This window comes from Aquarana catesbeiana, linkage group LG08, assembly GCF_042186555.1.
Source record: "Aquarana catesbeiana isolate 2022-GZ linkage group LG08, ASM4218655v1, whole genome shotgun sequence".
NCBI classification, from domain to species: domain Eukaryota; kingdom Metazoa; phylum Chordata; class Amphibia; order Anura; family Ranidae; genus Aquarana; species Aquarana catesbeiana.
The window spans coordinates 259204990-259277078 of NC_133331.1; the positions used below are offsets into that span (position 1 = coordinate 259204990).

Below are 72089 nucleotides of genomic sequence, written 5' to 3' on the forward strand. Positions count from 1 at the left end.
TCACAGTCACACTGCATGTGTGGTTTATTTTTTTTACTCACGGAGATGGAGGATGCAGGTTTTTCAGGGACTGCATTGGGTCAGGTAGAAGATCTGTGGCCCTTGGGTCTTTTTCCTCTGCCCAACTGGGGGTCTCTCTTCAAGAGAACCCTCATCGGTATTTGGAGGATTAGCTTCAGCAGATCCCTAAGGAGTGGGGTCCATCTGACCTCAGCCTAGGTAGGCCATAGCAGAGTACCCCTGTGCCCCAGGGAATTCAGGGATCGAGGCCCATCCTCTTCAGAGGTCGGACCAGTACTATATAGCTTAAGGGGTAGGTTGGGTGGCACTATGGTATCATCCCTATTAAATTAAAATAAACACAGTAATAAGATGATTGGGATTATAGGGGTACCCTACATCAAAGGAGTATACAAAGTTTAAATAAAAAATATAAATTTTATTACACAAAACAGCAACAAATAATGGGTTCAGTAAAACATTTGATAAAAACTAATGACACAGCATGATACAAATAGTATTGTCAATCACTGGTATCCATGTATAGGACGTGATCAATACTTGACGTCATATCTCAAAATGTTTCGCCAACATTGACTTCTTCAGGGGATTTCTATGGACCACCAGTTTTCATATGGCTCTAGTGATAAGATCATATACATAAATCAATAGTCATTCTTACAGTATCAACAGAAAATAGCAATTGTAATTTAAATAGACTGATCAATGAACAGGAGCACTGTTCATTTAAAGTACTATAACAAAGATAGCATGTTTTTTCCCTTCATAACAGAATAGCACAGTGTACTCATAAAATATTATCTTAGGCAATTTCTCAATGGCCCATTTATTGTCAGGACTCTTCTAACACTGTAGCAAATATTTATCATTAATGCAAAGCACTTAAGCATAAATGGGAAAGATAACACGTTTTTTTCCTTGATGACTGAGGTATTTAGAGGCACAGGTTCAAAGGCTGTGCTCTGCGCAAACAGTGTGTTAACCCATTGTTAACTGCCGTAGAATCATAAACACAGACATTCATCTGTTAATTCGTATTGGACAGACAGGAGCAATAAATTAATCTTGGCATATCCACCAAAACTGAACCTATGAAGATTTTATGTAGGTTGATTATTTAAAAAGTAGCTGCCCCTGCAGCCAAATGGCAAAGTAGATATTTGGTCAGCAAGTAAAACCATTATAAAGATGGAGCATCACAAGCAGTCCCAAATGAACATTCCCTGAAGGTAAAATGACCAACCTGGATATAAAAACCTTGTTTCTTACCGATGCATGCAGTGAAAAAGCCTTGATTTCCTTTATTTTGACTTTTTGAGAATACCTGAATTCTTCTGTCTCTGACTCTGTATAGTTTATTACAAACTTTACTATAGTTCAAATAAGGACAGTTAAGTCAGAATAGCACATAGTACCCATAAAGTAATATCTTAGGCAATTTCTTAATGTCCATTTATTGGCAGGACCCTTCTAGAAAACTGGAAAAGGATCCAAAAACCTAATATTCTAATAAGGATCTACTAATGAAAGCCAGATCTACTGTACTTAAATGCTTCCTGGAAATCTTTGTATAGTCAGATGGATCCCATCTGACTATACAAAGAAGAGAGGATACACAGTGCAAAACTATATGTTCCCTTCATAGTGTACTTGTCACAAAACAAATTACCCATGTAAGAAGAGGTCATCTGTTTATTAGCTCTGAAGATAAATTCCAAGAAACTGCAAACACATAATTTAAATTCATATATAAGGACCATCATAAAATGGAGTTAAAAACTAATGACATATGGTTATGTATTTTCAACTCCCATGAATAATTGAATCAATAGTGAATAATTCCGCGCCACATATAAGAATAGTGAAAAAAATTTTTTTTTTTTTTTTTTTTGTAAAAAAATTTAAAAAATTATATATATATAAAAATATATATATATATATATTGAAGTAAAGCAGCTACACCCTTAAGCAAAAAATGGGAAAACCCATAAATGCATAAATGTGAAGGGAAAGGGGTTGGGGAGCGCTAGATATTTAGACCAAGAAAATATTGATACATATAAGATGAAAAAAATTCCCTTAAATGAAATTAAATTCAAATAAAAATAAATTCAAATAAAAATAATAGTAATAATAATACCAGCCTGCCTGTATATCTAATGTGAACAAAATTCAAAAGTGCACAAGATTAACTGTACAATCGTGACATAGAGTGTCAAAAAAATATAAAATAATTGTGTATCAAATATGAATTAACATCAATAACAGAGTCCATCAAAAATTGGTGTAAAATCCTGATGTAAATCTTTGATAACAAAAACGTGAGCAGCAAAATCCCTTCACCATCACTGAAAAGACCACACCAATGTGCTCATGGAAATGGATGTCCGCTTACCAGATGGAGTTGACCAATTTAATTAAAAAAAGGTCAAATAGGCTTTAGCAAGATATTGCTTGCTGCAATGGAGAAATATATACCAGACTCTTGTCCTCACATCACAGGATCTCACGCATGGGATATAAAATAGATGGAGAGGAACCGAACATAGTGTAACACCATTTATTTAAAAATGAAAATTAAAACAGAACATAGCCAAATGGCTACTCACATAGAAGGTGCCATCGCCCGGCACTGGGGCTGGAAAGCGTGTCTAAGGATGGAGGAATCCAATCTATGGGAGAAGTTTCCCAGATGATCTCGGCAACGGCGTGCGTTCCACCCTCGACGGACGGACGAACCACGGAGGCCGGAAGTGATGTAATTGCGTGACCAAGTACCGCCTCGACGTACGTTTCGTTTTACACGTCTTCAGGAAGCGTACTTGGTCACTAAGGAGACGATTTAAATAGAGTTGGAGATTTGCATAAAGGGGAGGGGTTGAATGCTTCACAGCCTCAGCGCCGTTCATAGAACACCGTACAACCATCTCACATAGCAGTTTACATGACAAAAAATAAATCAATAAATCAGCCTTCAACAAATGATTTATACAGTAAGAATAATCTTATATATTGTTTCAAAAAGATGGCATATTCCGCCTAACATTCACAAATAATAGTGAATATACCTCAATATAAATTAAATAGGGAACCAGCTAAAAGTAACTAAAACCCAGCAGTATAAAAAAATTATTATTATTATTAAAATTAAAAAAATATAAAAAATATAAAATTAAAAAATAAAAAATAAATGATGATTTAATAAAAAAAATTTCTTATGAAAAAATAAAAAATAAAAAATTAATCAGAAATTATAATTAAGAGTACATAAATAAGAATTTAGAAAAAAATACCTAAAAAAACTTCTAAAGGGCGAAAAAATAATAAACAAAAAATAAAAAATCAAAAAAAATCCAGCATAGACCTAATCATTAGTTAAAAAACAATTTAAATCCAGTTCGATATTCAGGCCCTGTGGCTGCATCGTTTGTAAACGATACAGCCACTGGGTCTCATTCTGAGAAACAGCCTTTTTAAGGTCAGTACCTCTCCAATTGGAGGTAATCTTATCTATACCATAAAAAGTAAGTAATCGGGGGTCTCTATTGTGGACCATACGAAAGTGCCGTGATACACTATGATTTAAATAACCTTTGGAAATATTAGCCACATGTTCATTGATACGAACTCTCAATTTGCGGGTAGTACGACCCACATATTGAATTGAGCAAGGGCACTCTAACACGTAAGTGACATAGCTGGAATTACATGTAATCAGAGGTTTTATGGAGAATTCTTGTCGGGTGACCTTAGAGTAGAATTTAGAAATCTTTTTCCCTACTCTATTTGTGGTACGGCAGGCTTTACATCTGGTACAATAATGAAAACCCGAACCATCCAGAAAAGTAGACAGTTTCTTAGGAGGGTCGGGCACATTTGGGGCTATCATGTTCCTAAGTCCTGGTGCCCGTCTATAGATAAACTTTGGTTTGGGGGGGAGTAGATTCTGTAAATCTCTGTCTTTACAGAGTATAGGCCAATATTTATGAAATATTTTTTCCACACCCCTGTATTGGCGATGAAAACCAGATATAAATGGAATGTCTCCCGAAAAGGGGACTTTTTCCTTAGGAACTAGAAGAGAATCTCTATTCATGGCCAAAACTTGATTTTTAGTTTTTATAAGATTATTAAGGGGGTAGCCTTTCTCCTGAAACTTTTGGGTGAGGATCTCAGATTGTGCATGGTAATCAGTAATATCATCACAATTTCTCCTAATGCGCATATATTGTCCCTTAGGGACGGCTTGTAACCACTGTGGATGGTGACAGCTATTAACTGGCACAAATCCATTACGATCAGTGGCCTTAAAAAATGTTTTGGTAACCAGCCTATTCCCTTGTTTGATTAAAGTAAGATCTAAATAATTAATAGTATCCCAACTAAATTCAGCAGTGAACTTAAGTCCATAGGTGTTATCATTCAAACTCGAAAGAAATTCCTGAAAGTCTGGTATAGTGCCCTCCCACAAAAGAATGACATCATCAATGTACCTTTTGTAGTACCTTACGGATTTGTTAGGTTGATGGTAAATGGTTTCATGTTCCCATTTATTGAGCACTATATTTGCTACACTGGGGGCATACCTAGCCCCCATGGCAACTCCTTTGACCTGATTGTAAAATTGGTGATGTGCCCAAAAATAGTTATTCCCCATAGCTAATTTCAGTCCTTCAACTAGAAATTCGATTTGCAATAGTTTTAATTTTGATTGATCAATAAGTGCTAATTTCACTGCTGACAAGGCATCTTGTTGTTTGATATTGGTATAGAGTGATTCTATATCAATGGTCACTAATAAAGTGTTGAAGAAATCGTGATATTCTGTAAAGACTGAATAAGAGCTCGACTGTCTTTCAAATATGATCGCCCACAGATGACTAAAGGCTGAAGGTAAATGTCCAAGTACTCTCCTACACGGGAATATAAAGACCCTAACCCGCTTACTATGGGTCGGCCGGGGGGTTTTTCTTTACATTTGTGTATCTTGGGCAATATATATAAAACAGGGATACGTGGGGCCTTAGGAATAAGATAATAAGCTTCCTTTTTGTTGAGAATATGTGACTGTAAACCCTTGTTTACCCAACAAGAGAGCTGCGTTTTAAATTGTGGTGTGGGATCCGCCAATAACGGTTTATAAGTAGTAGTATCCTGTAACAATCTTTGAATCTCTAAATTGTAGTTCTCTTTACTGAGAACTACTACTCCCCCCCCTTTGTCCGCTGGTCGGACTACTATTTGTTTGTTATCTTCTAATTTTTTTAATACCTTCACGGATATGCTGATTAGTACTGGTTTTTGGGATTTTAAGTGATCTTACCTCCTCCTGAACCATATTTTTAAATACTTCAATGTGATGGTGAGTACTTTTCTTGGGATTGAAGACTGAATTATTCTTGAGTCCACTATGCAAAAAAGTGGTCTCTATCCCTTCAGAGAGGGAGGAAACATTCGTTTGTGAGGAAAAATGTTTTTTGATATTTAATTTTCTAATAAATTTCTCTATATCAACAAATACATCAAACTTGTTGATATTTTTGCTAGGTGCAAATTTTAACCCTTGTGATAAAACTAATAATTCTTCCTCTGACAAGTCTACTCCAGATAGATTAAAAATCCCTTTATTTAACTGTCCCGTTTTCTTTTTCTTTCTCCTTCTCCCTCTACTGCCTCTTTTTCTGTAGGCTCTTTGAAATGTTGGGGTGTAGTGGGTGGAATTCTGTAAGGTCCTTTCCATTCCCTCCATTCCCCCCCTGGTTGATGATAATTATGATGGTTATAATAGGGTCGACCTCGATAGTTACCCCTATAGCTACCTCTAGGGGGTCTAGGTTGGTAATGGTTATATTCTGGATTATGATATTGATACTCATAATCAGATGGTCTATCAGACAAAGGTGCAAACCTATTTTGTATAGGTACCGTATAAGATGTTGGATAAGAATGGTTATTATTTGTTGGTAGAGGATAATTTTTACCCCTTTGGGGGGGGTTATTCCTGGGGTAAGAAACTGGTTTATTAGAAGTTCTTGCTGGAGTGGGGGGAATTACCTTCTTATTAAAATCCTTGGCTAATTGGCTAACAGCATTATGTATCTCCAAGTCTCGTTCAACTGGGGGTACATTAGAATTGGTTAGAATTGAATCAGTTTGCCATTTGTAAACCTGATTCTGTTCAAAGTCTTTAATATCTCTCTGGTATTTTTTAAGTTTCTTTTGCTGAATTTCGGTATCATATTTGGACAAATGTGTATGTAACTGCTGGGCTTTATCTAAAAATTCTTTAGTTTCTTTGAATGGCTCCATTTTTTCTTTAAGCTCAGAAATTTTGGCTTCAAGGATGCGTCCCTTGGCTTGGCGCCTCCTCACCATCATTTGCATGAGCTTCTGCTCGCAAGCATTGAAAAACTGGAACCATTCGTCTAAAAAAGTAGGATCCGAAACTCCATCATTAGGATTTACATCCCACCGTAATCTTCTGGGTGTGAGATTTTTTTCAATATACAAATCAAACGAGGCTATGTCCCACCACAGCCTGACCTGTTTTTCCATATCTGATTGCAATTGTTTAAAGCCTATTTCAAGATCTAAATTAGGGCTAGGTGGTTTTTGAAAAATTTCCTCAATGTTAATCTGACGCCCTTTCATGAAATTAAAGACGTCCATGGCTGCGTGAAAAAAAATTCCAAAACAACAATAAATAATTATTTGCCTTGGAACCAAACCAGTGAATCAATAGTGAATAATTCCGCGCCACATATAAGAATAGTGAAAAAAATTTTTTTTTTTTTTTTTTTGTAAAAAAATTTAAAAAATTATATATATATAAAAATATATATATATATATATTGAAGTAAAGCAGCTACACCCTTAAGCAAAAAATGGGAAAACCCATAAATGCATAAATGTGAAGGGAAAGGGGTTGGGGAGCGCTAGATATTTAGACCAAGAAAATATTGATACATATAAGATGAAAAAAATTCCCTTAAATGAAATTAAATTCAAATAAAAATAAATTCAAATAAAAATAATAGTAATAATAATACCAGCCTGCCTGTATATCTAATGTGAACAAAATTCAAAAGTGCACAAGATTAACTGTACAATCGTGACATAGAGTGTCAAAAAAATATAAAATAATTGTGTATCAAATATGAATTAACATCAATAACAGAGTCCATCAAAAATTGGTGTAAAATCCTGATGTAAATCTTTGATAACAAAAACGTGAGCAGCAAAATCCCTTCACCATCACTGAAAAGACCACACCAATGTGCTCATGGAAATGGATGTCCGCTTACCAGATGGAGTTGACCAATTTAATTAAAAAAAGGTCAAATAGGCTTTAGCAAGATATTGCTTGCTGCAATGGAGAAATATATACCAGACTCTTGTCCTCACATCACAGGATCTCACGCATGGGATATAAAATAGATGGAGAGGAACCGAACATAGTGTAACACCATTTATTTAAAAATGAAAATTAAAACAGAACATAGCCAAATGGCTACTCACATAGAAGGTGCCATCGCCCGGCACTGGGGCTGGAAAGCGTGTCTAAGGATGGAGGAATCCAATCTATGGGAGAAGTTTCCCAGATGATCTCGGCAACGGCGTGCGTTCCACCCTCGACGGACGGACGAACCACGGAGGCCGGAAGTGATGTAATTGCGTGACCAAGTACCGCCTCGACGTACGTTTCGTTTTACACGTCTTCAGGAAGCGTACTTGGTCACTAAGGAGACGATTTAAATAGAGTTGGAGATTTGCATAAAGGGGAGGGGTTGAATGCTTCACAGCCTCAGCGCCGTTCATAGAACACCGTACAACCATCTCACATAGCAGTTTACATGACAAAAAATAAATCAATAAATCAGCCTTCAACAAATGATTTATACAGTAAGAATAATCTTATATATTGTTTCAAAAAGATGGCATATTCCGCCTAACATTCACAAATAATAGTGAATATACCTCAATATAAATTAAATAGGGAACCAGCTAAAAGTAACTAAAACCCAGCAGTATAAAAAAATTATTATTATTATTAAAATTAAAAAAATATAAAAAATATAAAATTAAAAAATAAAAAATAAATGATGATTTAATAAAAAAAATTTCTTATGAAAAAATAAAAAATAAAAAATTAATCAGAAATTATAATTAAGAGTACATAAATAAGAATTTAGAAAAAAATACCTAAAAAAACTTCTAAAGGGCGAAAAAATAATAAACAAAAAATAAAAAATCAAAAAAAATCCAGCATAGACCTAATCATTAGTTAAAAAACAATTTAAATCCAGTTCGATATTCAGGGACAATATATGCGCATTAGGAGAAATTGTGATGATATTACTGATTACCATGCACAATCTGAGATCCTCACCCAAAAGTTTCAGGAGAAAGGCTACCCCCTTAATAATCTTATAAAAACTAAAAATCAAGTTTTGGCCATGAATAGAGATTCTCTTCTAGTTCCTAAGGAAAAAGTCCCCTTTTCGGGAGACATTCCATTTATATCTGGTTTTCATCGCCAATACAGGGGTGTGGAAAAAATATTTCATAAATATTGGCCTATACTCTGTAAAGACAGAGATTTACAGAATCTACTCCCCCCCAAACCAAAGTTTATCTATAGACGGGCACCAGGACTTAGGAACATGATAGCCCCAAATGTGCCCGACCCTCCTAAGAAACTGTCTACTTTTCTGGATGGTTCGGGTTTTCATTATTGTACCAGATGTAAAGCCTGCCGTACCACAAATAGAGTAGGGAAAAAGATTTCTAAATTCTACTCTAAGGTCACCCGACAAGAATTCTCCATAAAACCTCTGATTACATGTAATTCCAGCTATGTCACTTACGTGTTAGAGTGCCCTTGCTCAATTCAATATGTGGGTCGTACTACCCGCAAATTGAGAGTTCGTATCAATGAACATGTGGCTAATATTTCCAAAGGTTATTTAAATCATAGTGTATCACGGCACTTTCGTATGGTCCACAATAGAGACCCCCGATTACTTACTTTTTATGGTATAGATAAGATTACCTCCAATTGGAGAGGTACTGACCTTAAAAAGGCTGTTTCTCAGAATGAGACCCAGTGGCTGTATCGTTTACAAACGATGCAGCCACAGGGCCTGAATATCGAACTGGATTTAAATTGTTTTTTAACTAATGATTAGGTCTATGCTGGATTTTTTTTGATTTTTTATTTTTTGTTTATTATTTTTTCGCCCTTTAGAAGTTTTTTTAGGTATTTTTTTCTAAATTCTTATTTATGTACTCTTAATTATAATTTCTGATTAATTTTTTATTTTTTATTTTTTCATAAGAAATTTTTTTTATTAAATCATCATTTATTTTTTATTTTTTAATTTTATATTTTTTATATTTTTTTAATTTTAATAATAATAATAATTTTTTTATACTGCTGGGTTTTAGTTACTTTTAGCTGGTTCCCTATTTAATTTATATTGAGGTATATTCACTATTATTTGTGAATGTTAGGCGGAATATGCCATCTTTTTGAAACAATATATAAGATTATTCTTACTGTATAAATCATTTGTTGAAGGCTGATTTATTGATTTATTTTTTGTCATGTAAACTGCTATGTGAGATGGTTGTACGGTGTTCTATGAACGGCGCTGAGGCTGTGAAGCATTCAACCCCTCCCCTTTATGCAAATCTCCAACTCTATTTAAATCGTCTCCTTAGTGACCAAGTACGCTTCCTGAAGACGTGTAAAACGAAACGTACGTCGAGGCGGTACTTGGTCACGCAATTACATCACTTCCGGCCTCCGTGGTTCGTCCGTCCGTCGAGGGTGGAACGCACGCCGTTGCCGAGATCATCTGGGAAACTTCTCCCATAGATTGGATTCCTCCATCCTTAGACACGCTTTCCAGCCCCAGTGCCGGGCGATGGCACCTTCTATGTGAGTAGCCATTTGGCTATGTTCTGTTTTAATTTTCATTTTTAAATAAATGGTGTTACACTATGTTCGGTTCCTCTCCATCTATTTTATATCCCATGCGTGAGATCCTGTGATGTGAGGACAAGAGTCTGGTATATATTTCTCCATTGCAGCAAGCAATATCTTGCTAAAGCCTATTTGACCTTTTTTTAATTAAATTGGTCAACTCCATCTGGTAAGCGGACATCCATTTCCATGAGCACATTGGTGTGGTCTTTTCAGTGATGGTGAAGGGATTTTGCTGCTCACGTTTTTGTTATCAAAGATTTACATCAGGATTTTACACCAATTTTTGATGGACTCTGTTATTGATGTTAATTCATATTTGATACACAATTATTTTATATTTTTTTGACACTCTATGTCACGATTGTACAGTTAATCTTGTGCACTTTTGAATTTTGTTCACATTAGATATACAGGCAGGCTGGTATTATTATTACTATTATTTTTATTTGAATTTATTTTTATTTGAATTTAATTTCATTTAAGGGAATTTTTTTCATCTTATATGTATCAATATTTTCTTGGTCTAAATATCTAGCGCTCCCCAACCCCTTTCCCTTCACATTTATGCATTTATGGGTTTTCCCATTTTTTGCTTAAGGGTGTAGCTGCTTTACTTCAATATATATATATATATATTTTTATATATATATAATTTTTTAAATTTTTTTACAAAAAAAAAAAAAAAAAATTTTTTTCACTATTCTTATATGTGGCGCGGAATTATTCACTATTGATTCACTGGTTTGGTTCCAAGGCAAATAATTATTTATTGTTGTTTTGGAATTTTTTTTCACGCAGCCATGGACGTCTTTAATTTCATGAAAGGGCGTCAGATTAACATTGAGGAAATTTTTCAAAAACCACCTAGCCCTAATTTAGATCTTGAAATAGGCTTTAAACAATTGCAATCAGATATGGAAAAACAGGTCAGGCTGTGGTGGGACATAGCCTCGTTTGATTTGTATATTGAAAAAAATCTCACACCCAGAAGATTACGGTGGGATGTAAATCCTAATGATGGAGTTTCGGATCCTACTTTTTTAGACGAATGGTTCCAGTTTTTCAATGCTTGCGAGCAGAAGCTCATGCAAATGATGGTGAGGAGGCGCCAAGCCAAGGGACGCATCCTTGAAGCCAAAATTTCTGAGCTTAAAGAAAAAATGGAGCCATTCAAAGAAACTAAAGAATTTTTAGATAAAGCCCAGCAGTTACATACACATTTGTCCAAATATGATACCGAAATTCAGCAAAAGAAACTTAAAAAATACCAGAGAGATATTAAAGACTTTGAACAGAATCAGGTTTACAAATGGCAAACTGATTCAATTCTAACCAATTCTAATGTACCCCCAGTTGAACGAGACTTGGAGATACATAATGCTGTTAGCCAATTAGCCAAGGATTTTAATAAGAAGGTAATTCCCCCCACTCCAGCAAGAACTTCTAATAAACCAGTTTCTTACCCCAGGAATAACCCCCCCCAAAGGGGTAAAAATTATCCTCTACCAACAAATAATAACCATTCTTATCCAACATCTTATACGGTACCTATACAAAATAGGTTTGCACCTTTGTCTGATAGACCATCTGATTATGAGTATCAATATCATAATCCAGAATATAACCATTACCAACCTAGACCCCCTAGAGGTAGCTATAGGGGTAACTATCGAGGTCGACCCTATTATAACCATCATAATTATCATCAACCAGGGGGGGAATGGAGGGAATGGAAAGGACCTTACAGAATTCCACCCACTACACCCCAACATTTCAAAGAGCCTACAGAAAAAGAGGCAGTAGAGGGAGAAGGAGAAAGAAAAAGAAAACGGGACAGTTAAATAAAGGGATTTTTAATCTATCTGGAGTAGACTTGTCAGAGGAAGAATTATTAGTTTTATCACAAGGGTTAAAATTTGCACCTAGCAAAAATATCAACAAGTTTGATGTATTTGTTGATATAGAGAAATTTATTAGAAAATTAAATATCAAAAAACATTTTTCCTCACAAACGAATGTTTCCTCCCTCTCTGAAGGGATAGAGACCACTTTTTTGCATAGTGGACTCAAGAATAATTCAGTCTTCAATCCCAAGAAAAGTACTCACCATCACATTGAAGTATTTAAAAATATGGTTCAGGAGGAGGTAAGATCACTTAAAATCCCAAAAACCAGTACTAATCAGCATATCCGTGAAGGTATTAAAAAATTAGAAGATAACAAACAAATAGTAGTCCGACCAGCGGACAAAGGGGGGGGAGTAGTAGTTCTCAGTAAAGAGAACTACAATTTAGAGATTCAAAGATTGTTACAGGATACTACTACTTATAAACCGTTATTGGCGGATCCCACACCACAATTTAAAACGCAGCTCTCTTGTTGGGTAAACAAGGGTTTACAGTCACATATTCTCAACAAAAAGGAAGCTTATTATCTTATTCCTAAGGCCCCACGTATCCCTGTTTTATATATATTGCCCAAGATACACAAATGTAAAGAAAAACCCCCCGGCCGACCCATAGTAAGCGGGTTAGGGTCTTTATATTCCCGTGTAGGAGAGTACTTGGACATTTACCTTCAGCCTTTAGTCATCTGTGGGCGATCATATTTGAAAGACAGTCGAGCTCTTATTCAGTCTTTACAGAATATCACGATTTCTTCTAACACTTTATTAGTGACCATTGATATAGAATCACTCTATACCAATATCAAACAACAAGATGCCTTGTCAGCAGTGAAATTAGCACTTATTGATCAATCAAAATTAAAACTATTGCAAATCGAATTTCTAGTTGAAGGACTGAAATTAGCTATGGGGAATAACTATTTTTGGGCACATCACCAATTTTACAATCAGGTCAAAGGAGTTGCCATGGGGGCTAGGTATGCCCCCAGTGTAGCAAATATAGTGCTCAATAAATGGGAACATGAAACCATTTACCATCAACCTAACAAATCCGTAAGGTACTACAAAAGGTACATTGATGATGTCATTCTTTTGTGGGAGGGCACTATACCAGACTTTCAGGAATTTCTTTCGAGTTTGAATGATAACACCTATGGACTTAAGTTCACTGCTGAATTTAGTTGGGATACTATTAATTATTTAGATCTTACTTTAATCAAACAAGGGAATAGGCTGGTTACCAAAACATTTTTTAAGGCCACTGATCATAATGGATTTGTGCCAGTTAATAGCTGTCACCATCCACAGTGGTTACAAGCCGTCCCTAAGGGACAATATATGCGCATTAGGAGAAATTGTGATGATATTACTGATTACCATGCACAATCTGAGATCCTCACCCAAAAGTTTCAGGAGAAAGGCTACCCCCTTAATAATCTTATAAAAACTAAAAATCAAGTTTTGGCCATGAATAGAGATTCTCTTCTAGTTCCTAAGGAAAAAGTCCCCTTTTCGGGAGACATTCCATTTATATCTGGTTTTCATCGCCAATACAGGGGTGTGGAAAAAATATTTCATAAATATTGGCCTATACTCTGTAAAGACAGAGATTTACAGAATCTACTCCCCCCCAAACCAAAGTTTATCTATAGACGGGCACCAGGACTTAGGAACATGATAGCCCCAAATGTGCCCGACCCTCCTAAGAAACTGTCTACTTTTCTGGATGGTTCGGGTTTTCATTATTGTACCAGATGTAAAGCCTGCCGTACCACAAATAGAGTAGGGAAAAAGATTTCTAAATTCTACTCTAAGGTCACCCGACAAGAATTCTCCATAAAACCTCTGATTACATGTAATTCCAGCTATGTCACTTACGTGTTAGAGTGCCCTTGCTCAATTCAATATGTGGGTCGTACTACCCGCAAATTGAGAGTTCGTATCAATGAACATGTGGCTAATATTTCCAAAGGTTATTTAAATCATAGTGTATCACGGCACTTTCGTATGGTCCACAATAGAGACCCCCGATTACTTACTTTTTATGGTATAGATAAGATTACCTCCAATTGGAGAGGTACTGACCTTAAAAAGGCTGTTTCTCAGAATGAGACCCAGTGGCTGTATCGTTTACAAACGATGCAGCCACAGGGCCTGAATATCGAACTGGATTTAAATTGTTTTTTAACTAATGATTAGGTCTATGCTGGATTTTTTTTGATTTTTTATTTTTTGTTTATTATTTTTTCGCCCTTTAGAAGTTTTTTTAGGTATTTTTTTCTAAATTCTTATTTATGTACTCTTAATTATAATTTCTGATTAATTTTTTATTTTTTATTTTTTCATAAGAAATTTTTTTTATTAAATCATCATTTATTTTTTATTTTTTAATTTTATATTTTTTATATTTTTTTAATTTTAATAATAATAATAATTTTTTTATACTGCTGGGTTTTAGTTACTTTTAGCTGGTTCCCTATTTAATTTATATTGAGGTATATTCACTATTATTTGTGAATGTTAGGCGGAATATGCCATCTTTTTGAAACAATATATAAGATTATTCTTACTGTATAAATCATTTGTTGAAGGCTGATTTATTGATTTATTTTTTGTCATGTAAACTGCTATGTGAGATGGTTGTACGGTGTTCTATGAACGGCGCTGAGGCTGTGAAGCATTCAACCCCTCCCCTTTATGCAAATCTCCAACTCTATTTAAATCGTCTCCTTAGTGACCAAGTACGCTTCCTGAAGACGTGTAAAACGAAACGTACGTCGAGGCGGTACTTGGTCACGCAATTACATCACTTCCGGCCTCCGTGGTTCGTCCGTCCGTCGAGGGTGGAACGCACGCCGTTGCCGAGATCATCTGGGAAACTTCTCCCATAGATTGGATTCCTCCATCCTTAGACACGCTTTCCAGCCCCAGTGCCGGGCGATGGCACCTTCTATGTGAGTAGCCATTTGGCTATGTTCTGTTTTAATTTTCATTTTTAAATAAATGGTGTTACACTATGTTCGGTTCCTCTCCATCTATTTTATATCCCATGCGTGAGATCCTGTGATGTGAGGACAAGAGTCTGGTATATATTTCTCCATTGCAGCAAGCAATATCTTGCTAAAGCCTATTTGACCTTTTTTTAATTAAATTGGTCAACTCCATCTGGTAAGCGGACATCCATTTCCATGAGCACATTGGTGTGGTCTTTTCAGTGATGGTGAAGGGATTTTGCTGCTCACGTTTTTGTTATCAAAGATTTACATCAGGATTTTACACCAATTTTTGATGGACTCTGTTATTGATGTTAATTCATATTTGATACACAATTATTTTATATTTTTTTGACACTCTATGTCACGATTGTACAGTTAATCTTGTGCACTTTTGAATTTTGTTCACATTAGATATACAGGCAGGCTGGTATTATTATTACTATTATTTTTATTTGAATTTATTTTTATTTGAATTTAATTTCATTTAAGGGAATTTTTTTCATCTTATATGTATCAATATTTTCTTGGTCTAAATATCTAGCGCTCCCCAACCCCTTTCCCTTCCCATGAATAATTACCTTTCATTTGCATTTCAAAGGCTTAGGATTTTAAATTTAATTCCCATTGTTCAGTAGCATTGGACTTCACCCTACCCTCTGGTAATTGACAACACCTGTCTAAATCTTTCTCTATCCAATGGACCTCAGACTCCACTTGATATCTTGGGGTCCAAATCTCTTAAAACCTGCACAACTTATATAGGTTAAATTTGCTCTTTTCTTGATGAATACTTTTGATCCAAATCCTGGTCCCTTAAACGCCCCTAAGGTCTAACCACATTGCACTATTTAAGATGGATATTGTGCCCCAACTTTTTTATGTTTTTCAAACCATTCTGATAGCCATGCTTCCTGTGTTTCACCAAACTAAAAACAGCACTTCTTCAGTATATTTGGGATAGTACCTCAGCCAGTCTTCATTATGTCTTACGTGGAAGCAAGCTGGCGGGCTAGGCCTCCTACATGCGCAACTTTACCAGTCAGCCCTCAAAGTGCAAATAATAGATTGTATATTCAAGAGGATAAGCTATGGGTCACCTTGGAAGATTCCTTATCATCCCTCATGTCGCTCCCTTGGATATTTCCCTCCTTCAGATTGTACTCTTCCTCTCTCATATTGTGTGCCTTTTTTATTGAAAATCTGGGATTCCATCTGGGGAAGGATTCATTTCATGTTGGTTCATTAACCCCTATTTTAGTAAGCCCGATGTTCTCCTTGGCAAGACATGCCCTCACTTTCTTATCTGTTCTCGAGGAACCCTGTTGCCAGTAAGTGATGTGTTTTATAATACTCAAATTCAATGCTCTTACCTCCAACCTACCTCCCTCTTTGGGGCGTTAACTGCAATATCTACTAATACAAGAATTTGCCACTTCTCTAGCAAAGCTGCTTTCATTTCGCATAGAATTGTAACCATTCAAGTTCCTATGCTTATGAAAGGACAAACCCACTCCTCTCCATGGAAAAAACCCTCATAATGGGACTTTAGCAGCAATGGATCATTTTAGAATGAAGAGAAAGTATCTTTGAAAGGATGTTAAAAGTTTACACATTTTTTATTATTACAAAAATGTACAAAACAACAATACTTATTTAATTGGGTTAAGTATTTTTCTAGATACATTGTACTCAAAAAGAGAATTACCAAACAGAGGGTGAAGATGGAAAACACCCAACGCGTTTTGAAATAGATTTTATTCTTTAGGGGTGCATAGACATTAAAGAGAAAAGATTGTTTTCTATTACAGAAAGATCACATTAGAATGATATACAAAACATAATACTGTGGGGTTTTTTTTCAAAATGGTTTTGCATATACAGTATATCAATACCTTTTAAACAGTGAGTACACCTAGAAATAATACCCACAATTAAAAATTGAAGAAGGAACAAAAATTCACAAAGTTTGACCAAAAGAATGGGACGGTATCATAGAGTGGAGTGAAGGAGTAAAAAGTTAAGCACCTAGATCTAGAGCGTCCATGCAGAGCCTGCAGCATTTGAATTCATTTTGTTACACGATCAGAAATGAGGGGGTGTTGGGTTAGATAGCATTCACATTATGTTGCATCATCTATGAACACAAGAATGGATATACAGCAATAAATATTTTCTTGGATAGGGGTACATTTCCAAAAGAAGGGAGAGGTTGTATAAATTGAGAGACATGCCTATACATTTAAACCATACATTTGGGCATCATAAATTGGTCATGATATATATTTGTCCAAAAGAATATAGGTCAATGTAAAACAGAAAACAGGTCAATGGAGAGGGATCTATCCCAGGGTCATGCCTCCAACAACTGTAACAAGTCAGATAAAAATGGTATAAAATAAATAGACTGATGACTGGTCAAAAAGCAATAGGTTTAGCGGTTGTTAGCATTGACACAGCAAGAGTGCTCACCCGGAGTTTCAGAATACATCTGTGCAAATGGTTGTGTGGTCAGAGGGCAGATAGACAGCATGGCAGCGTGACAGTCTATATGTAGTCTGGGAATCCAAGAGCTAATTGATGACCAGGAGTGAGGGGGAGAAGAGCTGAAGGACGGCTTGATTAGCCACCTCAGTAATCACTTCACACTCAAAACATTGTGTGAAAACCAGCCCCCCTGGCCAGGCGGTGCACCGCAAAACCCAACCCCGGAGCAGGCTGATGCCACACGGCCGCCGGTGTGCATGAAAGTGCATGCAAGAGACGCAGGAAGACACCCGCGTCACGGCATCACAAAGTTCAGCCAATGTGGAGGCTGCCCCTGCCCCCTCGGCTGAGGGTGGAAAGGAAACAGCCTTTGTGCACTGGGCGGGGTACAGGCGGGCAGACAGGTAAATGAGTCACCCCCCCCAAGTGGACAGGAAGAGGAACTGCAGGCACAAATGATGTTGTATATAATGACATAAAATCAGTCTACAAGTTACATTTGTGGAATTACATTAAAAATTATTACACTAAAAAGCAGAGACCTCACAAGAAGGGAGAATTGAAACAAGGAATGGAAATGGGGGAGAGACTTGTGCAAAGAAAATGCAGAAATGCAAAAATGAGAAAACAGAAGGAGATTGAATATGGATGGTAAGTAATGTGGACGAATCATGGAGTTTCAATTTCAATGCCACCTGATTGAAAGCCTTCTAAAAAGGGCCTGTAATTGATTGCCTCATTTAGGCTGGGAAATACTGTGGCATTTAAATTAAAGATCCATCTTAGTCCCAGCTGGAGGAGACATTTGTTCCAGTCTCCTTCGCGTAAGCCTGGGTGGACACAATCAAGTATTAGGATTAGGAATTGTATTTTGGGAAATTTCTTATTGTGCATCTGTTTAACATGACGACGCAGGGGTAATTCTGAATTACAGCTCTTCATGGAGAGAATGTGTCTGTAGGCCCTTTTCCAAAATTCATTTTTCATCTTGCCTACATAAAAGCAATGGCACTCACACGAGTAGGTATACCACTCCATGAGTTTGACAATTGGCGTAGTGCCGTGGTTTATAGATTTGTCCATTTGGTAGTATGGTTTGGGGGTTGGTGTTGATGTATGTGCAGTACTTGCAGCCACCACATGTAAATGTTCCTAGTCATTTACAGGTGTCATGTCTATTAAAGCCTTTATATTCGCTTTGGACTACTTGATCTCTGATTGAAGTGGCACTCTGGAAAGTAAAGGTGGGTCTCTGTGGGACAAAAGGTCCAGCACTGGAATCCATTGTTTACAATAAAACAAATAGCAGCTGTGGGACTTTAAATGAGGTAATCATAATGGTCAAGACAAGTAAAACGAGTATATAAAAACTGAATTTATTTATTTCATACAAAATGGATAACAGAGCCCATAAAAAGGAACAGCATGGCACAAACGACGTAAAACCATAAACATGTTGGTGTACAATAGTAGTAGTATAAAATATACATACCGTATATACTCGAGTATAAGTCTAATTTTTCAGCACATTTTTTTGTGCTGAAAGTGCCCCCCTCGACTTATACTGGAGTCAAGCACTTTTCTGCAGCAAAAAATTTCATTTTCCGAACCGACTTTGGGGCCCCGTATCTCAGGGTCCCGTGATGTTAGGAACCCCAAATTTGATGTGCAAACCCAGTGGAACCGATACCATAACATAACCAAAGCTTAAGTTCCTAGCACTAAGTGGCCCCGAGATACGGGGCCCCAAAATTGGTTCGGAAAATGTCATTCTCTGCTGCAGAAAAGTTCTTGACATTTTCTGAACCGATTTTGGGGCCCCATATCTCAGGGCCACTTGGTGCTAGGAACCCCAAATTTGGTGTGCAAACCCACTGGAACATATCCAAAGCTGGGATTCCTATCACTAAGTGGCCCCGAGATACGGGGCCCCAAATCCGGTTTGAAAAATGTCATTCTCTGCTGCAGAAAAGTGCTTGACATTTTCTGAACTGATTTTTGGGGCCCTGTATCTCGGGGCCACTTGGTGCTAGAAACCCCAGCTTTGGAAATTTTATGCTGCTGGTTCCACTGGGTTTGCACACCAAATTCGGGGTTCTTAGCACTAAGTGGCCCCGAGATACGGGGCCCCAAATTCGGTCAACTGTGTCCATCTGCAGCAACGTCATTTCGGGACCCTTTGGGTTCAGAGACCCCAAATTTTTGCTGCAGCTAGGGGGGCATCTAGGAACCCTTAACTACCGAGTTTGAAGTTCAGGGGACCTATGCCTGCAAATGGGCACAGTGAGGCATGCAAATGGGCACAGTGATGCTGCAAATGGGAATTGTTGACCCTCTTTTTCACTTACAGTAGCTGTGCATTTCTCACCCTCGTCTTATACTCGGGTCAATAAGTTTTCCCCATTTTTTTTTGTGGTAAATTAGGGCCTCGACTTATACTCGGAACGACTTATACTTGAGTATATACGGTATGTTAACTCAACGCATTTCGCAAGGCTCTACTTGCTTCTTCAGGAGTTGATGTATGTACAAAATATCTGTAAGATGAAATGTAAATAAAATATAACATACAGTATTGATTATGGTTAGACAGAAAGCAAGGGGCCTAGGCAGGAAACCCCATACTTACTTGATGGTAAGTTGGCTCCAAGGACTGACCCCCAATGGTGACCGTGGAAGGCACTTCAACCGGGAGCTGAAGGGGCAGGGCCCGCAATAGCCAAATGGAGACCAGGCAGAGGGCGAGCATGGCAAAGAAATAGAGTGAAGAGAAATATCTCCCTTGATGTCCCCCATAAACCATAATTTAGGTGACAGCTGTAACAAGAATGTTTGTGTATGTATGTATGTATGTATGTATGTATGTATGTATATGTATGTATATGTATGTGTATATATATATATATATATATATATATATATATATATATATATATATAAAATCTAAATCCATTGATAAATACTAAAAGAGGGGAAAAGAAATGAAAGTGGGAATGAAGTGAGGATAAGTGTGTCCCCTAATGTCCCCCATTGTCCATAGGTTGCTTAGCTGCTGTAACAGTAATATATATATATATATATATATATATATATATATATATATATATATATATATATATAAAAATCCATATGTGCTTACTGTGACAGTAAACTGGAAATATAGAGTAATATACATGTTATGCATTGGTGTCCGCCAAGATATGGACAGGGATACAAGGTGGCAAAAGAAATAGAAATGGAAATCGAGTGGGGAGAATTGTGTCCCCTAATGTCCCCCATTAGCCATAGGTTAGATGACTGCTGTAACAATAATGTGTGTGTGTATAATATATATATATATATATATATATATATATATATATATATATATATATATATATATTATATATCCATGGGTAGTTACTGTAACAGTAAACTAGAAGTATGAGGTAATGAGAGTAATATACATGTTATGCACTGGGGTCTGCCGAGATATGGGCAGGGATGCAAAAAAGGGGGGAAGAGAGAGTGTGAAAGAAAAACAGCATAGAGAAAGTGCCTTGATTGTAAGCTCCCATATGAATATATGCAAATGTCTTTACATCTCAGGAGAAGAGTTATAAATTCTTGCACGATGGTACCACTGTCCTACAATCCACAGGTTTTTCCTATCTGTACTGAAAATTTATTGGAGATGTTGAGGTGAACAGGGAACCATGTTGCAGATCTGTTGGATCTGTCTCCCTATACATGACTCCTGGTTCTGAACCCTTCAAGCTTATAACACTACCATGTTTCCTGCTATCTCATTACTCTTGATACGCCAGGGATATATCTTACTTGTCAAAAAAGCCTATCACATTTGTTCCTTTTGGTCTCAAGAAATGTAATTCCAAGATGTTGAAAGACAACTTTTGGCCCAACAATAACAGAATGGAGCTCTGAACTTGCCCACTTGAAGTGTTTAGACGATCTAATACCTCAACACCATGACAGGTACTTTACTTATCGTTCTTTGTTGGGGAAAAAGTCAACTTCAACAAACCATCCATATTATGTATCTATCCAGGATTGCAAGTGGTATCTGTAGTGCATCCACTGACTCTGAAGTAGTCCATAGGACCAACCTTTTGATGTAAAAATAGTGATACCTGTTATGGTACCCAGTGGCAAGTGATACAGACTCCCCAAGGCACAAAGTCCAAGAACCAGTCAGTTTTTTAGCAGAGCTCCTGATGGTGGTTTTGTCGAGTGCTGATGCCATATAACAGCCATCAGGATCTCCCCACCAAACAAGGACAGTAAATCTACAGTGTGGGGACAGTAGAGTAAACTACAAAGAGTAGTCAGATCCAAGCAGAGGTTTTGCAAAGGTGGGCAGCAAGAATGTGGTCTGATTCAGCCAAAGGTCCTGGGCAAGAAGCAGGCAAAAGAGTGGATAGGTTTAAATGGGTATTGTGGGCAAGCTGTAGGCAAGAGAGCAGTCAGGTCAATCCTGGGTCAGCAATAAAGCGTGTAATATAGTTGTTTTGCACAATGCAGGGAAGCTGGCAAGAAGATACAGTGCCAGTCCCTTCCAGGGCTAATGCTTAAATACCTCTCTGGGTCAGGGAACACACGCAGTATTGTTTTAAGGAGGACTTAAAGTGGTTGTAAAACGCAGACATAAAATATGAACAAAGCATGTCCCTCTATAGTGTGTACTTCTCATTTAAAAACACTAAGTGTCATTTCTATCTGCTGCTTTGTTTCCCTGCTATCAGCATGAATTACTGACAGCCTCAGCTTTGTTCCCATTAGCTGTGGGAATGGGGCTCTGCTGAATGCAACTTCAGCTCTCCAGCCCCTTTTTTCTGAACTCTCAGACAAGCTTATACATTCTGGACTTTGAAAGGTTGTAGAGAAGACTGCAGATAAACAGGTACAACTTATGTAGGAGGATTTGTTTCATCTCTGTGTATCCCCTGAGGCCAGTCACTTCAGTGGGCATATGTGAGGGTTTACAACCACTTTAAGTAGTAGCAAGGATTTTACAAGCACCATTGAATGTATTAGCAGGGATTCTGTCAATAGAATTTTGGAAGTCCTATTGAAAAAAATGTTAAGCTGATCCTCTAAAAACAGAAATGGACCACTTCTCCCAGGGTGATGTCACCAGGTTTAAATGGTTATACTGGGATGATGCCTCTAGCTACAGGCATCATCCCCATATCAAATATTTCATCTGACAATGCCCTGTAATGTAGAAGTGATTCAAGTAGCTATACAGCCATTCGATCACTTCTACAGGTGGCGAAAGGGGGTGCCCATATATAATGAGGGGGTAACTAATGCGCAAAACAACAATAAAGGTAGAAACGGAAAGAAGCTGCCAACATATATAAGTGATCTCACACACCTCAAAAAATAAATGTTAACATAATATGTGGCGCTAGCACCCCCTGCGGCCGCCTTCACCGAGTGGTCAGAGGAGAGATCTGGGGTCTAAAAGGCCCCAGATCTCTCTATAAGGAGCACCTGTCACAGCCCATGCTATCACAAGGGCTGTTGTTCATCCTTTGTGATAGCAATAAAGGTATTAAAAAAACTGAAGGGACAGTGTAAAAAAAAAGGTTTAAATAAAATAAAAATGAAAGCGTCCCCCTGTGCTCACACACAAATGCGAACAAATACGTAACATAATCTTTTCTATTTTACAAAAAAACAATGGGTTTTATATTGTGTTTGTGTTCACTAAAACTCATTAAAGGGTATTTTTTTCCCAAAAAATTGCATTTGAAAAACTGCTGTGCAAATAGCATGTGACATAAAAATTGCAACACCCACCATTTTACTCTCTAGGTCCTTTGCTTAAAAATATATAATGTTTTGGGGTTATAAGTGATTTTCTAGCAAAAAAAATGCTGATTTTTACATGTATGTGAAAAGTGTCAGAATAAGCCTGGTAGGCAAGTAGTTAAACAACTTACTGCCTTTGGAGAAAGATACCACAGTTTAAACTCAGCACATTCCTATCTGGGCTGGTGACTTGTGTCACAGACAATTCTAAAAGGTCAGAATTGTTAGAGAAGATACTACGGATGGTATGTGACTCTGGTAAAATGATAGCTATTGTTTGTGTGTAAATGGTTACTGCAAAGTTAACCAGCCCAAGTGACAATCACTTTCAATCTGCTGGCATTTAGATTGTTGTCCCATAAACTGGAAACTCTGTGCAGGCTAAAAGTAACATTTTGACAATTCTATTTGTCAAATGATTTGTATTTCTTTGCACCCAGCCCTGGGATTTACACAGCCAGCCCGGTGACTTCACTATTTCTACTGCAGTTTAGCAAATCAGCACTCTTGCCTTTCTTCCCTCCAGCCTGTGATTGGACAGCAAAGGAGCAAAAGGGAAAATTGTTGGTTTCCCTGTCTCTAACCTGAGTATAGCTCAACAGGAGACTATTAAAGGTGAAATCATTTATTTTGGGGAACATGTGCGACCTGATATGAGCTCAGTTTGCTATAATGTCACTTATTGTTTTATGTCTTATTTCTTTTATGTGTTGTATTTGTAATGATTGTAATAAACATTGTTTAACATGCTGTGTGAACTTCATTTTCCTTGGGTACCTAGAGAGTTCTTTTTTTGGGAGCTATCTTGGCTTCTGTATGTTCTCTTTGTATTCTGTTGTTGGATGATGATACCCCCTTGCCATGGTATTAATGCATTTAATTTTGGCACATTAATAGTTCAAAGGTAAAATCAAGTCAAATTTAAGTTTTCAATTTAACCAGGTTGCATTTAAAATAGAATTAGAAATGTTTTAATCAATCATTTTTGCTTTTAATTTCTATATTTTTTTTAGAGCGTGTACAAGAAAATCCTCTCAGTCCTGCTGGGTGTTCATTTCTGTTTTTTGTTTTTTATTAGTGAGGCTGAAAAATGTCTTCCGCCCAGTTCGGCAACAATGGTTTTGCACAGCCCAACCCTGCTTACCCCCCACCTGCCCAGTGGAATGTTCCTCCAGGTGCCCCTGGACATAATCTACCTCCTAACCCTCAGATGTGGAATGCCCCTACCGCACAGCAGTGGAACAATCCAGCAATTACAGTTATACCTCAGATGACCCAGCCAGCTGCGTTCCATCAAGAATTTCTGAAGGGTAAACCAAAAGCCCTTGGGGTAAGTGTGGCAAGTATGTACTTTAAAAAAATGATTAATAGAGTTGGATGAATCTGTTTGCCTGGATTTAGGTGTACGATTATTAAACTGAGAGGTTTTATCTCAGTTCAGTTCTCGGCAAAATTATCTCTTCTGCAGCCTGTTTATGAATCCGAGAACTTCTGTTCTCAGAGGAAGAACAGAGGAGACGTCTCCTCTGAAAACGGCAGATATCTGCACAGAAGGAGGTGGGCTGCCTATAACCTTGTGAGATATTGTGAGATTACAGTGCTGCCGAGTTTATAAAGTGAAACCAAAGTTAAAAAGATCATGTAATTACATACTATAGACACATGATAACTAACAGACAAAATTTTATATATATATATATATATATATAAATATTTTTAACCCACTGTTGTTGATATATAGAAAGAAAGAAGTCTTCTAATTGCACCAGCTTCTCTCCCAGATTCTCCACCTCTGAGCAGCGGCGACTGGTCCACAAGTGCCCCCCCAATCTCCATGCGGGGCACTGGACGCATATATTTCTACAAGTTTTTTTTTTTTTGAAGCACATGATTAGAGTCTGAGGCTTTAACTGGCTAGAAAAAGGTTGGGCTCGGGGCACAGAACACTGCGCCCTGAGCCCACCCACTTGTGACATTAACGAATCAATATTTGCTATTGTCTTCCGGCTTCTCTTCCAGGCCAATCAGGACAGGAAGCCAGTCTTAAGACCGGACTGGCTTGGAGGAGAAGCCGGGGAAACTGCAACCTGGATGGGGTAAGTGCAGACCTGGCGGGGGGTTTGTTTGCCGCCCCCCCTAAAAAAAAATTGGAGCACCAGCCGCCACTGCCTCTGAGCTGGAGAATCCGGGAAGTAGAATTTTCAGAGTAACGGCCAGTGAGATCTTTAGATGTCTTTCATAAACTGGCTGTTTGTGACAGAACGGTTGCGTGCTGTGATGGGCAGCCAAGAACTTGTTCTCTGCTCTTCATCTCAGCTATATAAACCAGTACACACAAGAGATCAGCCATGATCCTGAGGATCATGGCTTTTCTCTGTTTCATAAACGGACACCCGTGTGTCAATCAGTTCACTGAGACTCACAGGTTGTGAAATCTAAGGAAACCTTTTGCTGGATTCTTGTCCTGGAGATTTGAGTGTTTGCACTTATTTGGACTATAACATTTAACTTCCTATTGGCTGGGTGGTTGGTGCACATATGTTTTTAATTTTTTTTGTATATTATGAGATCATTACAATTTATATATGCTTATGCTGCAGATTATCACTAGATTGAGTGTATCACAAATTTTACAATGTTTGTCTGCATTAGTATTATTATTATTTATTATTATACGTGATCTATATAGCGCCAACAGTTTACACAGCACTTTACAACTTGAGGGTAGACAGTACAAATACAATACACTTTAATACAGTAGGAATCAGAGGGCCCTGCTCCTTAGAGTTTAAAATCTAAGAGGGAAGGTCAAGAGATACAAGAGGTAATAACTGTGGGGAGGATGTGCTGACAGAGAAAATACACTTTTACCCTTTTGTACAATTTATTAGTACTGTACTGGGTTTCAAAGTACAGTGTTAGCAGCCCAAAGCAGTCTTTGTTCCATTTAATTCTTTGCAGACGACACTAAGCTATGAAGTGGAATAACGCCCTTACATGATATCTCCAACTTACAAGCCTACCTCAATGCACTGTTTAATTGGGCAACTATGTGGCAAATGAGGCTTAATTATATAGTTATGCACTTGGGGGCTAAAAATATGTATGCTTAATACATACTAGGGGGAGAACAGCTGTGGTAGTCAATGATGGAGAAGGAGGTGTCCTGGAAGATCATAAGCTAAATAATAGCATGCAATGCCAAGCTGGGGTTTCCAAAGCAAGCAAAATCCTTTCATGTATTAAAAGAGGTATGGATTGCAGAGAGAGAGACATAATTTTGCCATTGTACAAATCATTAGTAACACCTCATCTAGGATATGCAGTTCAGTTTTGGCACCAGTCCCCAAAAAGGATACCAGAGAACTGGAGAAAGTGCAGAGAAGGGAAACCAAATTGATAAAAGGCATGGAGTAGCTCAGCTATGAGGAAAGATTAGAGGAACTGAATTTATTCTCTCTTGAGAAGAGGAAATTAAGGGGGATATGATCAACATAATGTAGAAGGGTGACCAATAGGGTAAAATGGTGGTTTACTCCAGATTTTATAGGAAGCAAGCACACTAATGGCACAGGTGCTGGCTTCATATGAGAGCCAAAGATGGAGCCCAAAGCCCCACCCTCCTGAGGAAGTCAGTGTGTGAAGGGAGCCGTGAGAGGTGCTGGCTTGCACCATACTGTCCAGGTCAGGACAGACCAAAGCCCGAGCCTGAGAGAGGCATTGCTTCCCCAGGCACTTGCTGCCATGTGATCTCAGGTGGTCGACCTGAATTGTTAACATGCAGCCTCCAGTGGGAGACCTGAGGGCCTGAAGCCTGTGTGGCTGACCCTGTTCCCACCATAGATGACGGGAGGGAGTCAACAGTGCATCTTGTCTGGTATAATGGAGAGAGAAGGCTACTGGTGGTGCTTCAGGGGCTTTGTGAGTACAGAAACACTAAGGATCCTTAGTTAACCCCATCTTGTGCTCTACGTGAGCTGAGGGTCCACAAAAAGAAAACAGTGGCTAGTGTCAAGAACTGTCCACTTTTTAACTAAGGGACATTGCTCAGTTCTGAAATCAGTTTGCTGCTGCTGTGAAGAAGTGCCTTTGCAAGAGCATCGGTCAAGTTTCACTAGGGAAGGAAGTTAGAGTCCTCGGTGTAAATAGTTAAATTTGGAGTATCCTGAGTTATTCCTTCCTTGTGCCTGGCTGCTGGGCAAGAAGTGGGGAAGACCTGGGCATCAAAATACCAGCAGCTCTTGCAAGGTAGTGCTACATAACTATGTACTTTTCTGTAATAAACATAATTTCCTGCTTGTGTGATTGGTTCACTGAATTTCCCAAAACTCTGCACTAAGATACAAGATACTAGTCAGATATCAGACCTGAAACAACAATGTCATTTTTGGTGAGATACTCCCAATAGGAAAATCACATCTAAAGGGATGCACACCCTGAAATTTTCCTTATTAGAGCCCTGCAGCTGATTGAAAATTATGAAACCACTCCTATTAGATTCACTTACCACATGAACACAGACAAATACAAACAGTGATTTCTTCATAATAACAAAAGGTAAGATTCTGCAACAAAGTTTGTTAAAATACTTGTAATGTACAAACATCACCCAGAGGGGAATGATTTTTTCACAACTAAAGGGGATTTACTCTTTAACCCAATAAATAAACTAAATGGAAACATGGAAACATTTTTTTAAAAAAAATCGTGTTGTTCTGCTTTTAGATTGTCCTTATCGTTTGGGGTATTTTACACATTGGCATGGGTATTGGTCAGCTTTTCACTTCATTCCTTACTACCGTGATCAGTGGAGTCGCATATTGGGGAGCTATTTTTGTAAGTAAAAAATACTTAAAATGTTTGTATGAAAGTTTATAATTTAATATTTTGTGTTCTTAACTTATGAGGTGCCAATACATTACATGAATTTGAAAGCAATACATATCAGGCACTGTCCCCGAGGAACTGCAAAACATAAGGCATACCCTGAGGATGGTTTTCTCATTGTTATTCTCTCAGTAAGCTATCTGTGTAATTCTCTCTCCTGCCACTAAATGTCCCCACATGCCCACAATCTGTGGCTTGTGGTAAAATGTTTTTAGGGGACGAAAACCTCTCCAGGTCCTTACCTGCCCATCCTGGGCGGTCATGGCCCCTGATACCTGGCAGCTTCCGGGTTCCATCTTCAGTCCCTATTTGGCCGGGTCATGAAACCGGAAGTGACGTGATGGTGAATTCTGATTTGCTATAGTCAAAAGTAGGAGGGTTCGGGGCGTAGTGCTCTGCGTCCCAAGCACAATGTTAAACAATATGTAAAAGAAAAAACTGGCAGCTGGTAGACAAATATGAAAAGCAGCAACTCAAAGTGAAATACTCACCAAACTAGAAATAAAGAAAAAAATGGAGCTGCGCTGCAAAAAAGAAAGTATACACAGTAGGGTGAACAAACATGTGCCAATCAAATAAACACATATGATAATGATAATTGAAATTGACCTGCAAAGAAAACAGTATAGGTGGATATGATTCAGTGAGCACACAAAAAATATTGAAAAATATTGAGTGAAAAATAGTCCAATATAACAAGTGATTGAATGGTGAACAAATATTCAATAGCAATAAACCTACGAAGAAAAATTAACATCAAAATCCTTGCAGATCGTTAAATAAAGTCTGTGCAAAAAAAGTTATTTTCAAACGGAGAATCTGAGTTTAGAGACACCCTGTGAAAAATCTTCCAAAATCTGTTCATGTTACAGGCTGATCTGCAGCTATATAAATGCACACTCACATAGAATACAGATGATTTTTGGTTAAATAGCTTTTTTTAAAGGAATCCCTTGCTAAGTGAATTTGTAAGCTACTATTTCTGCTCTTCTAAAAATGCTAGCTGTCTGGCGGTCTTGCAGCACACAGGTATTGAAATCCATGATTTCTGTTGTTGTGTATAATCATTCTATTATTAAAGCAATACGTTTATAAGGCACATAACAAGTGCCAACTACCTAGCCAAAACCTAAAACCACTGATCCACCATTTTTTTTTCTAGCTAAAGTATATTTTGCTTATATTTTGCAGAACATCATTGCAGGATCTTTAACAGTGGCAGCTACGTCCAAGCCTTCCATGTGTCTGGTAAGTAAACCAATATTCTCCTTATACACAACTTCTGACTGCTTCTATTGCACAGAGCATGCAAAAAAGTCAGCACACTTAAATCCCCTTTCCAGGATACATTTCACCTGCCACCCACCCCTTTTTTCCACCTCCTCTTATTTATGCATTTTTTAAAATTGGCATAAAATGCATTTTTTAAATTTACTATAACCCCTAGGTGGCGATGGAGCGCAATTATGTGGCCTCTCGGCGGGTGAACCTTGGTGCTGAGCAGCCGCATATTTGCATACCGCATTACAAACCCAGCTGTGCCAAGAGCACGTGAGCTGCATTCTCCTGGCGGCTACGGAAAGCTCCTGATTGCAAGCAGCTTTCTAATCATGTAACCACCTTGACACCCAAACACAGTGGTCACGTGATCGTAAACTCTGCCCCACTTCCCACCATCTGAAACCTCTTAAAGATCCAGGAGGCACTGATGCCAAGGGGTTAAGCCACGGTCACATGACACTGCAGCCCTGAATTTTCTTCTGTTCTGTTTACTTCCTGATTGGGTCCTTCTTCAGGTATCCACAGTGCCTGCATAACATGGACACTTCCTATTGGATGTCCATCAGCCTGGATCCTTCAATTTGGAAGGAATTAAAGTATAAATTCATACCTTCTCCTTTTGTAACACCTAATTTTTTGCCATATTGTGTGCTATTGGAGAAATTTTCCTTTACGTTCTGTCCTGTAGGCACAACAGAAAATGAGAGGAAATCTCTCCAAAGTGAGGGAAATGGCCTCTAAAGGCCCGTACACACGATACGAAAATCGGATGGAAAAATTTGTACGGCAAGCTGTCTGCTGATTTTCGGATTGTTGGTATGGTGCTTTTGACAGCCGATTTCACTTTCTTATCAGACAAAAGCTGACTATAAAATTTTTGTCTGAGGTGAACTCAACGTCCGATTTTCGTTTCATTAGTACAGTTTTTGTAAGAAAAAAATTGTAAGAGCAAGACTACGCATGCTCAGAAATGAAAGAATACTTGCAAAACACACTACATCACTTGTGACGTTGTATTCTGTTGTATGAAAATTTTCGTATTGTGAGTAACCTCTTCACTTTTGACATGAGACTAGCATGCCACAAAAAGCGGACGTTCGGTCGTCCGAAAATCTAAGCGTGTGTACAAGGCTTTAGACAGAATAAGAGTGCAACAGAAGATTTTCCTTCTTTTTTTATTCTAGCAACAACTCAAAATCTTAGATTTGCCCCTCATGTTCAGTGTTGGTCACAGTGGTATCTGATAAATAATTAGAAAAGAATAAAAATTAGAGAGAGTGACTCTCTTAACAGGGACACAGATGGCAATACAATTCTTACAGGGGTTTGTCTTTGGATACACTTTAACCTCCTTAGTGGTATTCCCGAGTGTGGCTCGGGGGGAATTTTCATTACCAAAAGCGGTAACCCCGAGCCGCACTCGGGATTGCATTGCAGGATCCAGGCAAAGTTACTTACCTTGTCCCCAGGATCCTGCGATGTCTCCCCGCTGTGTGTGCGAGCCATGTCCTCCGTCAGATCTATCACAGTGCCGAGCTCCGTTCCCTGCGAGTGTTGCAACGCATGGGGATGGAGCACGGCGCCAAATCCAAAAAGTTAAAAACACAATACATACAGTACACTGTAATCTTACATTACTGTATCAAATTATTTCACATCCCTTTTGTCCCTATTGGTTTGTCCAGTGGCCTGCATGCAGTTTTATATTGAGATTGTCCATAGCAACCAAAAAGCGTCCCTTTACATCAAAAGCGGTTTTAGACCAGCTAGAAAACAGCGGTAATTAGAATCACTTGCAGAACTGAGCGATAGTGATTCATGGGGAAATCCGTCATCAAACACTAATGCCCCGTACACACGGTCGGACTTTGTTCGGACATTCCGACAACAAAATCCTAGGATTTTTTCCGACGGATGTTGGCTCAAACTTGTCTTGCATACACACGGTCACACAAAGTTGTCGGAAAATCCGATCGTTCTAAACGCGGTGACGTAAAACACGTACGTCGGGACTATAAACGGGGCAGTGGCCAATAGCTTTCATCTCTTTATTTATTCTGAGCATGCGTGGCACTTTGTCCGTCGGATTTGTGTACACACGATCAGAATTTCCGACAACGGATTTTGTTGTCGGAAAATTTTATCTCCTGCTCTCCAACTTTGTGTGTCGGAAAATCCGATGGAAAATGTCCGATGGAGCCCACACACGGTCGGAATTTCCGACAACACGCTCCGATCGGACATTTTCCATCGGAAAATCCGACCGTGTGTACGGGGCATAAAAGTAATGACAGCCACAATTCTGCAACTGAGCAAATTTCAGTGTTTTTGATTACATTATTAAATAATAATAATTATTATTATATTATTATTTGTTATAATTATTTATAGTTATTATATTATAATTTATGATTTCGTGTTCGTGATTTCGGGATGTCTACTAGACTCTTGTTTGGACAGATTTAAGTGTGTTATTCCTAAGAATCACAGGCCTACAATATAAAACGCCAAATTTTCATGCAAAACATTGTACGATTTTGAACATCAAAAATCTGACATAATCATACCACCAGGGAGGTTAAAGCCCAACTCCAACCCCCCCCAGAATTTAAATATTGTATTGTGATACAATGACCATACATCTCATTCCTAATTCCAAACACCTCTTTCTAAGCCATCTTGCACTATAATGGATCAAAGCCTAGCTAATTTCCTGCCCTGTGATTAGACATTTTTTTTCTGCTGGCTAGTCTTCTTGGGCACTGGTCCCCTCCTCACACCTATGGGTTTTCTTGCCTCTGGAGCCTATGAGAGAGGTCCTACCACTGGAAGTGTTGCCACCAGCAATAAGAGGTGTGCATGTAAGCAGGTAGTAATGTGGACACCTAAATAAGGATCCCAGGAAGTAAATAGAGGAGAGAAGGCTCATCATGTGACCATGACTTCAGTTATGTAAAATGGGTATTTGGATAGTTTTTTTTTTATATACTAGAGGTTACTTTGGAGGGTGGTGGGTTGCTAATATCCTGAGTTGGGCTTCAAGCTTTCGTGTTGTATATCCAGGTATAGGTAGAAAATTCAACAGGCAGAGTAAGACTTCTTTCTTTAATTCCTCAGGTGGGTAGAATAATTCTGAAACAGTAATGTCACCTTTGGAGTGACCAATATGATGATTTTTATTTTGCCTGTGCTGAGAACATAGAATGATTTACCTTCTAGCATCCATACAATAGTAATAGCCACAGATGGGACAATATCGAGTGGGAGACATTTATGTTTTTGTGCAACATTAAGAGCAGACCCACACAAACATCATTTAGATAGTGCCCTTGGTTGGGAACAAAACTTGGGACATCAGATGGACTCTCCAGTGCTAATGTCTGAACAATCACAATGCTGTTCTCAAGAATATAGGAAGGAAGGGAATATTTTCTAATCACCAATGTTCAAATCGAAATATTGGATCTAAAAGACCATAAACAATGGTACACCTTGAGATACCGCCATATTTATCCTGTAAGAACAAGGTCTGTAAAGAAAACCAACATTACCCAGGGGACATTTTTTCCCCTAATGTTTTGTTGGCCAACAAGATCAGCTGAGGTCTGAGGGTGTCCAAAAATATCCAGGTATTTGACAAAATTCATTTGGAAGCATTGGACAAAATTCATCGAATTTCTTTATATTTAAAACATTATAAACTGGCACAATACTGTTTACCAAAGCCCGGTGAGGCTTCATAAGGCTGCTGGACAAAAATGCGTTTTTTAGCAGTGTTTAGGAGCTGTAGCGTTTCTGTTAAGGAGCAGCTGGTCGCTGGCTTTCTCCACAACCAGTGAATAGCTGGTTGTTAAGGAGAGGGCTGGCAAGCTGGCTGCCGCGTACTTAACAATGAATAACTCATCAGCTGTCAGTCGGTTTCACTGCTGATAACTGAATGGTAACAAAAAATTTTCCTACAACAAAAAATTGAGAAAAAAAAAACAGGTTAGGGGTCCAGCTCAAGGTATGGATATTAGTGGCTGCATTCTCAGCTGCACTTAATGATGACAGCTGTCAAAATGCCTGGTGGATATTTGGACAGGTGCATTTTAAAGGTCTACAGATACAGATGATGGTTCCAATGGAACAAGTAGAAACGCTGTATGTACTGTGTAATTCTACTCTTTGGATTTCCCAGATCCAGGGCCCCCCTATTTACATACAATGTACCCCATATTCATTTACCAAAAGTAGGTCAAAAATAAATAAAAACACAGAGCCAGTTTTTGACAAATGAGTAATTAAAAAAACAAACAAAAACAATGTCCCCTGAGGTAGATTCAATGTCCATCATGATGAACGTTAACGCCCCCCTCCCCCAAAAAAAAGTCTGCACCCAACGCTGTCTCCCGCCGAATGACAGCTATACCACATCCTCCTGCTAAATAAAGGAAGGCATGTGGCCACCGGTGACCTCACCGTCTGACCCCGCCCCTTGTGACATCATCAACCCAGAATGCTCCAGGCCAAGATTTGTGGGGAAGATGCCCTTGTCCTCATCAACATGGGGACAAGGTGCTTTGGGAGAGGAAGCACCCCCCCCATGTTGTGGACATGTTAGCCTGGTATGGTTCAGGAGAGGGGCACTCACTCATCCCCCCTTTCCTGGCCTGCTGGGCTGCATACTCAGATAAGGGTCTGGTACAGATTTTTGCCATTTTTTTTTTATAAATGTAACTCTCTTTTTTTCAATTTTGGCATGGGGTTCCCCTTAAAATCCATACCATTGGATAGAGGGACCCCCACGCTGTGTTTTTTTTCTTTAGTGCTGGCAATTCTTTTGTTTACATTCAGCTTTGAAAACCAGTGCTTAGCAGCGGTTAGCAGTTTATAGGATCTGTCAGTTTTTTTTCTACTGGAAAATCACCAGTGAGAAAAAATGCATTTTTCCCATAAGTGCAAAAAAAAGTGTTTGTTTTTTTTTGTTCCTAAAAGCTTGAAAAACACTTTTGGCCTACAATAGTATGCATGGACAAATAGGATAACACTATTTCCTTCTAGGGACAATTTAAAAAAATACTAATAAATAGCTGCTAGGTGCTTAAAAATAAGTAACTGTTTATGGAGCCTCAGGTTACCCAAAATCTAGATGTCTGTATGTTAGGCATCATGCCTTACTGTGTAGTTTTTGAGTCTGCCATTAATAGCACTTCCTGTCTGAGGCTGACAATGCTAAGTACCTGCCTCTCAATTAGCAGCAGCAATGTCAGCCTGCCATGAGCACTTAGTTGACTATTGGGCTGCCAATCAGAACTGCAAAAGGCATAAGCAGTCCTTATAGGAAGCCCAAAGACTAATTGAAAGAGTATGCACAGTAGGATAACAACACTGCTGCTAATCTCAATGCCCTACCCCCCTATCTACAAGACCCTATCCCCTTTTACTTGGGCATCTAACTAGGGAAGACCCCCTACCATGACAACATTAGAGCATCTCAACAAATCAGAGTCCCTACACCAAAATGTCTGCCAAAAATACATTTTAACAATGTATAAATACAGTAAAATAAAGATGATCTTTTAAGAAATGTGTCTTTATTTTCTTACAGATAAAAGGTTCCCTGGGCTTGAGCATTGTGATAACCATTATCTCTGTGCTAGGATTGACACTGAACATTGTGGATTACTTCTCTTATTATTACTGCCTTGGTTATTATTATTATCCTTGTATTGTAAGTATTTCACTCATTTATCTATCTATTTATCATTAGGAATGAAATGCTGGTTTTATCTGAACCTAAGTTTGGATCAAATTCTGCTTGTTTGAAGGCCAAGTTGAACCTCCAGTAGCAGCGGGAAGTGACACATTTATTACTATCACTAAACGTGAAAGTTTCCCCTGAGGCTAGTTGTTAGGAACCCAGCAACCAAGAGCCAGGTCCATTTAGCTATTAGCCTGACTGACAGTAGAATGTAAAAAAAGTGGCGGGGATTGTGTAAGAAAGAAAAAAACAAATGGCGTGAGTTATCCCCTCCAGTATTCAAACCAGGCCCTTCACATGTAGTATGCATTTTAAGCGGAACCCTATGCAAAAAAAGAAAAGAATGCATATGGTCCCCCAAATATTTTAAGGGGAATCCCCAAGAAAAAAGCAAGAGAAAAAAGTATGAGATCCCTTCCAAAATCCACACCAGATCCTTATCCAAGCATGAAGCCTGGCTGGCCAGGAAGGGGGGTTGGGGGAGAGCATGCTGGGAAGTGGGGGGGTATGGGGGCTGGGCTACTTGTTCATATATTAATGAGGACAAGGAATTCCTTCCACAACTTTGGCCCTGTGGTTGTGAGGATCTGCAGGTGGGGGGCTTATAGTAATTTGAAAAGCTCCTTTAAATATAAGGTGGGCCCAAATACCCCTCCCCCTGCATGTAAAACAGTAAATAAACACACTGATACTTATTGACAAGTCCTGTAAAAAAAAAGCATCTGTGGAAGAGGCACCTGCCAGGTAAAGGATGCTACTGTAGACAGTGGGGTAGATGTGGAAACGTATGATGAGGTTCATGCCTTTACTTGAAACAAGAGGTATAGGTTAGGACTTTATATGAGACCATGACCATCCAGTACACAGGTCTCCATCCAATTATATCTGAGAAAAATAAGGGGACTAGGGGAAAAAAAAGGGAAAATGGGGACTTTATATGAAACACATCACTAGGGCAGGCTGAGTCATCAGATGTAAAAAAATGTAAATTTATTGATACCACATGAGAAACAAGGTGCAATAGATGATACTCGCATATAGTCAATAGGTAAGGTACAAAGTATGTAAAACATGGCAGTAGAACATATAATAGTAGCATAGTAACATGTTATACATTGTAACATAGGTAGATTGCAACATCATCAAAAATTACACCCCACATGTGTATACGTGATTCATATTGTATTAAAATCCAACTGATGGCTAAAACACTAAAATGCCCATGGTAGATACATATTCGTTGTGACATGTCAAAAAGTTATGAATGTTCAGTTGTATTGCTCGACGCGTTTCGTGGAAGTTTGTCCACTCATCAGGAGCAGCTATCTGGAAATATCTAGAGTAACGTATAAAGTAGTAAGTAATAATATTTAATTACAACAGGAAGAGGGGAAGCAAAACCGCTAGTCCTAACACTCTTACCTGTAGATATATGGTAAAATAGTAGTAGGGCATATATAGGAACGTTCATGATGGTAGGAGATAACCAGGGGTGGACACATTTTCCCTTTTTTTTCCCCTAGTCCCCTTATTTTTCTCAGATATAATTGGATGGAGGAGACCTGTGTACCGGATGGTCATGGTCTCATATAAAGTCCTAACCTATACCTCTTGTTTCAATATTAATATGGGATGGAAACACACACTAAATACTATATATACCATTGCTGTGGTCTTGTGTCATATGCCTAGTTATTATATTTACTTGCTATCACTGGAATATCTTTGTTTTATCCTAGTCATGTTATCTATCCAGGTTGATACTCGGGGGGTGGATCCTTTCCATCCCCGGGAGCTGCGACGCGCACCGTTGCTATCCCCCTATCCCCCTGATCCACCAGTCATGGGATCGGGGGCGTGTGTCCGCTGTGCGTCGACGCCACGCCCCGCACGTCGGCACGTTTGGCGTCAATTGACGTCACGTGCCGTCGTGACGCTGTTCCCATCTGGCGTGCATATTGATGGAGACCGGAGGTTGCCTATATAGGCGCTAGTCGCCTTAGTGGGCTGCCTCCTCTCCTCCCTCCTAGCACGTCTTAGCGTGACGTTGGAGGTTCACCTCGTTGGCTGACAGGCTGAGACTTCATCTTAGGTAACCGTAGATCTCCTTGCACCATGCTTTCTTTATCCCCCTTTACACACCCGTCCTGACTCTACCTGCCTTGCACTATCCCTCCACCTTGTTCGCTTGGTGTTGTGGTGGGCTCTCTTTGTTTGTTTTTTCACTCCACCGGTCTCCCGGACACGATCTGTTTGTTTTTCCTATGTTCACTCCACTGTCACTTCACCTTGTCCCACACCTGATCTTCCACCTAGTGGTCATCCAACATTACTTGTTTTTTACCTATATGTATCTTATTTTATTTATCTACAGTTATCTTGGGTCAATGCTCTATCTTACACCACCATGTTGGAACCCTAGGTGAACCTTTTCACTACCTATTGCTCTACGGCGTCCTGAGCTGCCTCGCCCTGCCGCCTCTTGGTTGCCTCCTCAGCTCCCGTGGGGTTGTTGTGTCCACCCCTGGTTATCTCCTACCATCATGAACGTTCCTATATATGCCCTACTACTATTTTACCATATATCTACAGGTAAGAGTGTTAGGACTAGCGGTTTTGCTTCCCCTCTTCCTGTTGTAATTAAATATTATTAATTACTACTTTATACGTTACTCTAGATATTTCCAGATAGCTGCTCCTGATGAGTGGACAAACTTCCACGAAACGCGTCGAGCAATACAACTGAACATTCATAACTTTTTGACATGTCACAACGAATATGTATCTACCATGGGCATTTTAGTGTTTTAGCCATCAGTTGGATTTTAATACAATATGAATCACGTATACACATGTGGGGTGTAATTTTTGATGATGTTGCAATCTACCTATGTTACAATGTATAACATGTTACTATGCTACTATTATATGTTCTACTGCCATGTTTTACATACTTTGTACCTTACCTATTGACTATATGCGAGTATCATCTATTGCACCTTGTTTCTCATGTGGTATCAATAAATTTACATTTTTTTACATCTGATGACTCAGCCTGCCCTAGTGATGTGTTTCATATAAAGTCCCCATTTTCCCTTTTTTTCCCCTAGTCCCCTTATTTTTCTCAGATATAATTGGATGGAGACCTGTGTACCGGATGGTCATGGTCTCATATAAAGTCCTAACCTATACCTCTTGTTTCAATATTAATATGGGATGGAAACACACACTAAATACTATATATACCATTGCTGTGGTCTTGTGTCATATGCCTAGTTATTATATTTACTTGCTATCACTGGAATATCTTTGTTTTATCCTAGTCATGTTATCTATCCAGGTTGATACTCGGGGGGTGGATCCTTTCCATCCCTGGGAGCTGCGACGCGCACCGTTGCTATCCCCCTATCCCCCTGATCCACCAGTCATGGGATCGGGGGCGTGTGTCCGCTGTGCGTCGACGCCACGCCCCGCACGTCGGCACGTTTGGCGTCAATTGACGTCACGTGCCGTCGTGACGCTGTTCCCATCTGGCGTGCATATTGATGGAGACCGGAGGTTGCCTATATAGGCGCTAGTCGCCTTAGTGGGCTGCCTCCTCTCCTCCCTCCTAGCACGTCTTAGCGTGACGTTGGAGGTTCACCTCGTTGGCTGACAGGCTGAGACTTCATCTTAGGTAACCGTAGATCTCCTTGCACCATGCTTTCTTTATCCCCCTTTACACACCCGTCCTGACTCTACCTGCCTTGCACTATCCCTCCACCTTGTTCGCTTGGTGTTGTGGTGGGCTCTCTTTGTTTGTTTTTTCACTCCACCGGTCTCCCGGACACGATCTGTTTGTTTTTCCTATGTTCACTCCACTGTCACTTCACCTTGTCCCACACCTGATCTTCCACCTAGTGGTCATCCAACATTACTTGTTTTTTACCTATATGTATCTTATTTTATTTATCTACAGTTATCTTGGGTCAATGCTCTATCTTACACCACCATGTTGGAACCCTAGGTGAACCTTTTCACTACCTATTGCTCTACGGCGTCCTGAGCTGCCTCGCCCTGCCGCCTCTTGGTTGCCTCCTCAGCTCCCGTGGGGTTGTTGTGTCCACCCCTGGTTATCTCCTACCATCATGAACGTTCCTATATATGCCCTACTACTATTTTACCATATATCTACAGGTAAGAGTGTTAGGACTAGCGGTTTTGCTTCCCCTCTTCCTGTTGTAATTAAATATTATTAATTACTACTTTATACGTTACTCTAGATATTTCCAGATAGCTGCTCCTGATGAGTGGACAAACTTCCACGAAACGCATCGAGCAATACAACTGAACATTCATAACTTTTTGACATGTCACAACGAATATGTATCTACCATGGGCATTTTAGTGTTTTAGCCATCAGTTGGATTTTAATACAATATGAATCACGTATACACATGTGGGGTGTAATTTTTGATGATGTTGCAATCTACCTATGTTACAATGTATAACATGTTACTATGCTACTATTATATGTTCTACTGCCATGTTTTACATACTTTGTACCTTACCTATTGACTATATGCGAGTATCATCTATTGCACCTTGTTTCTCATGTGGTATCAATAAATTTACATTTTTTTACATCTGATGACTCAGCCTGCCCTAGTGATGTGTTTCATATAAAGTCCCCATTTTCCCTTTTTTTTCCCCTAGTCCCCTTATTTTTTTCATGCCTTTACTTGACCCTACTCAGTGTAGCTGGCAACTGATATCATTGAGGTGCAGTACAAAGCCATATGTCTCCTCGGGCATTTGCTACCCAAATGGCTGGTACTTTTATCAAGCTGATACACTGCAGGAAGAAGCTTCAGACCTTAAAGGTGCTGCCAGCAGCTAAAAAAAAAGCCCACACCAAAGATCTCTATGGACTGGCCCTAGGGATAGGAATGGTCTGTGTCTGTGGGGCAGCACCTCCAGATTGAAATGGCTATCTTTAGCCATCCAGTCTTCTGCAAACTGCCTCTGCCCCTTGACAAAATCCTTCCTCTTTGGTCCTCTGTCTCTCCCTCAGCTAGGCTCATGTTTGGTTTGTCATTATCCTTCATATCACTAGAGCACACTTGACAGTAAGCTCCAGCTGCAGGAACAACACTGCCTCTTGCTGCTCCCTGCCATCCTTCTGCAGCAAGTGACTCTTCATGTGGAATAATTCCTTCGACCATTCCACGCTAGTTTGTGGGATTATAACAGGCTTAGCTTCTCACTTTTTAAGTCTAAATTTCTAAATTCTATCCCCATCTCTCCCGTATGTGGGAACATCATTTATAGCCATGAATGGAGATCAGTCTAGGCCTAAACCAATTCTGCTAAATGTTTTCAGACAGGCAGAGATAGATGTTTATTTCTAATGTCTGTGCTGAGCAATGTGGTCCATCAATTTTTGTGTATTTTCTTCAATGTACACCAGGTTGCAGGGGACAAGTTAGTGCATGAATTACAAATGAGGAGAGGAAAGTAGGTTCTGCCCAGTCCTAAGATGTTTATCATTTCTGCATTTCATCAGCAAGATTCATTAAAAATGTTTGACGATATAAGGAACCCACAAACTACACCCTGAAGAATGTTTGTTTAACTTCCCTGAAAGAAGTAGTTGATGTCAGTGGAGGGAATAGAGCACCATTATTGGTGTCAGTGGCAGGAATAATGCCTCAAGGGCCAGATAAAGGCAAGCAAAGGGACGCAGTTTGGAGATCCCTGTCTTTAACTATGGTTATGGTAAAAAGTCTGCATAGGTACCATTTGCAATTAAGGAATTTCTTGGTACCCTTGAGAGAGCAAATGCCAGTAACTGTAACTTGCATTGTTGTTTTGTATGTAATTGGATTCAATAGATGGTTAATAACACTGTACTCAATGAAGAGAGGGGATGCTCAAAACCTTTGTGCTTTGTACTAACCTTTGAACCATGTGAATAAAATGCTAAAAAGATTACAGTAATAGTATTACTTTCAGAATGTGGAGATTTTTTGGGACAGTTAGGAATCTGTCTGTCTCCAGGACCTGGCATCACCATTGTGGCATACAGCTTAATGCCCTGTACACACAGTCGGACATTGATCGGACATTCCGACAACAAAATCCATGGATTTTTTCCGACGGATGTTGGCTCAAACTTGTCTTGCATACGCACGGTCACACAAAGTTGTCGGAAAATCTGATCGTTCTAAACGCGGTGACGTAAAACACGTACGTCGGGACTATAAATGGGGCAGTAGCCAATAGCTTTCGTCTCTTAATTTATTCTGAGCATGCATGGCACTTTGTGCGTCGGATTTTTGTACACACGATCGGAATTTCCGACAACGGATTTTGTTGTCGGAAAATTTAATAGCAAGCTCTCAAACTTTGTGTGTCGGAAATTCCGATGGAAAATGTGTGATGGAGCCCACACACGGTCGGAATTTCCGACAACAAGGTCCTATCACACATTTTCTGTCGGAAAATCCGACCGTGTGTACAGGGCATAACAGTGCAACTGGAGAGAATCTCACCACTTTGGGCTTTGGGATAATATATATCATGGAACAAAGAAAAAAATGTAAGGGAAGGGGGAGGCAGAAGCTAAACAGCAACAGTTGTAGATGACACACAATACGAAATTGGGGGGTGTAGCCTAGAATATGTAGCCCACCACACTGCAGGCCATGGTTATATATATTACCGCAGCTTACCAGCAACTAATTCTCCCTACACACGGGCTGTCAGCTCTCCCTAGTCTACTCCAACGCACACTGTCAAATGTCTCCTGAAAACCCTGCCATTTATAGGGGTGCTGGCACATAACAAGGCCTCCATTATCTTTCCATTCTGCGCCACCACACTTAAGTTCAAAGACCAAGAGGTTATAGCGGTTAGTTGGTTGCTATGGTACTAAAATTGTGCAGTAATCCACTGGGTCCATGGATTGTGAAATTACTGTGTTCACCCATATCTTGTCCCTAACTCCTTCAAGGAGAAGTACAGCCAAAACTTGTTTTGTTGTACTTCTCTTGCAGATCACAGGAGTGCAGATCATTTTCCAGCAGACAGCGAGCTGAAGTCCCCTGTTGGCTGGTGTCACCGAGCTGGTTCAGGCTCGGGAAAGATCTCGACCATATGGCCACATGCCTGGACCGGCATCTGGCTCAGCCTCTTAGCAAGCTGCTAAGAGCCTGAGCCGGCTGCTCCAGCCCCCTCCACAGCCCAGTGCTCCAGTGAGTGTGGGGGGGCAGAGCAGAGAGTCAGTGACTGACAGCCACCAGCTCTCTTCTCAGGGAGCACTGAGAACTGAGTGATCAGCGGTGTTTGATTGCTCTGTTCTCAGCCTTAGAGCCAACGGAGGACAAATGTAGCATCGGACCGATGGTGCATCCACTTAGGCAAGTATGATTAAAAAAAAACAAAAAAAAAACATACAGTACTTCTCTTTCTCTTTTTTTTAAAGTGTCCTAGGCTGAGCTATTCCTCTGCAGGTTCTTACTTTCTCCTTACCTCAGTCTAAGACTACAAGAGAGAACTATAAACCAACCACTTAGATAAAGTAGATTTCTATGAGTATGGTAATTGTATGTCCAGTAAGTTATACTTAAAATCTTTAAATACAAAAGAGGAAATGGAATAAATAGCTTCTTCATGTGTACCTTTTTAGCCTTGGATTTTTAATTTACTTTTTCAGACAAGACACATAAAAGAAAACTTGTTCAAAGTGTTTTACTCTTACAGCTTCAACCATCCTTTTAACAAGTTATTTTGCATTCACAGATTGGAGGTGATGTTCTCCGTGGATTTTTCATTGCTACATATGTTGTGCAGTTCTCCATTTGTGTTAGATTGGCTGTGATTGGTTGCCGGGCTTCGAAACACTCGAATCCAACAGTACCCACTCAGGTAAGTGTCGAAGTAGTCATATCTCCTTAAATTGGCAGAGCTTTAACACAAAGCCATAAGGACCTGATGCTAAAGTAATAATGCACTGTGCTACAATAGTGTATTGGGGTGCCATTCATTTTTAATGGCACCCCAACTCAAATTTATAATGCATCTACATTACAACTCATGGCGCACAATTGTGTACAGAAAAAGTATGCAGCAGGACCTATTTTTTTTCATGGGTTGGGGTATGTTAATTAAAAAAAAGAAATGCCCTGCAGCACACTGCATTTTGGTGTGAATGGACGCATTAAATCTTCAGTTCCATCCTCTGAATAAAATAAGAATCTCTGGTAGCCTGAATGAAAATTTGGGTTACCGCTCAGGCTCCTAGATCCTGATATGGTGGACTCCACTGTGGGTGCCAGCCTTGTGTGAAGAGCTGTCCCATGTTTGTGCAATCAGATAGAAAGCACCACCATGACTAAGCCTTATGGGTGGGGGAGAAACACATCAGGTGGTGTGGCCTGGACATGACTAGACTGAGACTGTTATTACCTACATGACCGTTGGGTTTGTTTGGCATGTGGCAATCGGAACTCTTTCTTCTTCCAATCTTTGGTAGTGTTACGAGAGTGTTGATGGTCTAAGTGCAAGGTGTAACAAGGATGCAACCTGCATTACTTGTATCAATCAAAGTAGATTAATGTGTCAGTATGAACAGAATGGATAGTAACATACAAATAATTACTTTTAATATAGTGGCAGTGCAAGGAAAAACACACCAATATCTGTTAGAGAAGCTACCAAAACTAACATGCATAACATATATACAGTACATAAACACTGTTACTGAATGCAAGAAGAAAAGTAAACAAGGTGTAATCTTTGAGGCTCAGAATGCCAGCCAGCTGCTTGTAAAAGAAAACAGTCTTCATTTTTACTTCCGAAAACCAGAAAAAAAAAACTGGTTACTTTGGCGAATCAAACAAACACAGCCTTTAACACAGCAGTTCATTGCCAGTATACTAGTCTTACAACAGGGTTTAAGGTCCCCACCTGCTCTGGAGTTCAGGAAAGGGCACCAGGAGCCAGGCAGTGTCACAGTAACAAGATAGTTCACAGACTTCTCACAATGGTTTCCTCTCCCACACAGACACCTACTGACTACTTCCTCGCCTTTTCATCTCTCTCTCAATGGCAGGTTATTCCTTTCAGGACGAAAATGCTCCAAAATTAGGGTTGGACGCTCTTTCCAACCCAAAAATCTATTTTCAGCCATATAAGGACCTAACAATCCTGGGGTACTGCAAACCATTGTTACCATTTTTCTGGATCACCCCTGAACCCTGCATAATGATGATAATCCCTAAGTATTCTTTTCTTTCACCTTAAAAGGGACCACAACCAAAATAATGGGCACACATATCTCCTATCTAGGACCCATGTCATTCTTTCTACAGGACACCAGGGGTATCTAAAATGTGAGCTGTATAGGCAAAGGAAAGCACAGAACATATGTTGTCCACATGAGTTATTTGTACTTTTGTATAGTCTATCCCGAGAGTTATACAGCTTTGCCACACAGCCCAGTCTAGCAGGAGAGGGGACTTGATCTTTTGTATTATCTCTCCTTCTATCAGTATGCTCCCTACACTGCACACAACCGATTGGCTCCTTGCGCTGATCTTCCCTTCCTACTTTGCAGCACCAATGCATACAAAATAATATCTACTAAAAATTATAGCCACCATACAGAACAAGAGAAGTGGTACTGTGCAGTGCCCTTACATACAGAAGAAGAACAGATACTGAGAATTACACCTAGCATACAGAATAAGTCACAAAGAAGTTGCAAACTTTTTGGTTGAACTAGATGGACTTTGTGTTTTTTTTTTCAACCTGACTAACTATGCATACGTTTTACTCTTTCCATACTCCATCCAATGGTTAAAAGTACAATTCTAGATTTTTTTTTTTTTAACTATGAAATGGCATTTGTAGTACTTGAATATTTTAATGTACAAAGCAAAAATTTAAAAGTCAGTCTTGTCGAAGAGCTGTACAGGTATATATATTGGGTAAAAAAAAACTGGGAACTAAAGTGACTGTTGTTACTCCATTGACCAATTCAGTGTAATCTTTTATTCTTTTGAAAAAATGAAACAACCAGTCTGAGAAGTTATTATGATCAATACCATTTTAGTTTCATTTATTTTCAATTTTTAAAAAAATATTGTAATTTTATATGCTGTATTATAAGATATAATTTAAATGAGTGCAGTGCTGATTCTAGAGGGAAGAATTTGTTCAGGACACTGATAGCTATTTCTATCTGTTGCACCTACTCTGCCGTACACCTCTCTGTCCCTCTGTACTTGTATATCTAATATATATTTTTTCCAGGTATTTGTGGTACAGAACGGTAATGCAGTTCTGCAAACATCTGCAGTTCCTGGATCCTATCCTGCCTACCCTCCACAATAACCACCCAGAAACCTTGCATGACACAAAGTGGGATGAGCGGTGGACGTGTCTTTCTTTTTCTCCTTTGTTTCACAACCCCTTCCCCATCATATAAGCTCTATAATTGATTTAGTTGTTGGGTTTTTTGTAAAGATCCTTCCTATCTTTCCCACATGGTGCTTCACAGATCCACGCTGCCACTACTTTATGAATATTTATAGTGTCCCAAAGTGTTTGGCTTCAATAACTTTCAAACATGCACAGGCTTGGTGAGAAATGAAGATGTTCAATGCAGTAATACAGAAGGAAAATAAAGGAAATTAATTGCCATGGACTTACAGACCACAGCAAGAACATTTTGAGGAAACCTGGATAATTAAAATATTGAAAACAGAATTCAGAAGTGAATCCGAAGTGATTATAAGCATTTCCTAAACAGATGTAGAAAATCTCTCACAGCTGGAGATTCATTGTTTTTGTAAATGCTGCATTTATTTTTAGAAATGTATATTTTATAAAAGTAATATTGTTTTATTGTTTATTGTATTTTGTCATGAATGTCTCTTTATGGTGATATGGGCTGGGAGCGGGATAAGTTACTGTTCTGATTTATTTAACATCAGCTAAAAGCATTGTTTCCACCCCTCCACAGACCTCCTTACTCTGTATTGTTCTCCTTCCCCCTTACTATTTACTATCCATCCCTCAGTCTGCAAAGTCCACATCCCCTCCACAGACATTCCTCACTCTGCAGTGTCCACATTCCATCCACAAACATTCCACACTTTGCAGTGTCCACATCCCACCCCCACAGACAGTCCACACTCTGCAGTGTCCACATCCCCTCCACAAACATTCCTCATTCTAAAGTATCCACATCCCCTCCACAGACTCTCAAACATCTCAAAAGTTCGTATCTGAACCGCAAACCCTATTAGAGTCTATGGGACCTTCACTTGGAAAAATCAAAAGTGCCCATTTTGAAAGCTTGTATGCAAATTATTGGCTATAAAAAAGATATGGGGGACCAGGTACTGCCCTGGGGGACATGTATCCATGCAAAAATTTTACTTCGAAAAGATTGTTTATAAAGGAGCAGTGATTTTAATGATAATTAAAGTGAAGCAATAAAAATGAAAAATTCCTTTTAAATATAGTGCCTAGGAGGTCCCCTTAGTTTGCCTGTAAAGTGACGCATCTGTACCGTGCATAGAACCTGCTGCAGCAAAACTGACATATATAAAGAAAAAAAACATTACATTTAAATTGATGTCTTTCGCAGACTTTGGATAGAAGTAACAGATGCTGAAAAATTGAACTATGGGTGTTGGTGTCTTCACACCGTAACCCTAAACATACAAACCTAATTTGTAAATTGCTTTATTCTCTCGTCTCACCATTTTCTTCCTCCTCTTCTACTCCTCGTATATACAATACATTAATACACTCTATTAGATCTTCTTCAAGATGTCCAGACAATGGCCTATCAATATACTCTTCTGTATTGGCAGGCTGCATGTTCATGTAGCCATCCACAGAGACCAGGTATCCCTTGTATTCCAAATACCTCACTTCAGTTTCACCATTACTGGCTTACCAGTAAAGTTATTAAGAAATGGTTTTAGGTTTAGTGGCAAACACATTCTGCCACTAAAGCCACTGCTGATGTACAGACCAGTGAAAGGTAGAAAACCATTTCCTAGCAGAATGCTCCGAGAACACACCGCTGAGGAGAGCAGGAAATGGCTAGAGATACTCTTGATGAAAGGAAGAATTTGCCTGTAAATAATTTAAAGTATATGCACATGTCAAACAGATGTGGAAAAATTGGGCTTGGGTATTGGTGGTGCCTTCACACCATAAACCTATAGAGGTACATTTGATGAAAGAATTTAGCCTTCTTCAAAAAATTTAAATTATATGCACCTGTCACACAGGTGCATAAAAATTGGGCCTCGGATGTTGGTGATGCCTTCACACCATAACCCTATAGAGGTACTCTTGATGAAAGCAAGAATTGTCCTTGCTGTAAAAAAATGAAATTATATGCACCTGTCAAACAGGTGCGGAAAAATTGGTCCTTGGGAGTTAATTTTGCCCATGAAAAGATTCCAGATTCCAAAAACATTTAATCATAATCGGTATCAGGGGCTTGATAGCTGCTGCTAATCCAGGACTGATTCATTTTGACAAATGTCAGCGGGTCAACGGAGTCTGTGGACAGACACGGTCTTTTATCTGTCACAAAACCTCTGGCAGCACTGAATGGCCATTTGGAAAGCACGGTGAATGCAGGGCAGCCCAGCAGCTCAATTACATACTGGGCAAGTTCTGGCCAGTGGTCTATTCTCATGACTCAGTAACCCAGTGGAAAGCTCTCTGTCTGTTTTCACCCCTAGATAATCTTCTACCATATGATGCAGACACTACCAATCGGATGTTGAAGCTGACAGTCCTGGGCGCCAAATGTACTAAAATGTATTTTAAATGCATCATTTAGGCAGCCCCTTCTCTACCTCCTTTGACCAACAGAAGCCTCAAAACTAGCTTTTCCAGGAGACTGTAACCTACCACAGTCTGGAAAGGTGTTACATAAATTCCTCTTTCACCATGTGCTCCCTCTGGTCACTGGGAAAAAAATACACTCTCTGCCACCAACATGCCCAGTATCTAAATTCAAGGTTGTCCAAACTGCTGGCTTTAAAACAACTGCAATTCTGTTTGGAGGATTCTGCCCCCTTCCATGAATTTGCAGAATGTGCTGTACTAGACTTGTGCTGAAATGGAAAATTTTGTTTAGTTTCGGTTCGTTGTCATTCATAAAATACTTAATTTTGTTCTGTTATATTCGTTATGTTACGTTAATTTGTTTTCAGATAATTCATTATTTCTGTAGAGTGCCGATATTCGTTATACTGAATCTCGAGTCATGTCGAATTAATTCGTTATATCCGCTATAATTTCTTTCGTATTAGTTGAAATTCGATATTTATGTATGTATGTATGTATATATATATATATATATATATATATATATATATATATATATATATGTAAATATATATTCGTGATAATGATTCATAGTTTGGAAAGTCGTTTTTTATTGAATCTATTAACACACAAAATGACTATCTTTTCTCCTCTGCTCAAATACAATACAACACCCTTTTCACTCAGTTCTTAGGAATGCACTTTGCCAGTAATCCAACCTCCAGCACAAAATTAATCAGCTGATTGGACTGTAAGATTTACTTTGAGTTGACCTTTTGTTTCATTAGATCTTTAACGAATTACCGAATCATGTAGAATTCATTCGTTATATTCGCTATAATTTCTTTCGTATTAGTTGAAATTCGTTATTTTTTTATTCGGACATCCGAATGTCCGAAAGATGCTAAATTCGGCTTAATTTCGATTCGCTACGAAACGGATTGCACATGTCTATGCTGTACCACAATGGCAGTCACTCTTTCTTTGTACGCAAGGCCATTCCAGCTCTGTACCATCATGTGGAAGGCAATGTTTTAGCATCGTTGGGCAAGGCAGTCAGCAGCAAAGTCCACCTTCCTGCTGACACATGGTCCAGCAAGCATGGTCAGGGACGATTTATTAGACATGTGCATGATGAAAAAAATTTCTTTTTTTTTTCATTTTGATTAGTTAATCTAGTTGTTTTGTTTCAATTTGTATTCGGAATTCGTATTCAGAATTTTCTAATTTTCTTCGAATTTACAGATTTTTTCGATTTAAAGGTTCAAATTGATACATTTTTGAATCGGTCAAAACTAAAATGTTATTTTGTTTTCGATTTGAATGCAGCAAAGTGAACAAACAAAAGAAAAACTTTCATCAAATGATTACAATGGCTCTTTAAATCACCTTTGGCTTAACAAAAACAGCATTATTACGAAATGGTACTCTAATAACACACACAGTCTTTGATTTCAGCAATATAGGTAGTTGGAATTCGACTGGAGTTTACTTTAAAATTTGATTCGAATTTCAGTCTGAATTCCATTACAGGGCATTCAGTAAAATTTGTTTATATTGTAATTCGGACATTCGGATATATCCGAATAACAAAAATTGTCCGAATATTAATTCGGAACGAAACTAACCGCACATGTCTGCGATATATTTAGTTCACAGCACACTGGGTAACTCTGCTTGCAGCTAGGAAGGATGCAGAACAGGGCTCAGTGCTGGAGTTTGTTTGCCACATCTCCATACAGCTGGTGGTGATGATGCAAGATCTGTCAGCTCCACCCCCATTCTTCTTCTCCTCCTCCTCCATCTCCATGTCGCCCTCCTCCTCCATCTCCATGTCGCCCTCCTCCTCCATCTCCATGTCGCCCTCCTCCTCCATGGATTCTGGCAGTTTTGGAGGCATTGAAGCAGGGGAAGACATACGTCAAACCTTAAGAGATGGTTTTCAGTCCCCAGAAACCTTGGGAGTAGTACATGTCTGGGAGAAGGCAGTTCCAGATACTGTATTTCTCAGTGACCCCAAGGACTCTGTTTCTCATGCCTCTGCAAACTTGAGGTGCATGGGCTCTCTGATTCTTCAAAGCCTGCAAAAGGACTGGAGAATTCTTAGCATCAAGGAGAAGGATCATTATTGGTTGGCAACTCTCCAAGAGGGAAAGTCTTGGAACTCAGCAGCCCTCGCACAGGATGAAATATCTTGAGGATGCCTTAAAGAGGAGTTTATGTAATACCTTTCCAGAGTCGGGTAGTTTACAGTCTCATGGAAAAGGCTTTTTTGCTGCTTCTGTCTGTCAAAGGAGGAGCGGTGGAGAAGGGGGCCGCCTAAGTGATGCATTAAAACATTTTTTAGTCCTCGGTCCCCAAGGCTGTCCCCTTCAACATCCCATCAGCAGAGTCTGCATCATATTGTGTAAGATTATCTAGGTGCAAAAACAGACATGGAGAGCTTTCCAGTAGATGACCCACTGATTTACTGGGTCATCAGCATAGACCACTTGCCAGAACTTGCCCAGTATGCAATTGAGCTGATGCACTGCCCTACAACCAGCATGCTTTCTGAATGGGCATTCAGTGTTGCCAGAGGCTTTGTGACAAATAATAGAGCATGTCAAATGTGGGGAAGGTTTGGGACTTTGTATGAAGCAAGCGACCAGGGAGATAGCACAACAGATATGTCTGGTGGGTAGTAGGTACATTGGAACCACACAGTTACATAAAGCATCATGCATAGCAAAAATGTAAAATACATAACATTTATTTCATACAGAATTCATGATAAAATGATAATATAATAGCATAGTAACATATAAGTTCATATAGTAGACATTGATATAAACACCAAACGCATTGTTGTGTAACTCCACAATAAAATATAGATTAAATTGGTACACTCCAGTATTACCGTAATAAGTACCCTCTTAGTAACTATGATAGGTAGAACAGGGGGGCATCCATTAGCTTGACGCGTTTCGTGGCTATCGCCACTCTTCAGGAGCAGATGGTAGACTAGGAATCTATAAAAATTATGATATCATTGAAAGTTACTATAAAATAGAAGTTGGGAGTAAGGGGTGGAAAAATAAACACGAACACCCAATCATACTTACAGACCAACTATAAATCTGGGTGCAGGCATGGAGAGCCAGGGACCGGCCGCAGACATCAGCCCTGGGAGCTGAGGTGGTAAACCCCAGACACAATGATTAGAAGTAGGCAGCAAGGACCAGCAGTCCCAGGGATCTACCCCCCCAATATGTAAATCGTGTCAACGTACCCATCTATAAAAAATGTATAATAATAATATGAGATAACACGAGATTGAAAGATATAGTGACTAATAATTGGGGAGAAGTGTAATAGTGCGGTGACCAAAAAAGGTGAAAAATGGGTAGAACTATAGCAATGTAAGAAATTGTTTGGGATTGTGAAGGATAATATAGTAGACCCCAATCGGGGGATACATGGTGAATAGAGTCAGACCAACCGTCGAACCAATATATGGAAAAGAACACGAAAAGTGAAAAAAAGAAAGAAAATTGACTGCCATAAGTGTACCTGAAATTCCTGTGTGTATGAATAAGAGGCCAAATGGTGCACAGTGTCTGAAGGAAAATTGACAATGGGGAGTGTCTAGTTCAGCTGGCTTGAGTATGTGTGTGTGTGTGTGTGTATGTGTGTGTGTGTATATATATATATATATATATATATATATATATATATATATATATATATATATATATATACTCCAGAGTGGCTAGGGGTAACCACCAACGACACGCTGGTGGCTAATTGGAGGAGAGGCGCCTGCAGCTGAGCAGTATCACCGCTTATACAGGAGTGTGGTTTTAAAACGAATTTACAAAACTGGTTCCCAGTCCCAAACCTTCCCCACATTTTTCAATGTAATAGGGATGGAGGCAATTGTTCTACCATGTTCAAGGCCTCATATAAAGTCCCAATCCCCCCTTTTTCTTTTCAATAAAAGAGCATGTTTGTCCACAGACTCCGTTGTCCGGCTGACATTTGTCAAAATTAATTAGTCCTGGATTAGCAGCAGCTATCAAGCCCCTGATGCCAAAATCATGATTACATTTTTTGGGATCTGGAATCTCTGCAAGACTGTCTAGGCTACCTAGCTTTGTGGGTGTTGATTTTATCTTGAAGTAATTTTTAGATATAGGTTTCATGGGCACAATTAACAAAGACCAATTTTTACTTTACAAATTTTTTACAGCAAGGCCAATTCTTACTTTCATCAGGAGTATTGCTATAGGGTTATGGTGTGAAGGCGTCACCAACATCCAAAGCCCAATTTTTCTGCACCTGTTTCTTCTATCCAAAGTCTGCGAAAAAGACACTAAACTTTATCTAAAAAAAAAAAATGTTAATCTTGGCCCAGGTGTACTATAATTTGGCTTCTTAACATAAGGCTTGCTCACTGTTGTGCAAAAATGTATTTCCATCCAAGTCTGCCAAAGAGACACCAAAATGTATCCAAAAAATCTTTAATCTTGTTCTCAGTGCACTAAATTGAGGTCTCATCATTTTGTTATTTACAAAATAAAGAAAGCTTGCAGGAAAAATCAATTTAAATATCATTTTTTATTTCTTTTTTTTTTATCATTTTAAGAAGATTTTTATTTTGGCTGTAAAAGACATGAACAACTAAAAGCATATTTGAGGACAGAGCCGATTCAAAAAGAAAAAAACATAAGTGCATAGAAATGTGCATAGAAATATATCACATAAAACATACTTAGTATAGCATGGCAATGAACATATTGTCACATATGGCGTCAATCTGATATTCTCATTATCCAGAGAAAGCCGTGTGTACATACTCATGGAAGCTACACAGATGATTAATGGCAAAGTCTCTGTACTCATCATTCTATCAGAGACTGCCTAGTTATTCAGTAATCAACTATTAGGATAAACAATAAAAAATAAAACAAAAAGTGACCCTAAACCCCCCTGATATAACAGAGACATACCTCCATCCCTGGAAAGTATATACAAATAAAAAGAATGGACATGGGACTTTAGATGAGGTCTGTCTCTGTGATAAGGAAAATGTAGCCAGATATATTGTTGCATTAATAAACACTTTTGATTATAGCCAATCCCCAATGGGCAGTCCCTATCATGGATATCCCAAACAACTATTTCGTGTGTACAATATAGGCACGATATCAACATATTCAATGCACAATAGTCACATATTTATTCAAGTATAAACATAGAGGAACATGATTGGTATTAAAAACAATAGTGAATAAGAAATCTGGTACATAGTTATAATAATCATAAACAGTACATGATAGAACATAAAGTTATACAGAATATACTGAGATGAATTCATAATAATATAAGCCATAAACCTGGCATCCTTGAGTATGGACTCAACGCGTTTCATGGCATTTAAAGCCAATCGTCAGGAGTAGGATGCTATAAAGATGAACAAAATAAGGAAAAATTGAGTAAATGGACCTAGGTATAGCGTATAAATACATACAGCTCTAGTGAGGGGATAAAACATTGATGGTACTTAACCTGTAATGTATCTACAAAAACACATGAGCCTGCAGTAGCTAGACATAGCCAAGAGTAGTTTGTCTCCTCCGGGGTTGGGGCAGGAGAACCCAGACCAATGACAGTCTCTCACCGTAACGCCCGGTGGATCGGGCATAATGAGTGGGAGATGACGAGGCCAAACAGCCGGGGGCAGGAGCGGACGATCACCAAACAGGATGCAGAGTAAGAGGTCTAGAGGCCCAAAGTATATTAATATGCCTGAATAATGGGTCCATCCATGGAAGAAATGTCCATATGGTGACCCTACAAAATATACAATAACAAGCACACTAAGTATAAGGTAATATAATAAGTATATATGAATGGAAGATGCTAAGAAAAAGGTGTAAATGAATAGGTGTATGAAAGTGGGTAAATGTATATGTTTGTATGTATAGGTATAATGTAACAGTTAGTGTGTATAAAGAAGTGTATGTGTATGTATGTAAATGGATCTATAGTCCTAGGGAAAAACCCTGTTTACCTGGAGGTCTGGTAAAATTGAGTATGACTCCTCCCATATGGAGAGAGCGAACTGAAGGCAGCCATCAGCTCCCTCCCGGCTGAAGTACCTGTGCAAAGGGGGTGGGACCCCGCCAACGTCATGCGTCAACTATGTTATAAATGCATATTGTGACAAAAGTGTGTCATAAAGACCCCTAGAAACATGAGAATACAAATAGAAAGGTGAGGGGAGCTAAGGGGGTGGCTTGGGATCTTTTAAAGAATAGCAAATGAACGAAGGAATCAGAGAGGGTTATCTGAGTGGCCCAAAGTATTGAGGTAAGGAAAGGGGTAGGGGAGGGGGAGGAGGCTATGATTCTTCCCTCCTCTCCTGCCACAGCTTTTGGTGGGTATGGTGTTTTGCATATATTCGTCTGTCGTGATGAAATGTCGCCAGCATGACCAAATTTTTCCAAATTTGGAGGGGCTATCTCTCGCTTGGTGTATAAGTTCCTCCATTTCCGCTATTTTTTGTAAAAGTTTAAACCACTCAGCTATAGATGGTGGTTCTGGGGAGCACCATCTAGCTGGGATGCACATCTTTGCTGCATTTACCATGTGCATGGCAAGTGAGTGAAGGTAGGCAGATTGTGGAAATGAAGAATGATGTAGTAAAAATTGCGCTGGTGTGAATTCAAGGGAAAAAGTTGTAATTTGGTTTCTGAGTCGATTAACTTTTTTCCAGAATGGTTGTAGTTTGGGACATGTCCACCATATGTGTACAAGTGATCCCAGCTCCTTATCATTCCTGGTTGGTTGCGTGGTGTACAGTGGGATAGTACTGACTGGTTAGTCTTGGTATAGCGTCAGTGCGAAAATACATTTCCTGTAAAAATATCATATCTGCTTTATTCTTTTGCATTGTGAGAAGGAGCTGGGAATGTTTCTCTGGGACTTTGAGTCCTCGTGCATTAAGCAAAATGGTTTTAATAATAGGTGTATTATTGGCAGAACGGATGGAAGCCATGTTTGGGCTATTTGCTGAGTATATTTCTGAAGGCTGGAAAATCGGGATACCTAGTATCTTAATAAGTTAGACTGTAGGAGCTGTGGCAATTTTTTTTATTATTATATTAAATATCTCAGTTTTACTGCAGCAGGTTCTATACGTGGTACAGATGCACCACTTATGCACTATATGTAAAGGTATTTATATTGTTTCACTATAGGCATCATTAAAATCACTGCTCCTTTAACTGCTTTACGACCACCCCCATAGCAGATTTACTGCTACAGGGCGGCCGCTTTGTCCAGAATCACGTGTGTGTTAGCAATCACTCCCTAGACACACGTTTAACCCTTTGATCACCCCTGATGTTAACCCCTTCCCTGCCAGTGTCATTAGTACAGTGACAGTGCATATTTTTAGCATTGATCACTGTAATAATGTCACTGCTCCCCACAAAAGTGTCAGGTGTCCACCGACTTGTCCGCAGCAATATCGCAGTCCCACTATAAGCCACTGATTGCTGCCATTACTAGTAAAAAAAAAAAATCCCATAGTTTGTAGACTCTGTAACTAACCAATCAATATACGCTTATTTGGATTTTTTTACCAAAAATATGTAGCAGAATATATATTGGCCTAAATTGATGAAGAAATTAGATTTTTTACATTTTTAATAGGATGTGTTTTAGAGCAGAAAGTAAACATATATTTTTTTTCAAAATTGTCGGTCGTTCTTTGTTTCTAGCGCACAAAATAAAAACCGCAGAGGTGATCAAATACCACCAAAAAAAAGCTCTATTTGTGGGAAAAAAAGGACATAAACATTTTAATTGGGTACAGTGTCAGTTAAAACTACGCGGTGCCGTATTGAAAAAAAATGGCACAGTCAGGAAGAAGGGTAAACCTTTCCAGAGCTGAAGTGGTCTTCTAATCTTTTAAAAAAATGATTGCATTGTTACATGTCCCCCAGGGCAATACCCAGGCCCCCATTTCCTTTTTTGGCCAATAACTTGCATATAAGCCTTCAAAATGGGCACTTTTGATTTTTCAAGTTCAAGAACTTTTGCGATGTTCGAGAGTCCTGACATGAACCAAACTGGGGGGAGGGGGGTGTTCGGGCCCCACATCCTCTTCGCAGACATTTCTCACTCTGCAGCGTTCACATCCCCCCAACAGACATTCCAATCTCTGCAATGTCCACATCCACTCCAAATACATTCTTTACTCTGCAATGTCCACATCCCCTCTACAGACATCCCTCACTCTGAGGTATCTGTATCCTTTCCATGCACTCCAGCAATGGTTACATGACATTTCTCACGGTGGATTGCCTGATGGTGACCAGAGTTGATCACATCTGTGCAGAGTCAATACAGCTGCTGGTAATCCCCAAAATTGATGCATGTTACAAAGTTACAAGGTGGCAGTAGTCAAGGGAGCTCCTATGAGCAGGGCTCTCAGAACCCCATTGTATTGAATTGCATTGCAACTGACTATCTTCCTTAGTGCTAACTGTTGTTTTCTTATTCTTCCAAGAATGCATCACATTGCTAATGCTTAGCTAATACAATGTGGGTAAAAAAATAATTATTGACATTTCACTTTTTGGTGTCTTGTGGACCTAATAGAACAGCATGAATTAGTCTGTAATCTTTATGCACAGGCTGTACATTTCTGAAGAGTTGGCAATCTTTAAGAATCCTTTAGAGTTGGCCATTTCTTTAAGAACTTTGATCAGTTCAAAGCCGTGCATAGAGATAAGCGAGTAATGAAAAATTCTACCACTAAGCCTATACTTTCACTATGGCATCATGTGAACATTTTGCATGCATTCATGAAACACACAAAGAAAATGCATGTCACTCTTGTGGGCTAGGTACAGTGTTGTGCGGTAGGCAGAAAACAGTCCAAATTTGGCTACAGCGATATATTTTAGAAAACTTTAGCAAGACAAACAGGCCGATATACTGCATTGTTGCCAACAGTCCCAAAATGCCCAGGACAGTCCTGGAAATCTGACTGATCCCTCCCGTGACCAGAGGTCTGCCGTTCACCATGCCAATTTATTGGGGAGGGAGGATAGGTAGGAGGCACTCATCTCCACCTTCGGAGCTTGTTTCCCCTCTTAGTGTAATGTCAGCTCTCCCATGATTGGCTGGATTGTCAGATTCTATATGGGGTAGTAATAATATAGGATTCTGTGCTGTGTGATGGGAGAGTGTGTGATAGCGATGCCTCCATGTTAGATTGCAAGTTTTACAGGACAGGGAGGGCACTCATTGCACCATTACTAACCTGCCTTTTGTACACAAGTCCAATTTATACTAGGACTATGGGCAGGATTTGAATGACGCTCCCAAAGTTGTCCTGCAGACGGCCCCTTAATCACTGTCTCCATCTTCTCTAAAGGGGCATATCACTGCTGTGTACAGTGTAATGACCCTTCCCTATAAAATATGTGTCTGAGTGTAGAAGACTATCAAATCTTTATTAAAGAATGATCACATCATGTTTCAGAGCCACGCAGGACCACTTTGTCAGGCATGTGATCAACATGTCATCACATGCCTGACAAAGGGGTCCTGCGTGGCTCCAAAACTTTGCACTAGGTCTTCTGTGATCATTCTTCAATAAAGATTAGGACATAATTGACAATCTGTGGTGTGCTGGCGAATATGTGCATTTGATCTGTGATGTTTACAGTTACAGCTGGTTCTTGCTGGAATATCCGTTACTCCTAAAACCCTATCTAGGAAAGTGTGTGATAGGAATATTGATTCTACTAAGTTTGGAGGACTGTCTGTATATGCAATTGAATTACGGCATTTGATATTTGGATGAGTATTTGGATTGTCATCAGTGGTGGCCCGTCTATAAGGTGCGCACGGGCACTACCCCCCCCCCCCCCATCCCATGTGTCTGGCCTCCTAATCTACATGCAGGGCACTGGATGCATGGATTCCAATAATGTTTTTTTTTTTGTGAAGCACGTGATTAAAGCCAGAGGCTCTAAGGGTGGGCTCTAAGTGGAGATACTTCACCACTACATGGATCAGTGCAGGACCCACATTCATCGAGACATGATGGGCATTATATAGTTGTGATCACTGGGTCTGGAAGATGCCATGTGACCGAATGTTTAGAGACTCAAAGCTGATGTTGGAAGATACAGTATGTAAATATGTGTCACAATAAATTATGTGCTTTAGGAACACCCAACTTTTACCATGGCCACAAATCTAGCCCACAGAAAGGTGTCCCTACCATGAAAGGATCATTTGGTTGTTTGCCTCCTAAGCCAAAGATTCCCAGTCTTTCCCTGGCATGAAGCCAATTTAATGGTTTTCATTGACTTTGAATAGACAGCTTAAATACATGAAATGGCCTTTAGGGGCTCTTTACATAAAATCTGCAATTTATAGGAGAAAAATGAATGCCCCGACAAAGATTTGGAGTCCAGTTTTGTTTCAGTATAAAGGACCAAGTTAAATGGCCAACATAAATGGGGGGCTTTAGGGTTTCCTCTTCATCAGGGCTTGGAATGCTGGTTAAAGCAGAGTTCCACCCAAATTTTGAACAATATCTGTATGTATTCTCTTCCTTGCCTAGATGCTGACATGCCGTTTAAAAAAAATTTAAATCGTCGTAATTACCTTTTATTTTTCTATTCTTCTTTGCACTTCCTGGTTCTCCTCCCGTGGGAGTAGGCGTGTTTCTAGCCTCTCCCAGACTCCTGGGAGCTAGTCTCAGGCTTCCCAGGATGCCACTGAGCATGTGCGGGAATGAGCGGTGAATGCTGGGAGCACAGCATTCACCACATCCAGGAAATAAATGCTTGTGGGCTTCAAATGCCCACAATGAAGATGGAAACCGCCTGCAGTGAATAATATAAGTTATTCTTTCCGACGAAATCTGACACAGACGGACATATTACACACAATATGTGAGTATGTAATGCTGAGAAGAAAAGTTTGTGAATGAACTCAAAAAAAAAAAAAAACGATAGATAGGTGGACCCCCCGCTTTAAGGGTGGAGGATGTACTCCAGAGAGTTAAAAATATAGGAATGAGGAATTTTCTATTTTGAGGCAAGAAGCTGGTTGTTGTAGCCTAGGCAAAGAGAGTATTTAATAATAGAAAGTCAATGTCCCCTGTATCAAAGGATAAAAAATCAAAGATTAACTCATTGTGTCAGAGATTTACAACTCAATACTGCATAGATATTAGGCATTGTGAAATGCTGAGACAGCTGCACTGAGTCACTCGTCAGCTATGGCCTAAGTAGGCAAAGCCATTCTATAAACAGGGGAGGAAAGGCAAACAGAAGTTTTTCCATTATGCTTTACAATTTTGATATGTTGAATTTTTTTTAAAGCTGAACTATGTGCAAAATAAAAATGACATTCATGATATAGTCTGACATCAACACAGCATTTTTTGTTTTTCGGTGTCCCCCGTGGCAGTTTTGTTGATCCCGCCAAATTGTCTGTTATTTTAAATGAACTCTAATGCCCCGTACACACGGTCGGATTTTCCGATGGAAAATGTCCGATCGGAGCGTGTTGTCGGAAATTCCGACCGTGTGTGGGCTCCATCGGACATTTTCCATCGGATTTTCCGACACACAAAGTTGGAGAGCAGGAGATAAAATTTTCCGACAACAAAATCCGTTGTCGGAAATTCCGATCGTGTGTACACAAATCCGACGGACAAAGTGCCACGCATGCTCAGAATAAATAAAGGGATGAAAGCTATTGGCCACTGCCCCGTTTATGGTCCCGACGTACGTGTTTTACGTCACCGCGTTCAGAACGATCGGATTTTCTGACAACTTTGTGTGACTGTGTGTATGCAAGACAAGTTTGAGCCAACATCCGTCGGAATGTCCGAACAAAGTCCGACCGTGTGTACGCCCTATAATAGGGTGACAATACTGAGGGTTCTACAGTAGTGTTGGTAAAACGGTTTGAGCAGAGCATACATTCGGCCCAAACATTGCCCGTTCGGTGAACAACCAAATTTGCGAGGCACTGGGCGGGCTATTCACCCGCCAAGTGCCCCCCAAAATTCATTGCGTGCTGCACAGTGCATTCTAAGCCCTGATTGGGTAAAGCTTTTTTTACATCACAGAAACCTGACATTTTAACAGGGGTGTGTAGACTTTTTTAATCCACTGTAGGTAAGGGGCGGGACAACGTCAACTGCTGGCACTGCCCCTTGTGACCGACCCAACATGCACCAGTCAGTGACATCACATGAGGGGGTGCCACCAGGTGGCCCCGCCCCTTTCCTATTTCAGGACTGTCAGATGGTGGAGCAGGCAGACGGCGGTTAGCCTTCGTTGTGGGTGGAGCTTTTTTCCGGGTCCGGCAGTGGCGGTGGGCATCGTAATTGATAATGGATTGGGGGACATTGTTTTTATTTTTTTTTTTTTTTACTTTTAATAAAGGAATTGTCAAACTGTGTATGTGTGTGTTTTTATTTATTTTTTTGGTGAATGGGTAGGGGTATTATGTACCCCATATTTACTTACATAGGAGGGGGTCTGGGGGATCCCCTTGTTAAAGGGGCTTCCAGATTCTGATAAGCCCCCTGCCCACAGACCCCCACAACCAGAGCCTAGGGTTGTCAGGAAGAGACTTTTGTCCCCATCAACATGGGGACAAGATGCTTTGGGGGGGAGGACCCCCCCAAAGCACCCCTCCATGTTGAGTGCATGTGGCCTGGGATGGTTCAGGAAGGAGAGGCTGTTCGCTTGCCCCATCCTCTCTTTCTGGTCTGCCGGGCTGCATGCTGGGATAAAGGTCTGGTATGGATATTGGGGGGCCCAACACCGTTTTTCTTATTTTGGCGTGGGGTTTCCCTTAAAATCCATACCAGATCCAAAGTGCCTGGTGTGGATTGGCGGGGACACCCATGCTGTTTTTATTAAACATTTTAGTATTGTCGAAAATGGTATTGTATTGCTGGCAATTTAAATGTCATATATATTTATTTTTTTATAAGTGTCAGTTTTGTTGCAGCAAGTTTTATACATGGTACAGAAGGCTCCACTTTAAAGGCAGACTAAGGGGACCCCCCAGGCACTATATTTAAAGGAATTTTTTATTTTTATTGTTTAACTTACGCATCATTAAAATCACTGCTCCTGTAAAAACTATATTTTAAAATAAATAAGTTTACATTGATATATGTCCCCCAGGGCAGTACCCGGGCCCCCATACCCTTTTTATGGCCAATAACGTGCATATAAGCCTCCAAAATGGGGACTTGGTTTTTCAAGTTCAGGTCCTATAGACTTTAATCACTTGCTTACTGGGCACTTAAACCCCCCCTCCTATCCAGACCAATTTTCAGCTTTCAGCACTGACGCAATTTGAATGACAATTGCGCGATCATACAACACTGTACCCATATGAAATTTTTATCATTTTTTCACCACAAATAGAGCTTTCTTTTGGTGGTATTTGATCACCTCTGCAGTTTTTACTTTTTGTTATAAAAAAAATAATTTTTTTTTTTTTTTTTTTAAATTCAGGTTTTTACATTTTTTTATTTTGTTATAAAAAATTTTAAACAGGTAATTTTTCTCCTTCATTGATGTACGCTGATGAGGCGGCAGTGATGCGCACTGATAGGCGGCAGTGATGGGCACTGATCAATTACACTGATAGGCAGCACTGCTAGGTGGCACTGATTGGCACTACTGGTGGGCATTGATAGGTGGCACTTGTGGGCACTGTTAGGTGGCACTGATGAGGCAGATGTGCCTCTTCCACTTCAGGACTGATGTCCTTCACATCTGAGCCGGTGATCAGCTCTTTTTTCTACTCACGCTCTTAGCGTGAGTAGAAAAAAAAAACTACCGATCTTTTGTTTACATCATGTGATCAGCTGTCGTTGGCTGACAGCTGATCACATGGTAAGGGGCCGGGACCGGCCCCTTCCTTAGATCGGTAGAAACTGGTGGTGACAAGAGCTTTATGGAATGAGACAACCGACCCGCATCAATGGATGATTTTTCCTCTTAGGTGGGATTTTAAAGGGTGAAAGTCTCAAAAAAGTATAACAAAAAGTATAAAAAAAGTATAAAAAATTATCAAAATTTTATTATATCAAAAATTTAAAGGAAAAACATGTGCTAGAATGGAAACAATGAATAAAAGCAACAATGGATGCCAGAATTAACAAATGATGAAAAGTACAACCGGGATATACATGACAGGTCAACAGAGCTACACAAAACCCCACAAAGGCTATATCAGCAAGGAGCCAATTGACAATGCAGGCCCAACGCGTTTCGAGGCTTTATATAAGGATTGCGACCTCTTCTTCAGGGGCTAGAGGTAAGGTGTACACAGATGTACACCTTACCTCTAGCCCCTGAAGAAGAGGTCGCAATCCTTATATAAAGCCTCGAAACGCGTTGGACCTGCATTGTCAATTGGCTCCTTGCTGATATAGCCTTTGTGGGGTTTTGTGTAGCTCTGTCGACCTGTCATGTATATCCCAGTTGTACTTTTCATCATTTGTTAATTCTGGCATCCATTGTTGCTTTTATTCATTGTTTCCATTCTAGCACATGTTTTTCCTTTAAATTTTTGATATAATAAAATGTTGATAATTTTTTATACTTTTTGTTATACTTTTTTGAGACTTCCACCCTTTAAAATCCCACCTAAGAGGAAAAATCATCCATTGCTTCCTTAGATCGGTGATCACCCGAGTCTCAGTGACTCAGTGATCACAGCACGCTCGGCGCGCTCCGAGCGCGTGCACAGGGGAGGCCGTCATATGACGGCCTCCCAGGAATTCAGGTCCGCGCTGTGGCTGTCATTCGGCCATAGCGTGGATGCCAATAGCATTTGCGGCTCGACTCTGAACTTTTTATATGTTTGGGAGTTCTGGTGCGAACCGAACCGGGGGGGTGTTCGGCCCAACCCTGCAGTGCAGTCACACAACCACCTTGTCACCCTGGGATTACAGGGAAGTCCTAGATACAGTGGGGACAGAAAGTATTCAGACCCCCTTAAATTTTTCACTCTTTGTTATATTGCAGCCATTTGCTAAAATCATTTAAGTTCATTTTTTTCCTCATTATTGTACACACAGCACCCCATATTGACAGAAAAACAGAATTGTTGACATTTTTGCAGATTTATTAAAAAAGAAAAACTAAAATATCACATGGTCCTAAGTATTCAGGCCCTTTGCTCAGTATTTAGTAGAAGCACCCTTTTGATCTAATACAGCCATGAGCCTTTTTAGGACAGATGCAACACGTTTTTCACACCTGGATTTGGGGATCATCTGCCATTCCTCCTTGCAGATCCTCTCCAGTTCTGTCAGGTTGGATGGTAAACGTTGGTGGACAGCCATTTTTTCCTCCTTGCAGATCCTCTCCAGTTCTGTCAGGTTGGATGGTAAACGTTGGTGGACAGCCATTTTTAAGTCTCTCCAGAGATGCTCAATTGGGTTTAAGTCAGGGCTCTGGCTGGGCATTCAAGAAGTCACGGAGTTGTTGTGAAGCCACTCCTTCATTATTTTAGATGTGTGGTTAGAGTCATTGTCTTGTTGGAAGGTAAACCTTCGGCCCAGTCTGAAGTCCTGAGCACTCTGGAGAAGGTTTTCGTCCAGGATATCCCTGTACTTGGCCGCATTCATCTTTCCCTCGATTGCAACCAGTTGTCCTGTCCCTGCAGCTAAAAAAAACACCCCCACAGCATGATGCTGCCACCACCATGCTTCACTGTTGGGACTGTATTGGACAGGTGATGAGCAGTGCCTGGTTTTCTCCACACATACCACTTAGAATTAAGGCCAAAAAGTTCTATCTTGGTCTCATCAGACCAGAGTATCTTATTTCTCACCATCTTGGAGTCCTTCAGGTGTTTTTTAGCAAACTCCATGCGGGAGTTCATGTGTCTTGCACTGAGGAGAGGCTTCCGTCGGGCCACTCTGCCATAAAGCCCCTACTGGTGGAGGGCTGCAGTGATGGTTGACTTTCTACAACATTCTCCCATCTCCCGACTGCATCTCTGGAGCTCAGCCACAGTGATCTTTGGGTTCTTCTTTACCTCTCTCACCAAGGCTCTTCTCCCCCGATAGCTCAGTTTGGCCGGACGGCCAGCTCTGGGAAGGGTTCTGATCGTCCCAAACGTCTTCCATTTAAGGATTATGGAGGCCACTGTGCTCTTACTAACCTTAAGTGCAGCAGAAATTTTTTTGTAACCTTGGCCAGATCTGTGCCTTGCCACAATTCTGTCTCTGAGCTCTTCAGGCAGTTCCTTTGACCTCATGATTCTCATTTGCTCTGACATGCACTGTGAGCTGTAAGGTTTTATATAGACAGTGGCTTTCCTAATGAAGTCCAATCAGTATAATCAAACGCAGCTGGGCTCAAATAATGATCAGAAGAAATGGACAGCACCTGAGTTAAATATATGAGTGTCACAGCAAAGGGTCTGAATACTTAGGACCATGTGATATTTCAGTTTTTCTTTTTTAATAAATCTGCAAAAATGTCAACAATTCTGTGTTTTTCTGTCAATATGGGGTGCTGTGTGTATATTAATGAGGAAAAAAAATGAACTTAAATGATTTTAGCAAATGGCTGTGTAGCGCCCACCTGTTTAGGTGAGTGCTATAATAGAGAGTTAGGTGTAGAAATAGGCCAAAATTGCCAGTGTTTCATCCTGCGGTGTAAAACTGGTGGGTTTAATTGGCATGGGAGGTTTGCTAGAGTAGAGGAGGGTGTGACCCCTTGCACTTTACTTGAGCAATTTCCTCTATTTTTCATGTTTTGACTTGGAGGATGGAAGGAATACAAGTTAGAGTGACAGGTAGTTCTGGAAGACCCCTCTAGACCAATCATTAATTTGTTTGGGCTGAGGCGGAACTTCTATAAAAGGTTTGGTCACATGCTTCCTGGAGTTCTTGGTACATGGGAGTTTGAGAGATCCAGAAAGAAGGATGTAGTTTGGGTACAGCTTTGGGGAGGGGGACGCATGCTATGGAGGAGAGATGCAGGTGGAGAAGAGACTGCAGGAGATTCTTTATGGGACAGTCGCTATACTGACACACAAGGACTGGGAGAGGATCTTCTATGTGCGACAAGGATGATTACTCGGCAACACATGTGAGTGTAACCCAGGGGAACAGGACTTCTGAGAGACTTTTAAAAGGGATTAGTGTGCGGGTTCAGGAGAACAAGAGCTGAGCCTTAGAGAACTAATACCCTGGAGGAATCCAAGAGTCATCTCCTGAACTTTATTCAGAGTATCAGAGTATCGTTCATGGAGTTAGAATCAATATAACAAAGAGTGAAAAATTTAAGGGGGTCTGAATACTTTCTGTCCCCACTGTAGGTTTTAAATAAACTTTAAGTAAGAGACAATTTAAAGCGTAACTTTTTAAGCAGTTACAGAAAAAGGGTTTTCTTTCTTTTGGAAAAGACTTAAACAAATAGTTGATTATTGTAAGCACCTCTGTCGGTGCTTTATGGCTTGTCTCTTTGACCTTTGTACTGCCTTTTCTGCTAGACAGCTTGGTCTGTTATATGAGGTGGAAAAATAAGGAATCTACTGGCAAAATCAACAGGTAATAAAATTATGTTAATCCCAGTGACTCCATTATTTGTCATTTTTTTCTCATAGTTCCTCTTTGGAAACAAAATAAAATGATTTTTATCAAAACCTATATCTTGGTTCACAGACATAATTTAATGACTACTAACATTGTATTCTAAGATTACAACTGTAGTAACTACAGTTATCAGCAAGAGAATTTATGTAATTATACTATATTAGTTATATTTTAATGTCACAGCTTATCTCTAAAAATATCACTTTTACATTTATGTTGCACCTCAGTTATTTGTAATACTGTTTTCATTACATGGCCATCCAGAAGTAGAATTTTGATCAAAAGTTTTCTTTTATGGAACATTTGTTTAATTTCCTATTAGTTGATGGGTTCAAATCGATGATTGCTTTCGACCATAGTGACAAAAAAATGAACATTATCGAATGTACCGATGAGATTTTGAAGTGAATGTTCGTACCAAATTCTACCAGTGTATGGCCAGTTTAACTGCTTCAGCCCCGGAAGATTGAAGGGGTGGGGTTCAACTCACATGACAGCGATCACTGTTCCCGATGACAGGGAGCAGTGATCTCTGTCTTGACACAAGCCAGAATGGGGAAATGCCTTGTTCACAATTCCCTGTTCTGAGGCTCCGTGACACGATCGCCGGGAGACCGGCGGACATTGAGTCCGCCGGTCCCGCGGGCGCCTGCTAGCCCTGCCTCTTAAAGGGGGTGTACAGGTACTCCCATTTGCCCACTGCTGCCATTGTGCTGACGTATATCGACGTGCAGCGGTTGGCAAGTGGTTAAAAGCCATTTTAAATGTATCAACTTTAAACCAAATTCCTTGTGTGCCTGTAGATACTTTACCAAAAAGCAGATTATCATTCTGTTACAAGTCTTGCCATAACTACAATAACTTTCGCTACTTTTATCATTTCCTCTGTAACCTCTGTTGTAACTGAATCTACAATACATTTTTTGAAGAAATATAGGAAGGCCAAAACACATACATTTTTATAAAATCATTTTTATTAGAATCAAAATTTAAAAGAACATGGGGCATCCAGTTTCTCCCATAAGAACATTTCATAGAGAGATTGTTTACATACATAACATGCACATATATATACAGATACTATGTCAATCACAGTGTTTGTCGCGCAACTTGTTTCGCTTTTCTGCAAATCCAGTCAATACAGTAATAAACATCTCTGTAATACAGTGTCTCTGGATCTAAATGGCCTTATGTCCTGTAGCACTACAGGTGTCAGCAAGCTGTCAGCCTGTGCGTGTGTCGTGCGTCCTCATGGATGTTACACGGGGCCCCGCCCCCTTCTAAACCCGCCCCCTCCTTTTTGTTTGAAAATTATTCCCACGCTCGTGCGCGGGTGGCTTTCAACCTTTTCCATATTGCATACTACAAATGTATTTTCTTTATTGTACATCATGGGACACAGAGCCATAGTATTAACTTAATAGGTATATAGGCACCTTCAGGTGATGGACACTGGTATACTCAATACAGGAAATTCACTCCCTATATAACCCCTCCTTCTATCAGGAGTACCTCAGTTTTTTCGCCAGTGTCTAAGGTGTTGGTCATGAGTGAAGATGTGCTCTGAGGAGCTCCAGGAGGGATCCTTGCAGGATTTAAATAGCCTCCATAGACCGGATAAATCCAAAGTGCCACTGAGGCCAAAGTGGATGGTACCCGGGCCTCGTATACGAAGCACAAGGTTTTGCCTGTAATGCCTCTCTTTGAGGGCTGGACCCCGGGACCCAGGGCTTTGGTCATGCTAAATTACCTGAAAGCTTTTCCTGGCGGGGTACTTTTACAGGTCCAAGGGAGTGGAACCCCGATAAAAAGGGACCCGGTCCTTGAAGGGTTTGCTAAACGCAGCCCACCGTGATGAGTGAAGGTTGGATTGACTGTTAAATCAGCAAATCCTGCAGCGTGGATAAGGTAAGGGAAGAAACTTAGGAACTAAAAAGTCCACCTATGATTTCTTCTTTAAGGGAAAAAAAATGTTGTCATGCCTTAAATCTCCACTAGAGGGAGTATATGCAGATACCTTAATCTGTTATCTCACTTCAGCTCAGTGTCAGTCTGTGTGTGGCCGCAGCAGATTGCACAGGGGGATTCCTCTCAAGAGAGAAAGAGATCTGCCAAATGCTTTTTTCCCCCCTGAAAGGACCAGAAGGGTTAGGGAAACAGCAGTGGCTGTACCCCCCCCCCCCTCCGTGGGGGGTGCGAAGGTCCCGAATTTTTGGTTCAATAAGTTTTTCCTCTGCCTGCTTGTGTCATGGGCTCCCCCCCCCCCCTCGTGTTGGGTCTGTGGACCCGAAAGCCGCCCGCGCGGGAATCATTTTCAAACGAAAAAGAGGGGGGCAGGTTTAGAAGGTGGTGGGGCCTAGGCACGGCACTATGTAACGTCCACGAGGACGCACAGCACAAGCACAGGCTTAAGGATCCACTGGGGCAGTCTCTCCTCGGCTGATAGCGAGGAGGAAGCAAGCAGGCTACACTTGGGACACAGGAGTGGTGGGGCATGTAGGGGCTGCAAGTGGCATTCCTAATACGGGAAGGACATTTTTCCCAGCACTAGGCTGAACTTATATAGCGGCATTATACTGTCAGACTATGTTCAGCAATTAGTGCAATTTAATAGTGCCTCTGTTTTTCTGCTTAGGACTATGCATACCAAAAAAAGACACCACAAAGTCCAAAAAGGTACCAAAGGTTTCACCCTCAGGAGCTAGGAACTCCAGTCGTACCTCCACACTGTCATCCTTGCCTGAAATACCAATTATGGCAAGCCAGGGTTCAATCATTGGAACAAATTGGTGGTGCAGCTGCTTCTCACATCTCAGCCCCTGTATACGTGACTGAAGATGTCTTTTCCACCACCCTGCAGGGTCTAGAAGGAAGATTAGCGGCCTTAATCGTATCCTCCATCCAACAGGATAGGAAGTGTGGCAGATCCCCCTCCCCCGCCTTAGATCCCTTTTTAAGGGAACAGTGGGTACAGGATGAGATGTTACCCTCAGGCGATCAGGAGGAAAAACAAACCGATGACTCCTCTGCAGAGGAAACAATGGTATATGAACCTTTTTCAGCCTCACAATCTGAGAAGTTGCTGATACAATCTCTTACGGAGATGGTTCGTTCGACTTTCATGCTACCTCTAACGGACTCTTCTGTTCCTTAAAACCCTCACAGCCTTTACATACGTTTCCTGTCTATGCATTACTAGAAAAGCTTATTTATGCTGATTGGGATCACCCGGATAAGCATTTTCTCCCTCTTAAGAGATTTTCAGTTCTCCATCCCATGGAGGAGAAATACACCAAAAAATGGAAAGTACCAGCAGTTGACGCTGCGATTTCCAGTGTGAATAAAAGTCTAACTTGCCCAGTAGACAATGTACAAATGCTTAAGGATCCAACAGATAAAAGGTTGGAATTCCTGTTAAAGTCCTCTTTTTCTTTGGCAGGTGCCATTACTTAGCCTGCAGTTGCTGCAATAGGCATCTGTCAATCCCTAAAGGACCAATTTAGGCATGCCCTTAAAGAGGTTCCTGCACAACAAGCCCGGGATTTGGCTGAGCTACCAAGAGCATTATGTTTTGCCATAGACGCCATAAAAGATTCTATTCACCAGGCGTCCCGCCTTGCGCTTGTGCTAGTACACATGCATAGAGTCCTGTGGTTGAAAAGTTGGTCAGCCGAAACACCATGCAAAAAGCTCCTGACTGGGTTCCCTTTTCATGGGGATTGGCTATTTGGGGTTGATTTGGACAAATACATCCAAACAATTTCCAGTGGGAAAAGTACTCTTTTGCCAGTCAAAAGAAAGTATAAACGCCCCTCATTTAAACGGGCTCTTTCTCCTATGCCAGGGGCATCCGCCTCTAGGCAGTGGTGACGGCCTCCGCCGTCAGACTATAGAGGAAATTCAGGACAGATGGGGTCATCTCCATGGTCTCTCTAGGGTACAAACTAGAATTTCGGGTCTTTCCACCTTCTCGTTTTCTGAGGTCAAACGTTCCCAAAGATCCAGGGAAAAGACAATCTCTGTTTCGGGTGCTAGACCGATTAATATCTCAGGGGGTGATCATACAAATCCCCACAGAAGAGCAAGGTTTGGGGTTTTATTCAAACCTCTTTACAGTACCAAAACCAAATGGAGATCTCAGACCCATTCTAGATCTAAAAAATCTAAATCAGTTCCTGAAGATCCGCTCTTTTCGCATGGAGTCGATCAGGTCAATGGTTTCCATCCTACAAGGAGGAGAACTTCTGGCGCCTATCAACAACAGGGATGCATATCTGCATGTCCCTATATTTCCTGCTCACCAAAGGTTTCTGCGGTTCAAAATAGAACAGCAACATTTTCAGTTTGTAGCCTTGCCCTTCGGACTAGCTACAGGACCCCGGGTGTTCACAAAGGTGCTGGCCCCACCTCTAGCCAGGTTAAGGGCACAGGGCATAACAGTCTTGGTGTACCTAGACAATCTATTGCTAATAGACCAGTCCGTAGCTCGTTTGGAGCAAGGTGTACGCATTACAACCGGTTACTTGAAAAGTCTAGGCTGGATTCTCAACCTAGAGAAGTCTTCCTTAAAACCGCTAAAAAGCTGGAGTACTTGGAACTGATCATAGACACAGCCCAGAAAAAGGTGTTTTTGCCTCAGGCACAGATCAACTCCATAAGAGAGCTGGTGCGGATGGTCAGGTCAAAAGGAGATCCCTCCATTCGCCTTTGCATGGGGTAGTTAGGAAAGATGATGGCTTCATTCGAAGCAATTCCCTATGCTCAATTCTATTCAAAACTGTTGCAAAACAGTATCCTGTCTGCTTGGAACAAAACGATTCAAGCTTTAGACTTGCCAATGCGGCTGTCCCCAAGGGTGTCCCAAAGCCTCAGTTGGTGGTTACTAACCCACAATCTGCTAAAAGGAAAATACTTCAGACCAGTTATCTGGAAGGTAGTAAAGACAGACGCCAGCCTTTCAGACTGGGGAGCAGTACTAGAGAAGTTAACTGTCCAAGGACAGTGGTCAAGAACCGAGAAAGCCTTGCCCATCAACATCCTAGAGATTCGGGCAGTGCGTCTGGCTCTAAAGGCCTGGACTTTCAGGCTACGGGATTGTCCTATCAGGATTCAATCCGACAATGCCACAGCTGTGGCCTATATCAATCACTAAGGGGGCACCAAGAGTCTCCCAGCGCAGACGGAGGTGAACTGTATTCTAACTTGGGCAGAAAGGAATGTTCCATGCCTATCCGGCAGTCTTCATTCCGGGAGTAGAAAATTGTCAGGCAGACTACCTGAGTTGCCAGCAGTTATTCCCAGGGGAATGGTCTCTTCACCTCAACATTTTTCGGGCTATTTGCCAAAGATGGGGGACTCTGGACATAGATCTTCTAGCGTCCAGATTCAACATGAAGCTAGTCAACTTTGTGTCCAGGACATGGGATCTACTCGCATGCGGATCAGATGCGTTGGTGACCCCATGGGATCAGTTCTCACTGATTTATGCATTTTCCCCTATTCAGTTGCTGCCACGACTTCTTTGCAGGATCAAGCTGGAAAGAAACTCCGTAATTCTGGTAGCCCCAGCATGGCCCAGAAGGTCATGGTATGCAGAAATCGTAAAGATGGCAATGGAGGATCCATGGTCCCTTCCACTACGGCCAGACCTACTTTCACAGGGGCCGATATTCCATCCTACTTTACAATCTCTAAAGTTAACGGCTTGGCTATTGAAACCCACATTCTGAAGAAACGTGGGCTTTCCTGGTCAGTTATCTCTACCCTGATTAATGCAAGGAAGCCAGCTTCCAGAACTATATATTATAGGGTCTGGAGGGCTTAAGTTTCCTGGTGTGAATCCAAGGGTTGGCACCCTCGGAGATATATCATAGGCAGAATTCTTGCCTTTCTACAGATAGGAGTAGAGATGAAATTGGCCTTAAGTACTATTAAAGGCCAAGTCTCAGCTTAATCTGTCTTATTTCAAAGACCGCTTGCTTCACATTCTTTCGTCCGGGGTTTTATGCAAGGGGTCATGTGGCTTAATCCGCCAGTCAGATCTCCTTTTAACCCTGGGGACTTGAACTTAGTTTTGTCAGTGGTACAAAAACAGCCATTTGAACTGATACAGCATATTCCCTTAGTTCTTCTGACAAGGAAGCTGGTGTTCTTGGTTGCTATATCCTCAGCAAGGAGGGTTTCGGAATTGGCTGCGCTTTCTTGTAAAGAGCCATATTTGATTATTCACGAGGACAGAGTGGTGTTGCGCCCTCGTCCAGGTTTTTTACCAAAAGTGCTCTCAGGTTTCCACTTGAACCAAGACATTATCCTGCCATAGTTTTTTCCAAAACCATGTTCCAGGGAAAAAAAGTCACTACATTGTCTTGATGTTGTGAGAGTGGTCAAAGTCTATTTAAAGATGACTGCTCAAATTCGGAAGACCGATGTCTTATTTATTCTGCCAGAGG

At 40.1% G+C, this 72089-nt stretch overlaps 1 protein-coding gene across 1 annotated transcript; it reads left to right on the forward strand.

Moving 5' to 3' along the window:
• Positions 1-24297: 24297 nt before the first annotated feature.
• On the forward strand, positions 24298-45635 carry LOC141105358 (membrane-spanning 4-domains subfamily A member 4A-like). The gene is made up of 7 exons (XM_073595221.1): positions 24298-24545; positions 27941-28051; positions 29294-29350; positions 34974-35091; positions 35720-35733; positions 42909-43034; positions 45423-45635. Exons 1-7 carry the CDS (start codon positions 24306-24308, stop codon positions 45501-45503), a joined length of 747 nt encoding a protein of 248 aa, XP_073451322.1. The 5' UTR covers positions 24298-24305; the 3' UTR covers positions 45504-45635.
• Positions 45636-72089: the final 26454 nt, after the last annotated feature.

Bases quoted from the DNA above. Each gene is read 5' to 3' on its own strand.
- LOC141105358 (XM_073595221.1), top strand. From the start codon at position 24,306: ATGTCTTCCGCCCAGTTCGGCAACAATGGTTTTGCACAGCCCAACCCT. The intron at 24,546-27,940 runs GTAAGTGTGGCA...TTCTGCTTTTAG, and splicing joins GTAAACCAAAAGCCCTTGGG to ATTGTCCTTATCGTTTGGGG. The intron at 28,052-29,293 runs GTAAGTAAAAAA...TATATTTTGCAG, and splicing joins CATATTGGGGAGCTATTTTT to AACATCATTGCAGGATCTTT.